Source organism: Lissotriton vulgaris, chromosome 6 (assembly GCF_964263255.1).
Source record: "Lissotriton vulgaris chromosome 6, aLisVul1.2, whole genome shotgun sequence".
In the NCBI taxonomy this organism is placed as follows: domain Eukaryota; kingdom Metazoa; phylum Chordata; class Amphibia; order Caudata; family Salamandridae; genus Lissotriton; species Lissotriton vulgaris.
This window is the reverse complement of record NC_141694.1, coordinates 457717157-457789245: the sequence shown is the minus strand read 5'-3', so window position 1 is coordinate 457789245 and position 72089 is coordinate 457717157.

Sequence of the window (72089 nt, the reverse complement as noted above, 5' to 3'; positions counted from 1 at the left end):
TGTTCCGTTTGCAGATGAGTCTTGACGAATTAGGTCATGTGAGATTTTCTGTGCCAAAGCATTAGCGTCATCCTCTGCATGATTTGTGATGGCTGTCCACCAGTGGTCTGTATTGTACGGTTTTAATGTTGTGGGTAATGCTTCCCTTACTCCATGTGCTGCAGTCTTAATGGAGTCTTGGGAGTCCCTTCGGCCTGCGCCCTGCTTGACTTGCTTTGTTGAGATTCTAATTTTGCTGTGCAAGGCTTTGTCCACCGCTTTGGTCAGCGGGAGACTCTATGGATATGGTGCCTGGGATCCTGGCGAGGCGTGGCTGCCATCCCGAGTTATCTGTTCATCATGTAGATTGGAGCATTCGCTGATCTTTGCATCGCTTCTATCCCAAGCTTTGGGCTGTTGGCCTATGCCCTCATTTATGTTGTCACCAAGGGTTGGTTTGAGATTACTTTTTCCGGGGTAAATTGGCATAATGGCTTTTCAGTCTGGAGTTGGTGGCTTTTTCGGCGCCCTGATTGGTTGCTCTACCTTCGTCCTTAGGGTCTCCTGCTTGAGTTCATTGCCGTTGAGGTGAGAAGTCGGCTGTATTCCAGGCGAAGTGTGGTCCTTGTTGATCAGCTTCGGTGGGTCGTTACTCCTATGTCTGCTGGTTTCTGTCTTTAGGTCTTCAATGAGAGTATTCATTATCCCTGGAAGTTTTTCCAAGCTGAGCAGCACAGGGCTGCATCCGCAATCCTGTGGTTTAGGTGTAGATATGGTGTTTGCCTGAGCGCGTTGGATCAGGGAATTCAGGTCTTCTAGTTTGTAGTCTATGCCTGATATCAGTCCAGCGACTGTGTGAAGGAGGCTTATCTGGACGTCCAGTTTATCGGCGTGCAGTATGGCAGCATTTACCAATGAAGACAAGGAGATGATCCAATGTGGCCGGCTGCCGCTCCGTTGTATGATCCACCCCCTGACCTTGTTGGCTGTGTGTAGCGCCTTTACGATCAAGTCCGGGGCTACCTAAGTTTGGGTAGAAAGTTGCTGATATTTGGAATGGTTCTGTGTGTGCTCTAAGAGCAGAAGCGATGATTGCGCTAACCCCCTTGGTGTTGGTTGGCCCTATTGCCCAAGGATCTTCCATCTCTCCGTCGGCCAGTGTGGCCCTTGGCGTGTCCCGGGTCTGTTGTGTTGTTAGAGAGGGTCTGCTGTCTTGACGGACGTCATTGCTAAGCAAAGTCGGTGCTGTTGTTGTTTGAGCTATTGGGCCACCCGGTTCTATGATTATTTTAATTGATAACGGGATTGCCGGGCTCCTAGGAAGGTTAGTTCCTAATGGATTAAAAGAGGCAGCTGTGGCCAAAGTAGTTGTGGCATTCTCTTGGTCTTTATCCTGGTACATTTGATTGGGCATTGTATGGAGAAAAAAGTCTCTTATGACTCTATTACTGACAATATTGGTAGGTGTTTTTCTATTGCTACTGGGAAGTGAGCCCTTGTCTGGTGTTAGCACGTGTGAAGGTGCGATCTGTCCTTGTTGGAGCTTGTTTACCCGGAATGGTGCTGGTGGCAGATCTCCCATCTGATCCACCTCTACCTCTACCGCTACCTCCACCTCCACTGGTTCTTCCTTGTAGCTAGTCCCCATGTTTGAGGCCCCTCCGCCAGGGGGGTAAAGCATTTTTTCCTTAAGGCATTTTGCTGTCTTATGAGGGCGAGGTTTCTCGTGGCGTTGTAGAAGATTCGAGTTTCTTGTTCTCATCTTTAAATCTCAACCGAGAGGGGGTCCCTGGTTGAGATCTGGGCTAGGTCCAAATTGTACCTGGTCACTCATATTCCAGGCAGACCTGCGCTGCTCCACGGACCAAGCCCCTACTTGTACCTGCGAGTTTTGCCCTCTAATCCAGGTTCTGGCGCGCTGTCTCACTGCTCGCTGCTCTCTGTGCTTTTTGGTCCAAGCCGTTACTGGGCTCTTCCTGTCTCCTCTCAACCTAAGCCTTCTCAGTACTGCTTACTTGGTGAGTGACTTCTCAGATGTTTGGCTGACTGAGTTTTTTCTCACTCCCTCAATTTTGCATCCGTCTCTGCCCCCCCCCCGCCTGGGCAATTCAGTGCCAATGCCGACCCCCGTCTGGCGAGAGGGTTGGGAGTGAGAGCAGGTCAGGCAGGTGAGCTTGGTTGGATGATGAAAGCTGCTCCGAGCTGCTCACTCTCCTAAAGAACTCCTCCACTCCCAGAAAACTCCTCCACTCCCGACACCCCAGGTGCTCCTGACAGTCACTGAGCCCCCCGCCTGCAGGGCTTGTTGGGCTCTCTCTGGTCTGGTTCGGTCCTCATCTCCTGTTCCACCCCACAGTTCACAACTCCTGTTGCATTGCAGGGGCTTAACAGGGGCTTAACGTGTGTGCAGTTCGCTGCTACTCGCTGCTACTCCTATGGCACGCTGTTTACGCTATGTTCGCTGTGCCGCTCTAAGGGCTCCTTCGAGGCGACTAGCAGGGATTCCCTCCAGCGATTGAAAGCCTGGAGGGTGGTTGGCGAGCAAGGATCGATGGAGCACTCTGCCATGGCGGTTTTGAACAAACAGGCTGGGCGGGGTGCGACGACCCAGCCTGTAAGCCACCGCAGCTCCGCAGCTCAACAACTCCACAGCTCCAGCCCCCAGCCCAAGCGCCGTGCTCCACCCGCTCACCGCCTAGTGCCGTTGAAGGTCCACCTCGGCTTGGCTCTCCCTCACACTCCCTCGCTCGTGGGTGGGGGGACGTGTACCGTATGCCCTTGCCGTTGCCGTTTGACTTGTGCCTTATGCGGGGAGGCTGTCCGAAGGCAAGGTGCAGAGTGCTCCCAGAGCAGTTCGATGCACCCCACAGCGCCTCTCCTCATCTCGCCAAGTTGCCTTGCCTCGCCACTGCAGTCCCGGCTCAATCCCGGCTCCGTTCTCAGGGATACTCTGCCAGTATCACACGACTGGCAGCTTACAAACTCCGGGTTTCGGCTGTGGTGATGGCGGTTTCGGCGGTTTCAGCGTTTAGATGTTTCTGCATTCGTGCTCGCTTCAGCTCACTTCGGCTGTGACTGAGGCTCCTCTCCGGCTCTCCGGCTCTCCACTGCTCTCTAGTGTCTGTCCACTGATGGTTCTAAGAAATTAGTGCCAGTAGCCTACCCTTGGGACATAGTTTCCCTGCCCACAAGAGCATGGGCAGGAAAAGAAATGTACCTCACTGTCATTCTTCTCCCTCATCTGTCCCTCACTGTCTTGTTCTCTGTCCCTCACTGTCCTTCTCTCTCTCTCCTCTGTCCCTCACTGTCCTTCTTCTCCCCCTCTATCTATCGCCCTCACTCCATCTATCTTTCACCCTCCCTTTATCTATCTGTCGCCCTCCCTCTATCTATCGCACTCACTCTATCTATTGCATCACCACACCATAACTCAGCACCACCACAGCATCACTCACTGGCACCACAACATCATTATGCGCTACCACAGCTTCAATGAATTTCACAGCATCACTCATCGCCACCACAACATCACTCAGCGGCACCACAGCATCAATCTGTGCAACCATTCAACAACAACTGGTTCAAATATGTTCTCTCAATGTTTCAAGCTTTATTACAAATGTCACAAAAATATGTTAATATTTCACTTCTGTTCTTGGATTTTCGTCACAATAAAATACACTGAACATAATCTTCACAAAAGTTATTTACAAAAGGTTGAGCTATTGCCATTATAAATTACAATAACTTTTATTTAAGTATTAATTATTAAAAAAAAAAATGCCATTGTTATTTATAATATCAATACCTCTAAGTCACGTAAATACAACACATATTGTATTGCAAATGATATAGGTGTCACATTTGCAAAAGTTAAAACTATTGGCATTGTAAATGACAAAGCTATTAATTTCGCTATTTTCAAAACCAACACATGAATACAAAATTTGTCATTTACAATACCAATAGCTCAAACTTTCCTATTGCGAGACCAATTGCATTGCAAATGCTTGTTTTAAAGTAGTAGTTGTATTTAACTAGTGTCTGGCATAAGCTTAAAAAAATATATTTATCATTATTCTGTTAGGTCCAGTCAAAAGATTCAATAATTGAAAACTGAGCTCCAACCCTCGTAGCTTTGGCACAGAGCAGATAGCGTTAACAAAAATGTGTGAAGCACTTAGAAGAAACTAACCAGTTTGTGAGAGCCACAAAACAATAAAACTCCCACTCAAATTTTGAAATATAAAGAAGATAATGATTGTAGACATCTAATGAAGTGAACTAAAGATTTAAGTGAATTTAGTGCCAAAAAGCACAAAGCGGTAATGGAGGTCAATGGGTATGGCAGACGCGGACCTAGGCATGATTTGTGGCTGACTGTGATGGAGCACCAATGTGATACACCATGTGGATTGGCCCTGCTAGTGCTTTGAAGTAGGGAAGTTCAAAACAGGTTCCAAATACAAATCTCAAATGGAAATTTGTCATTTTTCTTAGGAAAAATTAATTCAGTGGACAAACATCAAATTCAATCTAGTGCTGTGGAGTTGGTGGTGAGATACTTTCACAATCTGTCCCCTTGCAGCTCTGGAGCAAACGTTATGACAAGTTTTCAAGCTTCATTTGGTTCACAACCAACCACATGAGTACCCGTCCACAGCACCCGGGATCTCAGGGCACTTGCAGAGATACAGGGTGTCATGCAGAGGACAAAAGAAAAGTCTAGTACAGGTCCAGTTACCTCTGCTTAGCTGGGATGCTTCACAGGAATGTATATTCCAGCTTGTTTTTATTTTACTGGAAATACCCAGGGATCAGCCTAATGATCTTTCAACATCTTTCAGTTCTTCGATTTCAAGTGGAGGGTGACCCAGCCTCCTGGGGTCCTTCACACTGGTCACAAAACCCAGTGCTTCAGATTCAATATGTATCCATCTACAAGTCTATCCATGTTTTGAGGAAGGCTGGGTGAGAGTCCAGCTTAGTAAGGCTCACCAGCATGTGGGTGGGGGTAACCTTTGAGATACTCATTATCCTCCCTGACCAATGGAGTAAGGGATTCTAGTCCATGACTTGCCAACTTATGCAGTAGTTCCTGGCTGCTTTATGGACAGTAGACCTAACATTTTATGTTTCAGGCAAATTCAAGATGGTGAAGATCTGAAGCCACGCTGAACTTGTGCATCAAGGCAGGGGATGTGATTGGGGAGTGTAGTATTGCAATCCAAGCGTCCTCACATGTACACCACTAGAATCCAGTTTAAAGCATACATGGTACTCACAACAAATCGAGAGACAAAAGTCTAATAGGAAAAGAGCAGGGTCTTGTGGCATTCTTAAACTGAGGGGGAGGCTCAGATGTGCAGGGGCATGCCAGTTCAGGCTGAGTAGAGGTGTCTGATAGTCTTGTGGGCAATGTGTTCTTACCTTAAAGTATGCTCCAAGTGCTGCAAAAATCTCTGGACTTTCGTGCTGCTTACTTGCTGGATCTAGATCCTCCTTTTGTACGTTTTCCTCACTAGAAGGCTTTTCATTTTTCTGTTGAGAGAATAATTGCCATATTTTCATTTGTTGCGTTCATTTCCCTTTTTTCCTTTTTTGCGATCCCCTGCTTTGATTCTACTATCTCCAGCTTTTCCACTTTCTCTATTTTTCTGCAGACTGGTCGTTTGACTTGACTGTCGAAAACACTATCTAATATCTTTATTTCTTGAGGATTGTTTCCACAACAGAACTGATTTAATGAAACACAATTCTTTTTGTCTTGTTTGTTGAGTTTGTTAAGAGGGCTATCTGATGTTTCTATTGGCTTTGGAATTTCCAAAGTCGAGACTTGGTTAGTTGATAAAACGCTCTCTTTTAATTGAGGAGGCTCAGCTGGGACTTTGAAACTCTTTTTGGAATCGCCAAAGTTTTGACTTATTTCTGACCTTACTGCCTGTGATCTTATTTCTCTCAAAATATCCATCAGGATTGATGATAAACTTTCCTGGTTATCTCCTTGCGATACATAATGACAGTAGACTTATTGTGTGTATTTATTCTACTGAGCTCTCATAATGAGATTGTTGAGAGACTGTAATTTTTGTCTATTCCTACAATGTAGGTAGCCATAATATTTAAAAGATCCACTTGTAGGTCATGTTTATCCGCTTGATGTGAAATTGCTGATGAACTGTTCCAACTACTCCATTTGAGGATACCGGCAACGTCCTTTGCTGGTGCAGACTTTGTGTACCCGTAAGCAATACAGGAGTTGTAGAGCATACTAATTCAACTAATAATTGCTCTGGAACTCCCCCCAATTCTAGGGGACAGAATAATTCCCTTGATTGAGCTATCACAGTTATCTGTTCGGGTATCTGTTCCTGTTATTGCCAGCAATTTAAATGTAATGAACAAAGAGAGTCACATGTAATTTGATTATGAACTTCTGCTTCAGTTATAAATGCAATTGTCATGTTTGTTTTAAAAGACCTATCCCATCTTCCAAGACCACTTGACTTTCTCGGTCTTGTTCAACCCTCATAAGAACATCATCACGTTCTTGTAGTGGCTCTTCTGCTGTTTTACCGTCCGGTTTCAAGGGCGGACCAGCCTTTCCTTGATTTATTGCTTCTATCTCTGATGAGAGACTGATGTTACTTATGCCTACTTTTTTATATTTGCTCTTTCAGTTGTTCTTAAGAAGTCAGTTATCTTGTAGCCTTCTATTCTTTTATTTGCAGATGTTCTTGCTTTCTTTACAGGCATAGCGTGCTGCGGAGAAATCTTTTCCTTTGTTACATCCAGAAGTATCACTGAGTCAGCAGAAGAATCCAACTTGATGGAGTCTTGTCTCAGTTTCTTACTTTGGTGCTTTTTTCCCTGTCCTTGTGCTGCTGGATTTGGGCCCAGATCTTTGGACTGGGGTGAATGTGTGACATTGATCCACATTCTGTCCATCACCTGTTTTGTTTGCAATTGCCGCCATAAGTGCGCTGGGGATGCTCAGACGTGGGTCCCAGGCACTCCACACCACTGGAGTCAAGCTAGCCGGGCTGATGAGAGGGGTTACCTCGAAACCGGTCCGGTCCTCGGATGCTTGATTCCGTTCTGGGAAGGACATGGCTTTTGTAGTTCGGACTGGACTGTTCCCATGGGGCACAGGGTCAGAGCTGATTTGCATATCGCCATTGTCTAACCCAGGGTGGTGTGGAGTGCAAAAAAACGATGGATTTGGCCCCAGATCTTTGGACTGGGGTGAATGTGTGACATTGATCCACATTCTGTCCATCACCTGTTTTGTTTGCTCTCTTTTTACCAGAGCGCATTATGGCACCTCACTCCTTAGATATTTTAGTTGGAGCTCTAGATGCTCTTAAATACGCTTATTTCTGTATTACTCCTGCACTCAACCTCTGCCCACCGTCATCTGTCGCTCACTCTTACAGCCAGATTCATCATCCAAAATTGCGATCGCAAAAGTTTTGAATTAGCTATTGCGATTGCAAACAAAAGAAAAGCTATCCATGATTGGAAAAAGTACAAAATAGCGAATTCGCTAAAAAAATTCTGCAAAATCGCAAAATAATTCGCAGAATCTACGAGAAACCCTATAGCGAATGGGATTTAGCGATAATCTATGGATTCCGCAAAATATTTTGCGAACTTGCTAAATAATCGCTAACGCAATTCATGAAAAATCGCAAATTGCGATAAATCAGAAAATCGTTATTTGCGACGCGCAATTTAAGGAGAACCCAAACCAGGTGGTAACCATGAAGGAAAAAAAAGAAAAAAGAAAAAAAACTAGCCACAGGTGCAGGCCTGACCAAACACACTTAAGGAGACACACAGGCTGCAGCAAGGAACAGACGGAGAATCCAGGAGCGAATATTCCGCCAGCGGATCACCCTTCTGGGCCAAACTGCGGAGCAAATCTACTCCAAGTACTGCCTGAATGGGGCAATGATCACTAAGCTGATCCGTGACCTAGACCCCATGATGCAGCACCCAACAAGGAGGACCAATGCCGTGCCCACCCATGTTCAGGTTTTGTGCAGCCTGCACCTCCTGGCCTTCAGAAGCTTCCAGGGGGTAGTTGCTGTTGCAGGGGGGATCTCCCAGAGCACCATGTCCCGCTGCCTAAGGAGATTCCTGGAGGCAATGCTGACCCGGCTACACCATTACATCACATTTCCGACAAACCAAGCTTCATTTTTACAACATTGCGCAATTCCCACATGTAATTGGATGCATTGACTGTACCCACATCCACATCTGCCCACCTGCACAAACAGAATATATGTACCGGACCTGCAAGTCCTACCACTCCCTGAATATCCAGATGGTGTGCAACGCTAAGACAATCATCACGGACATAGTGGCACAATACCCGGGGAGCACACATGACTCCTTCCGGCACAGCGGCATGCGCACATGACTGGCCAGGGGAGACTTTGGCGAAGGAAACCTACTAGGTAAGTAAACATGCCACCAAATACTACATTGTGACCATGTATCTGAGCATAACAGGCACTCACCCTCTGCTCCTTTCATTCAGGTGACAGCGCCTACGGTCTCCGTGAGTACCTCCTCACCCCATACCTCAACCCTGCCACACCACAGCAACGGCGTTACAATGCTGCACACATACGCACAAGAAATTGCATTGAGAGGACATTTGGCCTTTTGAAGAGCCGATTTAGCATACTTCACTAGACTGGTGGGGCCAACAAATACGAGCCTGAGGTCTGCTGCCGCATCGTGGCCGTGTGTGCAATGCTCCACAACATTTCTACCAAGCGCAGTATACCTGTAGAGATCTCTGGCAGTGAGTCGGAAGGGGACAACCGCCAACCTGCACATGTGCATCATGCACGCGGAGAATCCTGCTGAAGGACACAGGCGCCACAACCAAATCACAATTAACTGTTTCTAGTGCACCCACTCCCCCCACCCAACACTTCACTCATGCATGACAATTGAAATAATGACATGAGTCAGATGAACTGGTACTGAAAATATATTATTGTTTTCTTCTCAATAATGTGGCATTGTTTCTTACAGTGACATGAGAGCCGTATTGAGTCATACATCCCCTTGTATGTGAGGAGGGCATGCTTGTCTCATCAGCATGGCCCTGCATGGTACAAAATAAATTGTCAATGGCGCCTCCGGGCGGATGCTCCAAGTCGCCTTTCCACCTCTTCCTCAGCATTTGCCCGTGAGGCAGCAGTGGGCCTGGTGCTGCGGCGGGGTACTGTCACCAGTGGCACCGATTGGCTGCTGTGGCTTGAATTGGCCTCACTTGTGTCATCCCCCCCACCTGCCTGGCCATGGCCAGTCGCCTGCAGACCCTGCACTGCAGTGGTGACTTGCTCCAGTGCCCTAGCGACATCCTGGCAGCATTGCACCATTTGAATTTGCATGGCCAACGAGCGTCGTGAGAGTTGGGAGGTGGCATTCCCTATGATGTGATTTGAGCGCGTGTACGCAGACAGGCGGGCCAGCAGCTGGTGGTGGCGGCGCCGGTTAACGTCCCACTGGGTCAACATGGCCTGGGTGTTTGCCTCCACTGCAGCGGTCATCCTCTCCATTCTGTCAGACAGCTGTCCAACATTGCTTGCAGTCTTGTGCAGCTGCTGGTGAATGGCGGCAAGATGACGTGCCTGCTTCTGGTGTCTGCGCAGCATACGCCGCTCAATTGACAGGCCAGGTGCCCGCACATTGTCAGTAGGTCGGTAGGAAGTAATGCCCTGCATATCTACGATCTTCTTGTCAGGGAAAACCCTTTATGTCTGCTTTTGACCGAAACTTGGTTGGGAGAGGCGTCTAATCCGGATATCTTTACTGCTATCCCTTCAACCTATAACATCTTCCGCCAAGATAGAGCTAAGGGAAGGGGGGGCGGAGTTGCTGTGGTGGTGAGGAAGAACATTTCTTGCTCAGTTCTTCCCGTGAATTCCATCGAGGGCTCTGAATCCCTTGGTTTTATGCTCAGACTGTCTCCGGGTCAAGCGCTCAAAGGACTGTTGGTCTACAGGCCACCTGGCCCGGTGGGCTCCTTTTGCGAGGACCTACAGACAGCCATTTCGGAGCTGGCACTGTCTGCACAGCACTGTTTGCTGGCAGGCGATTTCAATTTTCATCTTGATGTCACGGACGATCCGGATGGGGTTAAATTGCTGGATATTACATCTCCGCTTGGCCTGGCACCGTTTGTGTCAGGGCCTGCACAAGAGAAAGGGCACACCCTCGATCAAGTGTTCTCCTCAGTCCCAATTGTTGACATTGAAACGCGGCCGGTGCTCTGGTCGGATCACAGGCTGATTGAGTTTTCCGTGTTGGAGAATGGGTGGTCCGACACCTGGGCCCCCACGGTGCCCAGGTCAGCCTCGAGAGCGTTGCACAGAGTGACCCCTGCTATGTTGGAGCAGGCGCTCACGGAACATCCTTGTCATCTCTCGGGGGATCCGGAAAGAGACACTGAGGCTCTGCAGCTATGGCTGACTGAGAGGTTGGACGATCTTGCCCCTAGGGTAACACCTCGGTCCACGGCCATACGGCAATCTGCGCCGTGGTTTACGGAGGCGCTGCGTGTGGCTCGCAGCCAATGTAAGGTTGCTGAGCGTGCCTGGCGCCTTCAATATTATGGGGAGGCTAAACTAGCCTATAGGTCGGCTGTGAAGGCCTATCACCGCGACATTCTTGGTGCCAAGCGGGAATACCTTGCCAGGAGGATTGAGGCGTCGGCAAACTCCTGTAAGGAGATCTTCACGATTGTGAAGGAGTTCACGTCCCCTAGCTCCTACTCAGCCCCGCCAATATCATCTGATGCGTGGGCGTGTGATCTTGCCACTTTTTTCACCAACAAGATCAAGGCAATTCAGGCCTCCTTCTCGGAGAGCCCGGAGGAGGGTTGCTGTGACCTCGGGGCAGGACTTGGAACATCGTCCTTGTCAACGGCAGTACTGGCGGACTTTCCACCTGTCTCCAGTGATGCATCCCGGATTCTGCTGGCCAGCCTTAAATCTGGCTCGCCACTCGACCCCTGCCCCGCCAAATTTTTGGCCGGGATGGCGGCAGTGGTGAACCCTCTGGTCAACCCGATCCTCAATGCCTCCCTGAGGGAAGGGAGTGTCCCACGCACCTGGAAAAGGGCGATGGTGATCCCCCTCCTGAAAAAGCCGGGTCTTGATGCTGAGGTTCTGGCCAATTATAGGCCAATTTCTCTGCTCCCGGCTTTGGCCAAGATCACTGAGAAACATGTCCATGGCGTCTTGTCGAGCTTCTTAGAATCCAACAATTTGCTCCATCCATCCCAATCCGGTTTCCGTCCGAATTTTAGTACGGAAACGGCGTTGGTGGAGGTCTCCGAGATCATCAGGGAGACCTTGGATGTGGGTGGCAAGGCCATGTTAGTCATGTTGGACCTGTCGGCGGCCTTCGACACCGTCCCCCACGAGGCGCTTCTCGCCAGGCTTTATGACATCGGCCTTAGGGGGACGGTGCTCAGATGGTTTACATCCTTTCTGGATGGCCGCCGCCAGACGGTCTGGGTTTCCCAGAGCTCCGCCGAGATGCCGCCATTGGGAGTCGGGGTTCCACAGGGTTCTGTGTTGAGCCCGACGTTGTTTAACATCTTTATGTCCCCTCTGGCGGCTGCGGTGGAGGCTTACGGAGCCCAGATCGTGTCCTACGCCGACGACACGCAACTCCTCTTCACATGTGGCAAAGATCAGCCATTTGATGGGGAGAGAATTCGGGACTGCCTGGACATGGTCTTTGGGTGGTTCCAGCGGAATAGTCTGAAGGCCAACTCCAGTAAGTCGGAGGTTTTATTCTTCGGCTGTGCCATCGATCCCGAGTGGCGGCAATGGTGGCCGGCTGCCATGTGTCCCCCGGCACAATCCTCCTTGGTTGCCAAGAACCTTGGTGTTAAGCTGGATAACAAGCTCTACTTGAGAGCGCACGTTCTTGGCCTGTCCGGCACTTGTTTCGGCATTCTGAAAATGCTCCGCAAATTTCTTCCTCTACTATCTGCGGAGCACAGGCGGATTACGGTGCAGGCGCTCATCGGATCCAGGCTAGACTATGCCAATGCCCTTTTCTTAGGCCTTCCTGATTACTTGGTCCAGTGTCTGCAGGTGGTTCAGAATTCTGCAGCCCGTGCGATTTATGGTCTGCATAGACGAGCACGGGCTTCTGCAGACGCTTCATTGGTTGCCGATCCGGAAGCGGATCATGTTCAAATCCCTGACGCTGATGCACAAAGCTCTGTTTGGCTCAGGCGCGGGATATCTGCAGAAGAGATTGGCTTTCTATCGCCCTGCTCGCTCACTGCGCTCTGAATCCCTTTTCACTGCTGTGGTCCTGCGTGTGAGGAAGGCCCGCATTTGGGGGCGCTCTTTTAGCCTCAAGGCCCCCCAGCTGTGGAATTCGCTCCCACTGGCACTTCGCAGTACCCCTAATCTGCTTCAATTTAGAAAAAATTTGAAGACTTGGCTTTTTAATCTTTCTGTTTAGGCGGGTTTCTTCTTCTTTGGAATCTGTTTTTCTTGTTATGTTGTTATACACTTCAGCCCGTGGAAAGTGCCGGGACACTCTTTTAGAGTAGCCGAGCGCTATACAAACGCATTTTAACATAACATAACATTCACCCCCCTGCCTGCGCATGGTGTTGTGTTGCGCGGCTCCCTCACCAGTCCGCTGGACTGTGTTCTTACAGTGGCTGTGCGCCGTGTTTGTTTCTGTGCTGCAGCTGTTGTTGCCAGTGCCACTGGCATGGGTGCCACACGGTGCGGTGTGGCGCGCCTGTTGTTGCTGAGGTAGCACTGTTCACAGGGGCAGGAGGTGGTACTACTGATGGTGCTTCTGCTTGCCCTGATGGTCCTGGTTGAGGGGCAGGTTGGACGTCTCCCTCGGTGTCCTCAGGATTGTCATCTATTTGCAGGGCCTCACTATCAGTGCTGGGTTCTTAAGCGCCACCTGTGATGTAAAGTGGACGTTGATTAATGACATGTATCTTGCACATGTAAGGTTGCTACATGCATGCAGGCTAGCATTTCCTGACTGGCTGTGGGATTGACTCTCACTGGACAGGTCTGGCTGTATGGGGCTAGATGGAAATTGTGGTCAGACTACATGTCCCGCAATGCAATAGGGCTTTTCTGGTGTGCATGGGCTGCCTGACTGGGGTTTCTAATGGGTAGCTCAGGGGTCATGGCCATTGTTAGGGGCAGGGTCGCAGTCGCATGGCACTTACCTTGGGATTCTTGGGTGGGTCGGGAGGAGTCCAGCCTGGTTACCCTCAAGCATGCCTGGGGATTCAGGGTGTCCTCCACGAGGTCCTCTAGTGGGGTGTTGGGTGGTACAGTGGGCTCTCCTCTTCCTGTGCGACACGCTCCCCCAGCCTCTCTGCAATCCTCTCCTTGGCACACCCTCTGAGGTCGTACCACCTCTTCTTTAAATCATTTATAGAGCGCTGGGTGACTCCCACAGAATTTACTTTGGCGCGGATGCGCATCCAAATGCGTCTTTTGTCCGCCTCAGGCACCCTCCTTGAGTCCTTCCCAAAGAGCCGGTCATGGTCTTTGCTCACTCCCTCAATTAGGTATTCCAATTCTTGCTCTGAGAATTAGATTTTTCGTTTCCTTCCTGAGGAACTGCTGCCTGCTGCTTCCTGGGACTTTTCTGCAGTGGGGTGTCTCCTGATCTTCAGCTGGAGGTGGTCTGGAGTGGAGCTCTGGTCAGTGCTGCTTCCACTTCTGGCTCCATATGCAGAATGAGGGAGGGAACTGCCTGCTTCCTGGTTGTGATGTCATCACTGTGCTCGAAATGTGACTTCCTGTTTTTTGCGATTTTGCAATTAGCGAGATCGCAATTTGCGATTTCGGTAATTGCGAGATCGCAATTTCAACATGGGAAACGGACGATTCTGCGAATTTTATGCGATTTTCCCAAAATCGCAATAGGCAATTGCGGCCGATTTCGATTCGCTTTTTTTATTCGCATTTGTTCATGAATCCCATTCTGCGATTTCTATATTGCGATTCGGTATTTCTCGCAATTTAGAAATCGCAGAATTTGGGTTTGATGAATCTGGGGGTTAGTGCTTAAAGAGGGGCACAAGACCATATCATAACAATCCAATCCAATGGCTTGAATATTGAGGGGTGGGGGCAGGGCACAGCACAACTGTCAGCTCAATGACTCGGGCATGCAAAAGACGGAAAAAGGCTGACTAACCGGCGACCAGTGGGACCACATGGGTGGAGGGTTTTAAAAGTCCAGGCAACATTTTTTTAAAAAGACTGATCGTCCCCTCACTCACTGCCCGATTTCCACAAAAACTCAGTCACCAATTTTACCTTCACCTCAAGGGGGGACCCAGGGAGAGCTGTGCGCGAGACGGTCTCTCCCTGGGCTTGTTCGTGCAAGGACTGGCCACGCAGGTGTCTAATTAGGATCAGCGCGAGGGGGCAGAGTTATTAAATAGGACCAGCGGGAAAGGGTTGCTGCAGCGGGAGGTGGGTTGAGGAGTTCGTTTTTGTGTTGGCGTTCTCGTGTGCGTTGCAGCCTTACCTGGCCTGGCGCGCCCATGGAGGCGCTTTCGGAAGTTCAGAGGGCCATACAGGTCCTGCGTGTGGCGGGCCGGGAGGACCTTTTAGTTCCCGTGCTCTTGGAGTTGCAGGGGCAGGGCAGAAGAGCCAGGCCCGGAAGGCAGCTGGGGGAGTGGCCAGAGTCGTGTCTGCCTGCCTGTCCCCGAGGGCGGAGGAGGACGACTGCGACGCTGCCATGCCCGGCATGCCTTTGAGGTAGAGGCAGGCCTGTCCTGGCTGCTTCTGACCCCCCTGCGACTCCGGCCGCCCCCATGTAGGTATGTCTCGTTCCCTCGGGAGCGGTGTGCGACAGGGGGGGGGTGGTGTGAGGCGGGGGCGGTCTTGTGGGCGGGTTGCCCGTTTTCGGGGCGGTGTTTCTGGGCCATTGCAGGCCAGGTCTGTTTCGCGAGCCCGGGGGAGGCGGGGTAGGAGCCTGGGTACCCCTATTACCTCTTGTGTGCCTGTTTCTGTTACTCCCTGTGCCCCTGTTCAGTCTTTGGGTGTTGAGGCTGGGAGGGACATTATCCAATGTGTTTTTATTGATGGGCAGTCTTATGTTTTGGCTCCCCCTTCACAGCAGCCCCAGTGTGTGTTTACAGTACAGGCAGCCCCTCAGTCAGGCCTGGTAGCAGAGAGTGGGGATGGTTCACTGGTTGTTTCTGCCCCTGGTGTCCTGGGTGGCCGGGTTCAGAGTTTGGAGCCCCCTTTGCCTTCAGCTCCCCCTGCTTTTGCACGCTTGTCACCCCTTGCGCCACCACAGGTGCCCCCTTCTCCCACCCTGACCCCATCACAGCCCCCTCGGGGCGGGTTGGGTGGTGGAGCCCTACAAGGTTCTCACCTTTTATTTCCGCAGGCACAGTTGCCCATTCCCATTGCGGCGGGTTTAGAAGCTCAAGGTCAGGAGGTGGGTTGTGGGTGGGAGAGGGGTCACTGGGTTTGTCTGGGCTCGGGTTTAGAGTCGGTTGTTCGGCCCCAAAGCACAGTGGGGGAGTTTGGGTTTTCAGGTGCGGCGCAGCCTGGCTGGAGCAGGTCTACAGGCAAGAACACAGCCGCAGCGAGTCGGTCTTTGGCTGGGAAACGCAAGTTGTGGGCTGAACAGGTGGCCGTTCAGTCAGGGGGGGCTCATGTGAGGGATCTGGAGCGGATCTCTCTTCTTATTCACCCGGCGCAGTACGCAATGAAGATATCCAATGGGAATTTTATGATGGGGGAGTTGGTGATGGAGAAATGCCTGGTGGCAGTGGGGATTGTGATGGACATGGATATATGATATCTTTGGATATTGATGATGATGAAGTGGAGAAGTGTGGCTCAGGGGTTATAGATGGCAGCCCGGAAGCTGAGATCGGCCCTGGACCAGGGTTCAATTCCCCACCTCGGCGGGTCTTGGGCTAAAAATTCCACGGACTCGATAATTCTCGCTCCGGTGCCTTCTCGACTCACGGGTTCACACTCTGCGACTCTGGGCAATAGCTTGCTTAATCTCCACAACGGCCCCTCACGGCGGGATGCCTGGCTTTCACCTTGTGGATACCCTGCCGGGGTTATCTCACAGGGGAATACCAGGACGGGTTCCCTAAGCAAGCGCCGGGACACCCACTGCGGGTAGCTGTGCGCTATATAAGCTCAAATACATTTACATTTACATTTACATGATGACTTGGAAGAGGGAGAATGATGTGATGGTGATGTTGGAAATATTGCTGTCAATGTTCAGAAGGGTGTGTTGGGGCAATCCACTGTTCTTAGTATTTTGCAGGAGCCAAATGCGGACCTCGCAAAGATAGGACGATCATCGGCGAGCAAGTCAAGACAAGGGGATCCCGTGGTGTTTTAACAGAAATTGTCTCAGTTGCCAAAAGGTAAGGCAGGTTGGTGGTCTGTTTGGCAACATGGGGAGAGTCTTCGCGTTTAGAGTACTCGATCTATTGGTATTGGGGATGAGGTGATTGGGGAGCAAGTTGCTGCTAAAACGCTGCCTGTGCGGCATGCATCTGAGAGTGATGCATCTGTTGGGAACGCTGCCACTGTTGCGAATGGGCAGGCAAGGGACTCTGCTAAAGCCAAGGATCTGGTGGAGGAGGATAGTAACATACAAAAGAAACTGCCTTATACAGGCTCTGGTATGCCATTGGGTCTCATTTGTCAGAAAAGACGAAATCTAGGATTTGGCGCGATGAGTTTGTTGATGTTTTTAAATTACTTCATCGGGATATTCAGGCCAAAGAGGGGTCTAAAGAGGAAGAGTGGGAGTTGGCTCAGCAGCCTAGGGTCCCGAAGTCAATTGAGAACTGAATGTCTGCTTTCTTGATTTATGCAAGTGTTTATTGAGAGCAGCATCAGGATAAAGCGGTGGCAATGTTCAAGTATGTGGACGTCATTAGAAATGCACACAGTTTTTTTGGAAGATATGCTTGGCTGTCATATGACAAGGAATTGCGTGCTAGGATGAGTTTGTTCCCTGAGCGTTCTTGGGGGAAGTGGATGCCGAGCTGTGGTTACAGTGGATAGCTTCTGCCCAGCCGCAAGCAACTACTCATATGGCTAGTGGTTTGCCGGTGACGTATCACCCCTTTCAATTTCATCCCACCCAGTTTGAGGCGGGGGTCATGGGCAGGGGGCAGACAGCAACATCCGCTGCATGCTGGCATTATAACAAAGGTTTTTGCACCAGACAGTACTGTAAATATAAGCATGAGTGCTCACAATGTGGGGGCAGGCACCCTCTTACACAATGCTTCCCGGGACAGCGTTTTTGACCAGGGGAGGGGCCAGATGGGCAAAGGCCAGTCTTCTCAGGTTGTCCCAAAGGGCTTCCACTCCTATTAAGGTGGCGGTTTCGGAACAGTGGTTGCAGGATTACCCGGACCCTGATGCAGCAAAACGTTTGTTATGGGGCTTCAAGGTGGGTTTCAAGATTGGATACCGGGGGCCCCGACAGGGTAGGTGGTCAGATAACTTGAAGTCAGCAAAGGAGAGTCCCCACGTTGTTCAGAAAAAATTGGGAGCTGAACTCGCAGCGGGCAAGATTGCTGGTCCTTTTGGACACTGTCCATTGCTTGATCTGATTGTTTCCCCTTTGGGCGTGGTGCCTAAAAAGGCAGCTGGTGAATTTCGTCTAATACATCACGTGTCCTGGCCTGAGGGTTCCTCCATCAATGACTTTATTTCTCCTGGCTCCTGACAAAACGGAAGGTCCTTGTACCACGCTAACCTTTTTGGGGATCGAAATTGATACTCTGGCTATGATGGCGAGGCTGCCCAGTAACAAGGTTCAGGAGATTTCTGCCTTTTTGTTGCTTGTTGTGGAAGAGCATAAGTTGGAACTCAGGAAAGTGCAGAAATTGTTGGGATATTTGAATTTTGCATGTAGAGTGGTTAGAGGTGGTAGGCCATTTTGTAGAAGGTTGGGTATGTCCTTGTCTGGGGCTTATCTTCCACATCATCGTGTGCGTATTACAGCAGCTGTCAGGGCGGATCTGTTCATATTGTTGACTTTTCTGAGAGATTTTAATGGCGTGCCTTTGTCTTTTGCGGTATACACCTGTTACAACGCATTTGTTACAACGCACTACTGTTACAACGTGACTTTTACAACGCATACCATTACAACGCATTGCGCTGGGGGGCGCTCTAGGATAGGGAATAAGTATAATTTACTATCCAACACCTTCCATAGGGTCCACGGGGACTGGAGTTAGAATAGTAAATTATACTTACCACTATCCAGCACCTCAAAGCGCTATGCGTTGTAATGGTATGCGTTGTAATGGTCGCGTTGTAACAGTAGGTAGTTGTAATAGTATGCGTTGTAACATGGTGCATCCGTCTTTTGCGCATGAGGACACGATTTGGCAGGTACAAATCAACACAGACGCGTCTGGTGCCCTGGGATTTGGCATATTCTGGGAGGGGCGCTAGTGTGCTGTGAGCTGGCCTGTTCACTGGAACCGTCAGGGTCGCAGTATTGCCTTTTTGGAGTTGTTCCCTTTGCTGGTGGCTTTGTCCATCTGGGGCGATGAAATCAGGAACAGGACTGTTTTATTACATGTTGATAATCTGGCAGTAGTGGAATTGATTAACAGACAAAAAGCAAGGGATTTGCGTGTGCTGTACCTATTGTGTGCTTTCATGTTGAGATGTCTACAGCTGAATATAGTTTTCAAAGCAAGACATATTCCGGGGACAACTAATTGTATAGTAGACGCTTTATCTCGATTTCAGTGGAAGGAATTCCGCAGACTGGCTCCTGGGGCAGATCTGGAGCAGACACAGATCCCACAGTACGTATGGGCCTTGGGGGATTGAGGGTCGCCCAGTTGGTTGAGAATTCAGTGGCTGCTTCTACCCTGCGGAGTTACTTGCAAGCATGGCAGGAATTTTTAAACTTTGGTGCTGATTTCCTTTTGCCGAAAGGGGGGTTGTCTGAAGAGCAGTTTTTGTTGAGTTTTGTTTTACACTTGGTTGACAAAGGCCTTTCACACACCACTATCTCTGGTAATCTGGCCGGGATCTCTTTTTATAGGCAGCTCAGGTGGGGAAGGGATCCTGTGGGGGGTGTTTTGGTCAAAAAGGGTTTTGAAAAGTTTGGGTAGGCTACAGGCTGGTTCTAAGCGACTGCAGCAGCCTGTATCTTTAGATTTACTTCAGCAAATGTTGTCACGGTTGCCTTCTTGCTGTTAAGATGCTTGTGAGTGTGTCAAATTTAGGTTGTGTTTTGTGTGGTTATTTTTTGGGGCGTTTCGGGCATCAGAACTCTTGGGTTTGCGGAACAGGTTAGGCATGACTAGTAATGAGGTTTTTGTGGAAGGGGATAGATTGCGACTTTGGCTACCAATCTCTAAAACGGATCAGTCAGGAAGGGGTAAATGGGTTTTCTTGGGGAGGAGTGGTTTGGATTCTTGTTGCACGGTTCGGGAATGGGAGGCTTTAATGGTTTCCTCTGTCATTAGGCCGGCGCGTAATTTTTTGCCATGCGCAGCCTCATTTCTGTTGCCCAGCTATTGGCTGTTTTACGGAAGGTGCTGTTGACTGTGGGGCAGAATCCTTTACACTTTGGCACTCATTCCTTCAGGATTGGGGTGGCGACTGAGGCTGCCAGGTTAGGGTGGGACTGGTCTGAAATACGCAGAACTGGGAGATGGAGGTCGAGATGCTGCGAGAAATATGTTCGAAAATAGTCCATTTGGTTTTGTTAATATGTTTTATTTCTCCTAGGTCCTTTGCACGGGATGGTCAGAGCTAAACGGAGGGTATGGATTGTTGGACATTCCTTCGTGAAATGGGCCGCAGTATCTGCAGAACGCCAAATTTGTGGGAGGTCTCTGGGTCTCAGCAGTTTAACGCATGAGGTCTTTTGGCATGGTTAAGGGGGAATGCGTTGGGTGGGATTGTTTCCTCTTTTGTCTGTACTCTGTGAGGGAGGAGAGGGTCCACCAGACTTGCGAGTAATTCACCTGGGTGAAAACAATATGGTCTCCTTATCTGGTCTGACTTTGATAAAGTTGATGAAGATGGATCTGGAAGTCATCAAAGACGCCTGGGCGAGCACCATGGTGATTTGGACGGAATTTGAGCAACGTCTCCTATGGAAGGGAGCGCGAAAAATTACACAGCTATGGACAGAGCAAGGAGGAAGCTGAACCGACATATGCGACTTTTTTGTAAGGAACTGAGTTTTTACAGTTTGGCTCACCCTCTTTTACAAGTTTCTGAACGGCACTTGTTTCATGAGGATGGGGTTCACCTTTCCCAGTTGGGTCAGTCCTTTTATTTATTAGAATTACGTGATTTAATTGCCAAAGTTTTGGATGTTCATTTGTGGTGCTCTACGGGTCAGGTTTAATCTGCTTTTCGTTTGGGGCAGAAAAACTATAAAGGTTTTCCTGGTTGGAGGGTTTTTTAGTGGGGGGTAAGGATGCTCAGTTAAGATGAAAGAATTTGAATTAATAAATAAATAAATTATGTTGATAAGATGTTTGTTTCACACCTGTCTTAATAAAGTGGCCTTTCTTGCTTACTAAGAAGTTGTGGACAGTGCGTTCTTGCGCGAGGGGGGACCCAGGGAGAGCCGTGCGCGAGCCGGTCTCTCCCTGGTCTTGTTCGCGCGAGGACTGTCCACGCAGGTGTCCAATTAGGATCAGCGCGAGGGGGCAGAGTTATTAAATAGGACCAGCGGGGAGCGGGAAAGGGATGTTGCAGTGGGAGGTGGGTTGAGGAGTTTGTTTTTGTCCCACCCACCCTTCCCTCTTTTTTCCCTTTAGGCCCCTCACCCTTTCTTTTCCTTATCAGGGCTTTAGGTACTGATTTAGTTTTTTAGGTTGCCACGCTAAGACAGGTTGAATTTTTCCTTTTTGTAGGCGTGTTTTTTAGTGGGGGGGTGGGCAGCCTGGAGCGGGTTGGTCCATCCTCAAAGGGCAGGTAAAGGAGAGTAGGGGGTAGTTACAGGAGTTAGTTGCTTTTGGGTTGGTTAGAGGTAACTTGGTGGGGGTTTACTCTTTCAGTTAAGATGAAAGAATTTGATTTAATAAATAAATAAATACATACATTATGTTGATAAGATGTTTGTTTCACACCTGTCTTAATAAAGTGGCCTTTCTTGCCTACTAAGAAGTTGTGGACAGTGAGTTCTTGCGCGACCGCATCTACTGCCGGCGGGTCTGCCACTGCCGCTGCATGCTCATTCCTTGAACCACAGTCTGCCACGGTTACTAGACTGTAATTGAGCCTAATTAATCCTAGATCACTGCCGCTGCCTCTGCGTGCGCCGCAAACACGCTCCTTTCTCAATCCTGCTGCTGCAATCCTCACAGCAAACCCTGCTCACCACGATCCTGCTGCCGTAATCGGCTTCCAAATTACAACCCTCTGACGTTGGACCTCCAGCATCACGCAGCAAGCTCATACGAGTCTTCACGAGTCCTCCTCCTCTTCCCTGCGTCAAGGAAATCTGAGAACCGGGAACAAGGGGAGGGCAATGATGTCTTGCCTCCACGCCCACCCATTCAGCAATTTGAAAATGTCAGGAAAATGTCAGGAGTATCGATGGAACATCGAAGCTGAGTCGAAGCTGAAGAGGGTAAGGAGCAATGGAGAACGGCAGAGTGGCGCTTCCTCTTTTCCTGCTGCTGCAAGCTTCACCACCGGCTGCGGACTGCGGGCTCTCTAGAAAAGAAACCATGTTGGAAACCGTCATCATAATCCCAAGGGCGGAAATGTACGCCCCTGAGATTACTTGATACATTTTGACTGGTGGAAGGACTCTCTGAGCCCGTCGAAAGTCAGCCGGAATGACCGGTCGGATTCCTCCAATGTAATGAGGCAGTCTGAAAGGAATTCGACCAGCACATTACGATGCGGTTTAGAGCCTTCCAAAATGCATCGTAATTGGCCCCTAAATGTTTAATTGAACATAAAATTCAAATGAAAATGAACACAGGAAGAGCTACCGTTCTAATATTTATATTACTCATGTTACTCTTTAATGTAAAATAATTGCAGTACCAATTAATGAAGTAACCTGCTGAGGAAAGAAATATAAATCAACTCTAAAACTATGGACAATCTACGATCAACTCAGAAATGTCACATTGTTTGTGTTAGTTGTTGTATGGCTGTACACCACCATCAATTCTTCTTAATAGTGAGAAATACATGTATCGAGAGACATCAATAGGTGTACCGCAATGATGATGCGTGGAATTCATCCTGCTGTGGGTCTGTACAGATTTACTGTACAATATACAATGGACTGAAAATATAGTACAACGTGTGCAACAGGTAAAGAATACATTTTAAAATCCTAAAAGATCTTCTGTGGAAGCGCATCATACACGTTACTTCAGTAGTGTCGCAACCCTGCCTATTTTATTTCTGATTCAGCAGTGGGATAAGGTACTTTTGCTCTCATGGGCCCTTATTTATGAGGCCTTGCGTCAGTTTTGCGCTGCCGGTGCGTCACTTTTTGTGACGCACCAGCGGCGTACAAAATGCGCCTTGTTGCACCATATTTAAAAAGTGACGCATCTAGGTAGATGTGTCACTTTTTAAACCCCTGCGCCACATTATACCTGCGTCAGGTATAATGTATGCAGAGGGGGCGTTCCCCCGCAAAAAGCCTCGTAATAGTGACGCAGTGAAATCTATGAGATTTCACTGCGTCACTTTTAGGACGCTGTTGCGTCAAAATCTTGCGCCTGCCTCACAGCAGGCGTAAAACTGACGTAGGACCTTTCACATGGGGCTTTCCCCATGTGAATGGACGCATTGCTGGAGTTGCGTCATTTTTGTGACACACTCCAGCAATGCGTCACTTTTGCGCTTACAGATGCGTCAGAAATACTGACGTATCTGTAAGTCCTTGCGACATGATGCGTCATACATTAAATATGACGCATCATTGGTGTCGCAAGGAGTGCGCAGTGAAAAGTGACGCATCGCTGTTTTCGCGCAGCGATGCGTCACTTTTCATAAATGAGGCCCTAGGCGTTCTGCTGCTCACATTTCTTTGAGCTGTTTCAGTCTTTGAGCAAAATGTAGTTGATGTTGTACATCAGCATTGAAACGTCCACCTTTCAGTAGTGAAGCGCCTTTTCCACTTTCTCCCCTCACCGCGTTTATGGCCCTGGCTCTGTTCGGGACATCTTGGCAGAATGATGCCACTGGTGCTCCTTCATCAAAACATTTTCCTCACTGTTTGTTAGTCGAAGTACAGACATCTTCTGATTCTATTATTGCCTCCATCTTTATAACGCTGACGCCATTGGCTACACAGGAGCAGTCACCTCTGGCATTGCCGTGAAAAACGCGTCGTCGGGCACGATATTAAGTGCTCATGCTGACACGAGTTCGATCTATTCCAGAAACATTACCTCATGATTTAGCGGTAAGGGAACCAATTCCTCCACTATCTTAATTACAACCCCAGACATACTGTCCCGCTGTCAATGATCATTGTTAATGCAACCTATTCCTTGCCATCAAAGGCAATGATACCATCCGCAACGTCCGCACCACAGTTTGCTGCGGAGTCCTCCTTGTTACCTCTCGCTGAACTATAAGAAGATGAAGACCGGTGGAGTTGCGGTTTAGTTATGCTATTCCTGAGTTTATGTCATAGCCGTAAAAATAAATGTAACCCAATAACAGATATTATTTAGAACTGTACTACTAAGCGCACATTCACACTTTTATTACTGCAGCGCAAAGGGCAAATTCCATTGTATTACATCAGTAGCGCGACGGCGCATGCGCAAATCACTGTTACTGCCTCATAGATTGCATGTCACAAATTCTTTACAAATGGAAACTTTACTCCAAATTGTCACGAGCTGCTAAATGTGATTTTCCCAGACTACCCAAATGTAACCCCTTGCATCATGGTCTTTGGTTGAATATATTTATTAAAACAAACATGGCAGAGTCATGGCACAAACCATATCAAAAGATGTGCAAAATGTAATATACTATTTATTACTGTTGAGGGAGGGGATGCCCTCATAATGCCCCCAAGGCTGCACATCCTGTGAATCTTCATGGCCCCTCCCCACGCATACTATGGTAGTAAATAGCCTTTTGCACTCAGCACAACTGACTATATAATACATTATAGATCTTGTTTCTTAAAGGAAATGTAAGTCACACGAAGATTTCTTTTTAATGGGAATGAAGACTCATAGATAGAAGCACGGGAAGGTACAAAACAAGCTGCCCAAAGCACTTAAGGGATAAGTTGCTTCTCGCCGTCTTCTTGCTGTTTTGGCAGTTTATTACGCAGGAAAAGCACAGAATAGAAAGGGTTCATCGTCTTTTTTGTCTAAGTCTCTAAATAAAGTACTTCTAATTAGTATGCCGCGTTATTGAACACCTGGGAAGACATATCTTTCATGTTCACAAGTAATTCCTCAATTGTACTCTCATTGTGCAACCCATGCCAACTTTAATTATTCAATACTATATTTAGAGCGTGCCGGTGAAATATGTTCCAGTTTCTGATGTGCGCTTCTGCTAAGTCGGGACAGATGCTTTTTATCACACTTTTACGCAATGCATTGCCAACCACTCCAAACAAGCCCCCGACAGGGGAGAATGTCTCCCTCTTGGTTTTGGAATTTTCAGCTTTAAAAACACTGTTAGATACCTTTCTATTCTCGGCTGGAGGTTAATGTTAACAAAATTGTGGAGCAGAACGAAGCTATAATACTACTTAAAGGTAGGGCATCTAATGTAATCGTCAACATCGCTATAAATGTATGTATGTATGGAAAATGAGAGCCACGTTTGTTGAGGGACTTATTTTCATAAAAAATATAGGATTTAATAAAACAACAGTTTTTAGTTTAAGGACGACCTGGGCTGCAGCTATATATGAATAGAATGATTTGGCAGAGACCAGAAAGTAACAAAAAGCATTAGAGCTATCAAAAGAAAAAACATTTATTGCTGGTTGAGTGGGGTGTGAACCCTGAGCAAGCAGCAGCCACATTCCTATTCAGGGCAAGGTACAAGCAAGCCCCAAATTAACCTGTGCTCACCCACTGGTAGCTTGGCACAGAGCAGTCAGGCTTAGCTTAGAGGCAATGTGTAAAGTATTTGTGCAACACTTCAAACAGAAAAAGTGAAAACACCACATAAAAAGGAATCCACATCAGGTTAGAAAATATACCTTAATTTAATGAAAAAAACAAGACCAAAATGACAACATAACCAATTAGTTGAACCAGAGATATTGAATTTTAAATTATTCAGAGAAAATAGTGCCAAAAAGCACAAAGTGCCAACTGTGCCTATCTGGTCCAATCAGATGGGGACAAAGTCAAAGAGCTCAGGCTGCCCACGATGGAGCAGAGGCCAACTACAAGGACCCAGTTAGGTCTTCTAAACAAAATACCTTAGACCCTGGTTTGAGGAGCATTGCGATGGATCCTTGTGGGAGATGCCTCGTGCAGCCGAAGTGATGAGTCGATCCCGAGATGTGGTGAGGTTACGTTGTGAGGGCCTGCATTGTCCTAGAGGATCCCATCACGGGGGCTTGAGAAGCGAAGTCTGGCATTAAGAATGTGGAGTGCAGTCAGGGCAATGCTTCGGTTCCAAAGAGCTGTGAGGCTGTGATACGGAGTCGGGTGAGGGCATTGAGGCTGGCATTGATGGATATATGAGTGCCTGTACTGAGGATGCGTTGTCTAGTTGTCGTTACAAAGGGGTTGCGGGACTCGCACGCCATGCATGTCTTTGCGACAGGTCCAGTCCATGCTGCAGCGGAGATGCGTCAGTTCTGCTGGATTCACAGAGGCTGGCAAAGTACATTACTGTGCTCACTATACCACTGGATTCAAGCTAGTCAGGCTGATGAGGAGTGATACCCAGAAACTGGTCCCAGAATGCTGGTTTCCAGTCCAGAGAGGGCCTGGCCTGGCAGTTTGGGATAGACTGTTCCCATGGGTAGTAGGGTCGAGACTGATTTGCATATGGCTGTGTCCAAACTGAGGTGGTGTGGTGAGCAAACAAACAATGGATTAAACCCATATTTGTGACTTGGGTGAATGTTTGATTTGGTCAGCATTCCGTCCATCATTTGTTCTTTTAACTTTCCAAAAGAGGCATGTTCAGAATTGCAATTTAAAATCAGAGTTCATTATTAGTTATGAATTTTAAATAGGATTGTAGAGACCCCAACATCAACCAGTTACCGCTTCTCATTTAAATCACTCTTATAAAATGCGATATAGCAATTCCAATATTATCCTATGGGAGAGGGAGGCCTTCCAGCAATGAAAAACTAATTTGAATGTTTCCCTACTATGACACGTAAAACTGAAAAGTACATGGCAAACCTTTTAAATACACTGCACCCTGCCCTTGGAGCTGTCTAGGGCCTACATTAAAGTGGAGCATTATGTATTAAGAAGGAAAGTTTTGGCCTGGCAAAAGAATTATTTGATATTATTATACAAAACAAGGGAAACCCAGAAGGTATGCCATAGGGACCTTGAGCAGTAACATGTTTTAGAGATCAGTGGTCCCTATTTTGAAAGGAAAAATGGACAACCACAGTAATCATACGCTTAAATAGATTGTATGTCTTTCATCCAGCCGGACAAGAATTTATTTTTATATATAAGTTCAGTTGATTGTGATTCAAAGCATTAAATGACAAGTGGGCACAGCCGTGACCCACAGAACACAAGACAAACCAACGAAAAACAGAATGGCCAAAGGCAGGGTATAAGATGTGTCAGTTTGTTTGTAATCACTATGACAGACTTAAATATCCATTTTCACACCATTGATCATTACAATGTTATAAAATCATATTGCATATGGTGCTTTTAGTGTCAACGACGTTTCGATGCTATTCACAACAATATAAAGCATCATCTTCAGGACAAAGGATAGTTCATTGTTGTCTTAAGCTTATTCACATATTTTGCCTATATCGCATTCGTTTGAAGGATGAATAAGGTTCAACGGTAATGACACGCTTGTAATACGGCCCACGCTATCCAGCGCCAGCAGGAGCCCCCGTGCCCTGACTTTCCACCGTTATTCAAGAGGTGCAACCTGGCACCTAGCGGAATTGTTACTTAACCAAAGGCCTCAAGTGCGATCCGGCACTGACATATATTGATATCAGGAATTAAACCATACGAGGAAGGCCCATAGCCTATTGACAATTTAGTGCTGTCAGCCCCCGTTACGGATCTACTGGGCCGTATTACAAGACAACAATGAACTATCCTTTGTCCTGAAGATGATGCTTTATATTGTTGTGAATAGCATCAAAACTTGTCATTTACTGTTTTGAATCACAATCAACTGAACTTATATATAAAAATAAATTCTTGTCGGGCTGGACGAAAGACATACGATTTATTTAAGCATATAATTATTGTGGTTGTCCATTTTTCCTTCCAAAATAGGGACCACTGTTCTCTAAAACAAAATATTTATTTGGTCAGGTTGAAATGGCAGGTTTAAACTGTACAAACTGACTTTGCAATGGCAGTCCTGACAGGTTTTATGTGGTACTTACGTTTGTGGCATAATCATTGCTACAGGTCCACTAGTAGCATTTCATTTACTTGTCCTGGGCACATGTAGAACAACTTTACTAGGGACTTCTAAGTAAAGTAAATATGCCAAATGGGTATAAGCCCGATGTTGTCATGTTTTTAGCAGAGAGCATACGCCCTTTTAGCGGTGGTAAAGTGCACAGAGTCCTAAGGCCAGCAAAAACAATGGCAGCAAACAAGGAGGACTGACGGCAAAAAGTTATAGGAATACCATGCCAAGGATGTCAGGTTTTACTTCCCCCTATTAGAAAGGATATGTTCTACCTTGGCAGAAAGAAACACAAATGGAAAAAACATACGGATGAGAGATGGCTGGCTTTTTTAGAAATAAAAATCCTAGTACTCAGCAAAAATGTCTGGTGCTAATGATGTTCCCTTTTTAACTTTAGTAAGTCCTAGTAAGCAATGGATTACTTGCTCTAACACAATGAAATCCTTCTATCTCTAGGCACAATGATACTGAAGTCTGAGTTAAGGATACCATACTGACGACCTGTATTATAAATAAAATGACTGGTATTCCCAACAACGCATATTAACAGGTTTCTCATCCATAATTCTGTCATCAGGTCCCTTGCCCCTTCTATGGTTGAATAACAAGATTTCAGCTGCAATCAAAAACAAAGTAATTTGAGCTCAAGATTGTCCCCTGACACATAACTACTAAGAAAATGTAATAGTGTTAATGTCTGTCATTAAACTTTCTTGTACAGCATCAATCCTCCCTTATAGCTGTGCTTGTAGCTTTCCTTCACTTTGTTTCTACATCTTTGTTGCATTGCACTTCCTTGTTGATCTGTTTTCGCATTTGCCCTTGCTGATGTGTGCTTCTGCATTTTCAGACTTTGAGACAGAGACCTTTGAGACTGCATGTTGGTATACTGTAAGAAATTGGAGTTCTTCTTGAGGTGGTTGAAACCCTACTCAAACAGCAACCACAATTAATGTCAGGGTGAAAATGCAACCAAATGCAAAATTAATCTGTGCTCAACCCTCTGGGAGCTTAGCACAGAGCAGTCAGGCTTAACTCAACGGCAGTGTGTAAAGTGTTTGTGCAACACTTCAATAGTAACAGTTAAAATGCACCACAAAAGGATCCCACACCAGATTAGGAAAATAGAGTAGCTTGTAATAACTAACACAAGATCAGAATGAAAAAGATTCAAGCAGTAGAACCAGAGATAGGCAATTTTACAGATTTCAGTAAAAATAGTGCCACAAAGTGCCAATTGTGGATATCTGGTCTCAGCGGACTGGGACAAAGTCACAAATTGAGGCTGACCGCGATGGATAAAGATGCCCAGTTAGACCTGCTGAATAGAAGTACCTTAAATCCTGGTTTCGGAGCCATGAGGTCTTACACCAAAGATGCGTCATGCAGCTAAGTTGATGCCTCAATGCGAGGCCCTGCATCATCTTCGAGAATTCAGACTATGAGGGCTTGCAATATGAAGCTCAGTGTCAAGGATGTGCCACACATTTGAGGTGATGCCTTGGTTTCAAGGAGCTATGAGGTAGCGTTGTGAGAACGGCATCATGGTCAAGGCTGCCGTTGACAAGAGATTTGCAAACAAGGGTCTGCATTGGGAAAGCTTTGATTCCAATGTGGGCTGCAAGGTTGATGATTTCTTGCCCTGAGAGAAGCCTTGCAGCAGAGGTAATGTTGGTTCCGCTTGGGACTTTGTCACATAGAAAAGGAGATATGTGTGTTCTATTGGGTCCACAGGTGGTCTGGATTTGATCTCTTTAGGCCCATTTCCAAGAGTTCAGGATTTGGGTGACAGCTCTTTGCAGGGTAGGACTCACAGGTGGCAGAGTCCAGGTGCTGAGTTGAAGGTTATTGGAGCCTTCTGTCCTCCGAGGTCCCAGTCACTCTGAAATCCTGGGTTCAACAGATTCAGACCCAGTCAAGAGGGTAGGTCAGTGCAGCAGAGCAGCAGTTTTTCAGATCTGCGGTTCAGCAGAAAGGCAGTTATATCAGGTAGCGCAATAGTCCATCTTTTTAGACGAGTATCCACAGGTCCAGAAGTGTACTGAAGGGTTGCTATTTGAGGTCAAATTACCTGGTCCTTCTTTTGAAGTGGGAGAAGCTTCCAGGGGTTATATTTTGAAGTCAACAGGCATCCTGCTTTCCCTGCCCTGGCTGCAGAAAAACTTACATGGGATATGCAGCCCTTTGTTTGTAGGCAGGACACAGTCTATTCAAATGTAAATAGAGGAGTACCCAGCTCTGCCTCCCATCCTGCCACTAATGTCCCGTCCAGGCATACCTAAGCTCTCTTTTGCATATGGCTGTCTAGGAGGAATGCACAAAGCTCAACAGTCAGCTACACCCAGTCATGTGACTGGGAGGCAGGCTACAGGCTTTTTAAAAGTGGCAATTTCTAAATTGTAATTTAAAGTCCAACTTTACCAGACGAGAAGCAGGCTGTGTTCAGGTATGCAGGACCAAAATCCAAATATTTTCCCATTAGACACTGCTAGTTTACTTAATGCTCTCAAAGCAGTAGTGTGTAGGATTCAGGAAACCTCTTCCTGAGAAACATGGTAGAAATGTTTTTGGTTTCCAAATGTCTAGTAAACGGGATAGTAGTAATAGGTTTAATAAGTCTTCTGGTCGCAATGCATGTAATAAGTTTCAGGTTACAGCAATACATGTTTTTTTTTTTCTTTTCATTTATCTCCAGGAGTAAAAATATAAACCATACATCAATAACAATACTACTCAAAACATATATCAGTAAGAAGAGTTCATACGTCCAAAGCAATACAAAAAAAAAAAATAATAGGGAGGTATCTCATTAAAGCCTGACATTTTATATTTTATAACCCTATATTTAACATGGGCCCCCAAATTTGATAGAATTTCTTCACAGAGCGAATACACCTATTCTTAGCTATAGCCCTTTCTCTTTCGAATATTTCCCTTAAAATTGCCCACCATTCCATAGCACTGAGTGATGTTTTAGAGATCCAAGTCCGAGCAATGCATAATTATGCTGTTACTATGAGGACCAATATAATAGATCCTAGTCCAAAGTCTAACTCTGTCTTATAGCAGAACAAACACTCTTTTTCCGTAAATAGTATATTACTCTTTAGCAGTCTCCTGTTATATACATAACATCTTTCCAAAAAACTGTAAAATCAGGACAAGTAACAAACATGTGCAGGCTATCTGCAGCAATCAATTCGCATTTAACACACTTGATCTTATCACTCAAGTTTGAACCATTAGCAGATGCCCAACTAGCAATATATTTTGGAGTGTAGTATAACATGCATATAGTATTAAACTGTTGCAGCTATAAATTAGTAGAGTGGACCGCCCTGCCTAAAATCTCTAGCTCATCTTCAATATCCCAGGGGCTAATATCTTGACCCAGTTGCTCACTCCATTTAGCTGCCAGCTTTAAACCATCATTCTCCCAATATTGAGAGAGTAACTGACAGGTCTTACTAATTGTCATTTTTGCATCAGAGTGCAAATAGGCCAATATATTAGATCGACTGGATTTTCGTATATCTCTGCTCCTCCATAAACAATCTCTAAGCTGTAGGTATTTGTAAAACATATTCTTGGGGATTCCAGATAGTGTTCGTAAGTCTTCAAACGTGCGAAACCCATTGATATTATACAGATGCCTAAGTTGACTAATGCCATATCTTTCCCATTATTTAGCCTAGGTATCAGGAAATATTTCTGGTAGCATGGGGTTGCTCCACAATGGTAAACTAAGATGCATCAATTGGCAAAAATTATTTAAACTAGACCTCACGCCAAATATATACTACATCCTTAAGAGTCTTAAACTCTACTCTTTTGAAATAATTTGGATAATTAATCCTGTATAAACACATGCTAGTATTGCTGCCAATAGCCAGGCTATAACAATATTGCTGTACGTCAGGGGAAAGAAGATCCTGCAAACGTTGTGCGAAAGAGGCCAAAAAATAAGTTTTAAAGTCAGGTAATTGAAATCCTCTGTTTTTATAGGGGCGTTTTAGGTATCTTAAAGTGTGTTGTGGTTGTTTATAGCCCCATATAAAACAACCAATAGCCCTCTCGATTTAAAAAATAAATAGCTTGGGACTCGCAATGGTATTGCTCTAAATATATAAAGAAACGTGGGTAGGGCAATCCTTTTAATGATATTACATCGTCCTAAGATACTAACAGGCAATTTATGCCAGTTCTTCATTTTAGAAATCATAATTTTGATCAAAGGATCATAATTCAGTTTTATTACCTGGCTTAAATCTGAAGTGACCCATACACCGAAATAGGTTGCTACTGAGCGGACCCTGATAACCTCCCTACTGGTTTGGTAGATGAGTATAGTCCAAGCAAAACCAAAGGGGATGATGGACAGAGTGTTGAACATTGCAAGCACTCACCCCCAGTCAACTGATCTGGGTTTAATCCATCATCATTCTTTAGCTCACTCCGCCACCCCAGTTCAGACATGGCCATATGCAAATCAGTCTGACCCTGTGTCTCATGGGAACAGTCCAGCCTAAACTGCCAAGCCATGTCTTCTCTGGACTGGAAACAAGCATCCTGGGACCGGTTTCTGGCTAATCAGCCGTCATCAGACAGGCTGGCTTGAATCCAGTGGCAAAGTGAGCAAGGGACACACGTCTGGGCATACCCTGCCAACTTAGAGCAAAAAAAGCAAAACCAAAGGGGATGATTGACGTAGTGTTGAACATTGCAAGCACTTAGCCCCAGTCAACTGATCTGGGTTTAATCCATCATCATTCTTTAGCTCACTCTGCCACCCCAGTTCAGACATGGTCATATGCAAATCAGTCTGACCCTGTGCCTAACAGGAACAGTCTAGCCCCAACTTTCAAGTCATGTCTTCCCTGGACTGAAAAGAAGCATCCTGGATCCGGTTTCTGGCTAATCAGCCCAAGGGGCCACTCCCCACTCCCTTGTGGCTAGTCTGGCTGATGAGGGCTGTTAGCCCGAAACCGGTCCATGATGCTTGCATTCGGTCCAGGGAAGATTCTTACTGATTAGACATTTCAAATCTTGAATAGGATTATAAGTCAGTTGTTTGTAATATAAGTCATTATCTAATTAAGAGAAAACTTCCCCATTATAATCTGACTTATTCATCAATACAACATTTTGTCTGCCATACGTATTATCAATTGTTGAATGTCACTTAATTTCTTCAAGGCCATTCTGCCATCTCTAGTTAAGTTGTCACATCCTTGGAAGATCCCTTTCCTCTGGCTACTATCAATGAACTTATCTAATTCATGATTAACTTCCTTATAAAAATCATCAATAGTGTTGCCTGAGGATGACTGTGGGGTCCATCTCGATTTACTCTTCAGACCACTTCCTAAGGTATAGTCTGTGCTTACTTCCAAATCTTCAAGCAACCTGACCAATATTTGTTCATATCAGGTGATCAGGAATTCTGCTTTTCTTTCTGCTTCCTGTTCGTGAGGACTCACACATAGGTTGGCTTCTTTAAGAAAATTAATTCTATCTCTTGTCACTAGAGTTTCTTTATTTCCTTCTATGGATGGTGGCGTTGTTCACACCATGTGGGATAACAACCTTCTAACTTTGACAACCACACCTTATATCTAATAAGAGCAACATGTGAATTCTATGATGCAGATTGTATATAGTAATTTTGTTCTTTCTCTCATTTTTTTATTTCTGGGTCTGCATCCCTGAGGAAGTCATATGTGCAATAATTGGCACGACGAAACACGTGTTGGCTGCTGTTGTTTTGTTAATTGGAGATCTAGCTGTGTCTAGAAGAAATGATCTACTTCCATCTGAATAGTGGAATAATGGAATAAAAGATTTGGACAGTGACTTGAATATAATTGGAATCTTCTGATACTTTATGGACTCTTAAATTTACCTTCAGAGTGCTCGGGAGGAGTTTTTGAATGCACAATTTCTAATTGTCGAATAGCTTCCCTAGTAGCTATAGTTGCCAGATTCTTACTACCATTTTGCATAACAACATATTGCTGATTAACACCTCTTATATAAGCTTTAAGTGAATTCCAGATGGAAAAAAGGTAAGCAGAAGCCTCATTATCTATAATGAAATTTCTGATACTATTCTTCATACATGATAAGAACTCAATATCCATCAGCAAATAGCGAGGAAAGGAAAACTGGTGTGTTTGTTTATTACTAGGGCCAAGAGTGAGTGACAACAATATAAGATTATGATCTGATACTATCTATGGGCATATTTCACATTTGGCTATATTAAAAATTGTATTATTAATTCAGAACATTTCAGTTATTGAGTACTGCCAATGGGATGCGCTATAGTAGGTATATCCAGGTTGCAAAGGATACATTGACCGCCATGCATCTTTAAGATGATGCAGTCAAGTCATTTTCGTGATAGCAGCCCTTACTTTCATCATTCTTGCCGAGGCACCTTAATTGGTGGAGTCTAATTTGGAGTTCATAATGTCATTTGAGATCTACAAGTAACTATACCTAACTGTTACAACTTAACAACTTACAATATGACCACGAGAGGCAGCAGAAGTAAGACAGCTGCGGGAGCAGCGGCTGTTCTAGGGCCAATAGACAGCTTCATAACCAGAACACATGACGCCATTGACCTTAGCATCTCACTTCTACAGCGAAGAGTATCACAAGATCTGAGTATCGCCAAACGCTCCTCTCTAGGAAACATCAAATTTGCTACAACTCCTGGCAAATCTAACACAACCAACTCAGTAACCATCCAGGAAACTCAAAATAACTCCTGCATACTGACAAATGAGGTTGATCTTTCTGTGTCAGACACCTCTACCAATTGTGACTTAAGCACTGACCTAGAGAGATCCCCAGCGCTAAATGTGGCTCTAACACCTGAAATTGTGGATGATACACAAGCAAATGATTTAACTCATTCCCAAGGGGGAGCAATTCCGAAATTAACTAACCAACTGACTCTGGCTGCCCCTGGGCCTCAAAAGAATAATCATCGTGGGAGACAGCAGAAAAGAAAGAAGACATCCAATCAAACACATCAACCCTCAGGGATCTCACATACAAATGTAGGAGAGGAACATAGGGACAAGCAAGAAACCTCCATAGGCAGCGATCACCTGATTGAGCGAATAGGGGACCTTCTCAGTATATACCTGTCACCAGTCGAAACTAGACTTGCTCGACTGGAAAAACAAATTGGAGAACTAATATCCCTAAACACTAAACTCGTACCTACTGTGCCTCAAAACACTATAGCACCCCGAAATTGTAAAACAAATAGTAGTAAAGCAAATATTTCCCAACCAAAACCGAACCTTACTTCAGCAACTGCCCCGAAACAGAACCCCCCTAGCAATAATTTAATAGCTGCAAATAAACCTCCATCATCCAACAGCATGTCTGCTACCCCTAATATGAACATCCAACCAACTAACCAGCTAGCGAATTCCCATGTACCACCTCAACAAGGATCACAGGTATCTACGCAATCTAATCACATGGCCGCAAACATTCAACAGCCAAAGATACCGTATGAACAACCATACAGGTCACGACAAATCCCTAAACGCATTACCCTCCCCCCTGAATGTGGAGCCTACGTAATCGTATTGGTAAACGTACCAACACTCAAACAAGAACAGAGTGAAACTACATCATCCCTGAAAAACAAAATAATACATTGGTTAAGTCTAAACTGTAACTTTCCAATAGAATGCGCCGGGGAAATCTCCCACACTCAAAGAGTAGGCTGGATAGGCCCCCTACGGAAAAAATTCGAGGGGGACTGTGTAGCGATTACTTTTAGAAATCCTCAGTGGGCCGAAAAGACACTAGCCAAAGCTCCCCCACCATCTACTTGGGAATTTAATACAACTCTTCTCCCATTGGGCTACTTCTACAGGCACTTACTAAATACAAACAATAACATCTTGCCTAACCCTATGAATGCGTTCCCAAAAGAGCCCTTTCCTTCCGATTCTTTTCTTTCCACTCCATTCCAGAATCCTAAATTTCTTTATCCAACAGGTTCGGTACAGTGGCACCAGAGTCAAACACTCATACCTCCTGCTATTCATCCCTATCTCTCTGAAATCTCTTATCGAGAGAATGGAGACAACCGATGGAGGCAGGCGGCCTTACCGCTAGCCACTCCTTATAATATTCCGACCTACAACAGGTTTAATGCTCTTTCTGGGTTAGATATTAACGACTGACTCCCCGACTTACACTCGAATAGAGAACTCCCACAATCCTCTAATACAGAGATGACTCTACCATCTATAACATGTATTATCCCTGAAAAAAAGGTAACCCAGTCTACTTTAACTCCTGATATAGCTAACTGTCCAATAACAAAACATCATAAGATAGATGCTTTGGTAACGGAGCTACCGGCCTCCGCTACCCAGGAGGCTGTAGATCTGACATCTGATATAAGCAATGCTGCTGACCCCACACCAAATACCGTGCAGATCCATTTCATATTTTGGAATATTGCAGGCCTTTCCGCAAAAAAGACAAACCCTGATTTCCTGAGACAGATCAATTTGAGCGGTTGTATCTGCCTTCAGGAAACTTGGGCTATAACCCCAATACACATGGTGGGCTTCAAAACTTATTGGTCACCTGCAAAGAAATCAATCTCTGGCAGAAGCAGTGGCGGCTTGGTTACCTATATTACAAACACCCTTCCTGTGGATGAGGTACTCCCCCTAAGACTCAATGTGAACTTTCAGATCATAGTAATAAAGGTCACTAAACAAAGACTTTATCTAATTGTCAATTTTTATAATAATCTATCTGAGGTAGATATGATTTCTCTTCTCCCAGAGATTTCGGCAATTCTACAAGAACAACGCACAAAATACATTAAACAGACATTCACGGTAATCTGGGGAGGAGATTTCAATCTTCACCTATGTACTAACAGCAATAACAATAAATGTGGGATCAGTAACGAGGCTGACGTAAATCTCACGCATTTCACGCACTCTAATGTGGGGGAAATAATGACTGAACTCATGGCTGAATTAGATCTCAGCTTCGCTAACGAAATAAAAACTCCACCTGTCTCTTTCCAGCCCACATTTAATGGAAGAGGTTTAACAAGCCTTATAGACTTTATACTAATCTCAACATCCGCAGGACGTGCCATAGAAGAATTTGAGGTCCTTAAAAATCCTTTGAGTGACCATTTTCCAATAGCTATGGGTCTTGCTGAAATAAAAATAAATAAATCATATGATACCATGACCGCCTTAAACCAACGTGAGCTAGCATTAGGCTCCTTGAACGGCTATACACTGAAGTGGGGTAGTATTGATAAGGAAACAACAACCAGAAAAATAGTCACACACAATCAAATTGACATTATAAACTGCCTGGACCCCACTACACAACCAAGGGAAGTCATAAAGAGCTTCCTGGTAATCCTAAAAAGTATACAAAAGGAACTAACCAGGACGTACAAATTAAACCCTAACACAAAGAAAGGCTGGTTCAATACAGCATGCACAAAAGCATCTTCATCTTTAAAGGAAGCTCTGAATAGTGACCATAGGGACAAAGCCAAAATTAGTAGACTTAGAAAGGAGTACACGGTTGCCCTAAATAATAGGAAAAAAGAATTAAAAGCTGAACTATGGTTTCGCCTTACCCAAAGCTCAGAACTAAAAGACAGTACTACGTTCTGGCAAGTAGTCCGCTCCCCATTTCTAACAGATAAAGACAATTCCCCCTCTATTGATGTCGCAATAAGCGAACAAGAATGGGTGAGACACTTTACAAAAGTCTTCTCTAAAGATCAGACAGAAGACATAGACCAACCTGAACCTACGTTACACATCATTTACCCAATAAATCTTCAGCTCTCTCATGAAGAGGTTCAAAAAGCTTTAAAATCCTCAAAAACAGCCAAAGCCCCTGGACCGGACGGCGTTCCCGTCGATATTTTCAAACACCTCCCAGATTTATGGACTCCCCTATTAACCAACGTCCTCAATGCCACTACTGAAGTGGGCCTTCTAGATTCTTGGAGAACATCGACGTTGGTACCAATATTCAAAAAAGGAGATCGAAACAGTCCATCATGCTACAGACCGATCTCCCTTCTGGACTCGCTAGGAAAGATGGCAGGAAGAATACTCCTTGAGCGTCTCCAGGAATGGGCCACTGACCATAGAATTATTTCAGACCTACAATATGGTTTCCGGGAGGGGCTAGGAACCGTTGACCAGGCCCTAAATCTGTCTCTATTGGCGGGCAAATATGTGGAAGCTAAAGGCTCTACTCTTCATATGGTATATGTAGATCTCTCCGCAGCGTTTGATTGCGTGGCACATTCAACGCTGTGGAGTATCATCTTGAAGATGGGAGCTCCTACTCCAATAGTGGACTTTCTTCGAGAATTGTACACAGGTACTACAGGTAGGGTAAGATTCGGGGTGAGAGGCGAGCTCACGGACACCTTTAGGGTGGAAAAGGGAGTCAGGCAGGGGTGTGTACTGGCCCCCTTTCTATTCACCCTTTATACGAATGGCTTGGAGGCTGCCATGCTCCAAGGCAGCAAAGATCTTCCTTTGATAGCACGTCGGCAGATACCAGCGCTCCTATATGCCGACGATGCTGTCATTTTAGCAAGAACGCCAATTGAACTACAACAGGCTTTGAATAGATACTCCATATTCATGGCAAGCCTGAATCTGAAGCTAAACGTAAAAAAAACGTATACAATGCATGCAGGGGAGAAAAGAAACGCAAAAAATAGGAAACTGTATGTACAGGGTGAACATGTGGATAGGACTACAACCTATCCCTACTTAGGGATTGTTATTGATGAAAAATTCAACTGGAATCCAGCTGTCACCGCAAGGAAACTGTCATTTCTTCGAGAGACATCATCTCTAAAAAGCTTCTCACAAAGACTGGGGCAGCGACCACCCAAAGAACTGTTACAAATTTATAACTCAAAATGCATAAGTACGGCAACATACGGGGCGGGGATATGGGGTTTTGCAAATGTGGACTCAATACAAAAAATTGAGAACTCTTTTTTGAGATATCTGCTGGCGGTACCAAAAAGTTGTTCCACTTTTGCCTGCCACACAGAGCTTGGCATTGACTACGTCACTGACATTATAAAATTACAGCCAATAATGCTGTGGCGTAGAATATGGGTTACTGAGCAGTGTCAATTGACTAGGGCGATCATCCAAGACATCCTAAAACTGGATCAATGTAAGAAAATCAAATGGCTGTCCTATGTCAAAGCGCTACTAACAGATTTAGGTTACAGGAAGTATTTCGATCATCCACTATTGATAAAAGAAATCCCAAAAAAGAACTTAAAAAGGGAATGTCTTCTTTATCTGGGTCAGGTACGATTACTATCGGAGATCCACAAACCATCTGTCCAACACTCATTACTAGCGCAGACTGTGTTTAATGCAGAACCCTATTTGAACTTCAAACTAACACAATATGAAAAAATGCTGCTCACCCGTTTCAGATTTGATCTTTTTCATTTACTGGTTGCATTTCCAAAGCAAAATGTCTGGTCATCTACATTTTCTATGTGCCCCTGTGATCTGCAGTCCCCACAAACAACTATTCACACACTGTTATTTTGTAAGTTTTTTACTGAACCCCGTAAACGTTGGATATTGCCCATCCTGAAATTCTGGGGCCTACGACAGTGTCGTCCTGCATACCTGGCACTTCAGTACCTTGAAAACGAAAATTATGCCAAAGCGATTGCACTTTTTCTCAAATTTTGTATACGTCATCGTACAAATCTTTGAGCATAAACTATACCGCTGCTTTGCACAACTGAAAGAAAGCTAGCTAACAGGAAAACAGTAGGTTCATTTAAAACTGAAAAGCTCACATAAATTGAGATGTTGCTGCTCGTTTTAATTACTTTTTAACAAACGCATTTTTTAATGATTTTATATTTTGTAATACTTGTATTTTACTCATTGTGAACTTTTATGGTGTTTTTCTTAAAACTACCGAATAAAGTTATTATTGAATTGAATTGAATTGAGTTCATAATACAATTAAAATCTCCCATAATAATTAGGTCTCCATGCCAATTGAGAATATCAAATGACAGTGTTTCAAATTCATAATACATAAATTATGGCCCTTAATAAGTAACTGTACAATTAGCCACCTGCCTCAATTATCATGTGAGGCTCTGAGCAGAGTATAATCAAGCTTTTTATGAATTAGAATAGACACCCCTCTGATTAAAACCATCTAGGAAGTACACTTGATTATCTTGTAGCCCAATTGTTGTAACAGATTTCGATCTTTGTATGCCAAATGTGTCTCAACAAGAGTAACAATATGAGGTTTATAGTTTCTCAATTCTTCACGGACCATCTGTTGCTTACTAACAGTTTAAGCCAGGAACGTTCCAACATATACACTTGATTAACCCATTTATATAATACAAATTTAATACAGTAGTCTAGAAGCCCATTCCCATTCCATGCCTCTGTCCATTTACCATATTTCAATTGTGCCCAAACAAACAAAATTAAACATTATATAAAAGAAGTAGTAACCTCCTCTAGTTGTACTGCTAAGCTTAACATTGCTCATATCCAAAATAATTTTTCTGTTTACTATTTTGATGTTTTTATGTTTAACCCTCTTCTCCCAATCAACCCAGAACACACCATAACCCCAACACAGCCCTCCCAGGAAGGAGCCCACCCACCCCATCCCACCACATTTCCTAGATATGGAATCACCCCAAACAGGCTATTGGTAGTCCTGACAGCCAAAAGAGAGCCTCTGCAACCTCCGATTGCTGCCCGCATAGCTTAAACCCCACCAAAAACAAATTCTAAATCTTTTGCAAAGAAAAAGAGGTCCAAAAATAACCCAATGAGAATAAAGAAGAGAAAGAGAGTGAAAGTTTTTGAAAAATAAATTCAGTCAGAGCGCCTGATAGCCCAAGTTAAGATATGAAAAATCCATCAAGTGTATTCAGACCCCTCCCCTTTTAGGGAGCATCCTTCTCCTTCTCCGATGACCTCCAAGAGTTAAGAGTCTGCTGAGCCTCACTTGCTGTGTGAAAAATCCAAGTCTGGCCCCCACGTATGACCTTGAGTTGAGCTGGCTCTTGAAGAAATGCTTGTGCCCGGCTGCCTTCATAGGGTCTATCAGTTGTCGCAACTTCCATCACTGCTATATTGTTTCTTTATACAAGTCTGACCTGGCAGAGAATGGAAGTGCACTAGTTGTGCCTGGACGGGCTCTAAAAAAACTGCCTCTCTTAGTAAAAAATTACTGAAGTAGATGATCATAGGTTGAGGATGTTGCCGACTAGCTCGTGACATTTGATTTAAAAATAATGGAAGCCTATGAGCCCGCTGAATCTGAGAGTCCCAGTCCCAGTCAGAGAGGTCCAGAAATGACTTTTGAAATAGCTGAACTATGTTAATTAGTCACAATATTGAAAAAAAAATATTGACTGGACAGAATATCAAGTTTTTCATATCGAGTGGACAGAATATTGAAATGCAAACATATAGTGGTGCAGAATATCGAAATGCAGGTAAGAAATATTGAGTTCCACAATATCGAAGTTAGTAATATCGAAAAAAAATGTGTTTTAAGTGTTAGTATATGTATATAAAATGTATGTATTATTTTGTAATGCATTTTTGAATTTTGTAAAAGTAATGAATTTTATGTTAATTGATTTTTGCGTAATTAAAATTCGGTAGCAGTTTGTGGGTTTATAGGGGAATAGGGTGGGAAGTAATTTAATTGAAATAAATTCATTTATTATTGTATTACTTAAAAATTGAATAGTTAATCATTTTTATTGGTAAATACATTAATTAATTGATTATTTAAATATACATTGATTAATAATAATTAATTGATAATTATGTTAATTATGTAATTAAATGTATTTATTTATGGAGGCATATGGAATTGTAGCCCTGATAAAAGAAACAGACTAGCTACTGTGCCCTTATTAGGCCAAAACACATTGGGGAATAAGTAGAGTTAGACCGCAGAGAAGTCATCATGGTCTGGCTGTAGTCTGTCAGGCCCCTCCTGCAGTAGCATAGCAAGCAGGGGTGGACTGCCTCAGGCACCACGAGTTTAGGCAGCGGTGGTGGCCACCCCCTCTTACCAGTGGTCGCCAGGGGCGGCAAACACCAGAATATTGCCATCGCCCCGCCACTCTTACAAGCGCTGCCGCGGTGCAGAAAACATAGGGACCTCCATGGGCAGTAAAAAATCTAGCTATGCCAGCACCCTCCTAGAATGAGACAGCCATCAACTGGAGTAGGGGAAAAGACCCACCTCCCCCAGTCATTGACTGGACCCTAGAAATGCACACAGTCACCACCCTGGCACTAAGGACAGAAGATTCTGAGGGCTAGTCCCACCATATTAACATGTGGACCACGTACTTCCAGAGAGGGTCAAAGACTCCAATGAGGAACTCTTTCTGGAGGAGTAGCTTGCATCAGTGGTCCTGAAAGACAAAAACTTGAACTTGTTTACAGTGGAACATGCTCACAGTGTGCTGGGTAGATCACCGATCCCGGGCTCACCATTACCGATCTCAGGTGCACTTCCACCGGCTGTGGTGGCTAGGCTTCTACATTTTTGCGTGGTCCATGGACAGTAGAAGATGTGACCATCAATATATATCTAGACTTTACAACACTTGCTCAATGCTAAAGGAAAGCCTTCTGAGAAGTTGAATAGCACCTGCAGAACCTAGACATCCACTTTGCCCTTTTCTTCCCGGCCAAACACTGCATAATCAAAGTAGGGAAGCAGACTTCTTCACTAATGCAGAGGAAGTCTGGGGTTGATTGGAAAGGGACAAGCATCCCTTGCATCAAAATGGAATGGCATCACAAGTCCTGTGATGGTACAAATGCAGGAAGCGGTGCAAGGTGCTTCTGCACCTGCCTACAGCACCAAGCAAAATCTGAAAGAGCTAAACTTGATGGAGACTTTCAGAGAACATGCATAGAACTCAACTAACAAATGGGATGCTCTGGAGAAAGAGACCCATAGCTCAAAAAAGGAAGATTCTGATGTGGATAGCAGATAGGAGGCTGTGCCCATGCCAAAGGTTACCCCAATGACATTTGGATAGATTGCCTGAGGGGCAGATATGCATTGACTACCTTCTTGAACAGATGTGGGTGTGTTCCGACAGACCTTGCGGACCTCGGCCTACTAGGACTGTTCTCCTGCTCTTGGGATACGCTGAGGCTACCACCTTTACCGGATGGACATATATACATGGTAGATATGTTTGCAATGGTAACAAAGGAATTTGTTCTTAGGGGCGACGTACATACCATACATTGGGGTGCCAGCCAGTTTGAAGATCGTGGCTTGGTGAGATAAGGGGAGGGTTGGGAGGAGGTTTACTGGCAGAGAACATGGGAGGTGCCCTACCACACAGGACAGGGGGATCTCTATAAAGGGCAAGGATGCACACAGAAGCCGTAAGGTACTTACTCAAAATACTAAAATGGACTGTGAATAAACTAGGTAATCAGATAAAGTGGGGACTGGTTCAAAAAGACTCTCACATCCTACACCGTTGATGTAATATTCCACCACGAAATGCATCTGAGTGGATCTAACTGTGGCGTCCTAGGGAGGGAGAGGTATGCAGAGACTAGCCACTCTGGATATACCTTTGGATCTAGGAGAAACACAATCTTGCTATAAAAAGATAGCTGCATTTCGAGGGATTCAGACCTCATCTGATGACATGGGATGTTTCACAATGGTCTTGGGCAAATGGGAGGGGGACACAATTGCTTTGGCAAATGAATATATTCCACTGGGATTGCAGTCTGAGATAGTGGCACATTTGAGCAAACGGCTGCTGGATCTCCCCCCTGAGGTGGTACTAGTGGGAAGGGACTGCAAGATGTTAATGGACCTATGCATGGATAGAAAGACTGGGTACCTCCAGCGTGGGGAAACTAGGTACCTTTGCAATGGCCATAGTTTTGAGAGGTATATGGAGTTCACTGCATAAGACAACCAGAAGCTACTTCTTTTATTGTGGGGTACACAATTCCCGCTCTAGGATAGATCACTACTTAACACCATTAGCAACATTACACAGATTTCCCAAGGCAGACTTCAAGGCAATGGATATCTCTGACAACCCGCTGCTGTGTATTACTCCAGCCACACCAACTCTAAGTGAGCAAGAACTAGAGAATTGCGACTCACAAATGAAAAGGTTCTGAAGTGTCTAGATAAAGTAATGGCCCTACGTTGTAAGTTAATAAATAATTCACTCAGAAGCTGGAGAACTTGTTGAATTCTGTTTATTCTGGTCATCCACTCTCAGAAAGCATAAATTGCCAACATTCTAACATGAACTCCCGGGCGTACTAACAGGTAAGAAGGAAGGGGGGTGGACGGAAGATACCAAGGAAAAGGAGAAGAAAAGGGAAAAATACAACATATCTCCATATGAAATAAAACAACCACAAAATAAAATATGTCTATAAACTTTAGTTGGTTGTAGCAAGTCTATCCCAACTCCAAGTATGCCCATCCTCCAGATGCACCACATTTTTCCCAGTTTTCCTTACGTTCTGAGGAAAATATTTGCTCTGTCCGACTGGTGCAAGAGTGGGTTTCCTTATCACGACTGGGTTGTTAACTTTGAGGTTAAGATCTTTCACCCCATGTTTCTGGTCATACCAATTTTTGTAATTGGCTTGTTGCTGCTGGACATTTTGTTGGCTCTCCCTGCTGTTGTTTACCGCAGCTTTTCCCCCATCTAGCCAGAGGGGGTTCAATTTTGTGCCAGGCTCTCTTCCCCTTAAGGCCACAAAAGGGGAGATTCCGCTGACGAGATTAGGTGCTGTGTGGTAGGCCCATAAGCAATCTCTGAGGGAATCATCTATGTTAAAACAATTGGAGATCGCCAGTTGAATATGCTCTTTGAGCATGTGGTTGGTCCTTTCCACTAAACCATTGGCATTGGGACAATAGAGTGCAGTTTTCTTGTGTTTGATGTTTAAGTCCTTAAGAAATGTCTTTATTTCTTCCGAGGTAAACTTCACCCCATTGTCTGTTACCAGAACAGTAGGTATCCCTTAAAAGGAGAAGACAGATTTCAAAAACAAGATGAGACTGTTGGTAGTACTGGTAGATTCGAATCTGACATTTACCCAGTGGTATGTGTAGTCTACCAGGACAAACATAATTTTTTGGGGGGGCCCTAAAGCCTCCATAGGACCAATTATGTCCATCGTGAGCTTTGTCCATGGTTTTTCTGGTACTTCAACTGGAGACAAGGAAACTTTGCGCAAGATTTTATTTTTAGCACTTTTTAGCGCAACTGATACACTCCCTGACTTTCACTTCCACCATTGAGTCTAGTTTTGGGAACCAAAAACTATTCCTGACTTTGGTTTTAGTAATACTTCTGCCCAAATGACCCTCATGGGCAAGGTCTATTATTTTGTCTCTGAGGGCAGAAGGTGGGACAACTTTCTTGTTTCGATAGACTTTGTCTTCAATGATGGTGAGTTCATGTCTTACATCTCAAAATTCCTTCATGTCATACGTAACGTCACTGCATTTCTCTGGCCAGCCATTGATTATTACGTTTTTCAGAGAGTTCATTTTAGGGTCTTTCTTCATCCCCATCTTCCCATTACTCCCTGGTGGCGGAAGGAAGATGGATGGTTAGGATGGGAGCATCTAATAGATCTTCCTGGTGGTTAGTCGAAAGGGTTGACCTTGATATTTAATCTGCCACCATGTTTTCCTGTCCTGGCAGGTATTCAACCTTAAAGTAAAACTTCTCTAGTGCCAGAACCCCTTTGTCTATTCTCGGTGAATCGCAATGTGCTTGTTTAGCTGAAATAATGTACGTTAAAGGTTTATGGTCTGTTTGGACTGTGAATTTTATCCCCCACAGAATTTTTTTAAATGATTAATGGTCCAGTAGCATGCTAGGGCATTTCTCTTGATTACAGAATAATTCAGTTCTGACTGACTCAAGGTGCGGGAAGCAAATGCCAAGACCTTTGTTCGAAGAATCTGTGCTTAAAATAGCTTTCTTTTTATGGTCAAAGGGGCCAAGGGCAGGTGATTCAATAATTTCTTGTTTTAATCTGTTTACTGTTTCACAGTGTTTCCCCCCCCCCACTTAAATTCTTGTTTAGCCCTAAAAAGTACTCGTAAACTCTCATACTTCTCAGAAAACAGTGGAATGAACTTTGCCATGTACACAATCAGGCATGAAAAGGACTTGAGTTCTTCTTTATTGGAGGGGAATGGTGCCTCTTTCACTGCTTGAATTAGACTGTGTTCAGGTCTGATCCCTTCGTGTGAGATTTTATGTCCGAGTTAATCAACTTCAGTTACCTTTACCTTGCACTTGTCCCACTTCACAGACAACCCTGCCTCAGATAGTCTGGTACACACTTTCCTGAACACTGTATCGTGCTCTTCATCAGTTGCCCCATTGACTAAAACATCACCTTGAAAACACATACTGTTCGGAGTGCCATCAAGCACATGCTGCATCATCTTTTAAAAAACAGCGGCAGGTGAAGCAAGGCCGAATGGCATCCTCCTGAACATATACGTGCTGAAAGGGGGCAAGAATGTGGTCAAGGGTCTAGAGTCCAGGTGTAGTTCAACCTGATAGTAGGCCACGGAAAGATCGATAACAGAGAAAAATGTGGCTTTTCCCATTGTGCTCAGCATTTCATTGATATTGGGGAGGGAGAATCTCTCAACCCAAATATTCTCGTTATGGCTTTGTAGGTCAAAGCAAAGGTGGATGCCTTCTCCATTAGCTTTTAACAATGGGTGCTAGCAGCTCAGATGAATCAATGGGTTGAATGACCCCTAGTTTGCACAGTTTATGTAGTTCGACTTTCAGAGGCTGTCTCAAAAGGAGGGGAACTTGGCGGGTTTTATGGACAACAGGTTTGGCACCGAGTCTGACCTTTATTTTTTGTCGGTATTTTCTCAAAATACCCAGGTCATCAGAAAATAGACGCAGGAATTTGTCACAAAGGTCCTTCCTTGGGTCAGACTCCTCCACTAGGATGACCTGTTCTCCATTGTTGGGGTCAAGTATGATGCCAAGCTCCTTCTGTTGTTTCCACCCTAAAAGATTTGAGCCTTCACTCACCAGATACACTTTTCCTACTGTTGACCTTCCTTTAAAGTTTATTTGTGCTTCCAACATTCCTACCAGTGGAATTGGATCTTTGGTGTACCCTTGTGGTGAAATATCAGGTTTAATTATGACTGCGCCTTGATCTCCCAGGAATTTCTTGTAATCTTCCACGTTCAACAAGGTAAAGGGAGAACAGGAGTCCGCAAACATTTCTATGTATTTGTTATTGAGTAATATTTTACATTTTGGGTAATCTGGAACAGAACCACCACATGTACCCTTCACTTGAAAAATGCACTTCTGATGTTCATCGCTCTCGACTTTAACTGCTTTGCCTTGGCAGCCATCACTATCCCTACACACTCTGGCTAAATGACCTCTTCTATTGCATTTCTTGCAATAAGCATTACGTGTGGTGCAAAATGGACTGTTGGCCAAATGGTTATTGCTCCCACATCGGTAGCATTGAAAGCCAGCGTGTTCCTTTATTGATTTTTTTTAGTGGTTCCCTTTTATTTTTTCTTTCAAAAAATTACTGATAGGCTCCTCTACCTGTACCGAAGCCACTACTTCCTGAGTTACTTTTATCTCTTTCATGCATTTAGTCGTGTGTTCAATTGATTGGGCAATGGAAATTGTTTCCGCCAATGTGGGATTCTTGGCCTACAACTTTTCTTGAATGCGACTGTTACTCGTACATCTGACTAACTGGTGTCGTATGAGTGAGTCATTGAGTTCCCCATAGTCACACCTTTGGAGGAGGCCTCTTAACACTTCAATGTAGCTTTCAACAGATTTGTTCTTGCCTTGAGCTCGGTTGAAAAATGGGTGGCGTTCTAGCACAACATTTATTTTATCACCAAAATGTAATCCTAACTTTACCAAAGTAATTTCATATGCATCCAGTTCCTCATACTCTTCTATTTTCGCTTCTGGCAGCGGGAGGCGTGGAGAAGGATGTCCATGATACACGTCAGGGCGGAGGAAGTCTGGGGCCCGGAATAAGGCAGCTGGGACTGGAAGCGGTATGCAGTGGAGGCTGCCTGGCGCGGATGCAAGAATCCAGCGGAGGCTGGAGTACCCCAGGGGACGTGACCAAATCAGCCAAAGAGCAGCACAAAGCAGCACCGTAGGTTCTCGGGGGCTCCGAGGACCCTTAGCTCCTAAGCAGGACCATGCTCCAAGGACTGCACTGCCTGATCCAGCGACTCCAACTGGGGCGGCCAAGAGGTGGCTGGTGCGTTAGGTGGCTGAAGGCCGTCTGGAGACCGTCAGCACCTCAGAGGAATACGCCCCCCGAACTCCGGAACTTGAATTAGTCCTCCAGCAGGACTACACTCCAAGGACTGTATTGCTCAATTTAGCGACATCAACATGGACGGCCAAGAGGTGGCTAGTGCGCCGGGTCGCCGAAGACAGCTCCGGAGACCGATAGCACCTCAGGAAAATCTGCCACCCAAACTCTGGAGCTTTATTTGGCAACACACTTGAGTGACCTAGCAGAGCTGGATGGCCCCGCAGGGGTCTGCTGGTACCGCTAAGAGCAGAGAATAACAGCTCCGATAGTAAGGAGAGATGACACTGCACAAAACCACGCAGGCTGCAATTCGGCTGGAGGCAGGATCTTCCTCAGGAAAACGGAGCGGCGATGACACTCAGGCTGCAGGATTCTTCGAGCAGGCAGCTAAGGAACTCCATGAGGTGGCCACGACAGAAACGGAGGAGAGTGACACATAGAAGTGAAGAGAGTAAGAAGGTGTCACAGGTAATGACAGTCCACAGAGTACCGTTTCATGGAAGGTTGAAATGCACCAAATTAGTACTTGAATGAGAGAGAGCATAGAAAGGGGAAATGACCAGAGCTGCCCACTGCGCAGGATTGTCGCCAGTGTTGTAAGTTAATAAATAATTCACTCAGAAGCTGGAGAACTTGTTGAGTGCTGTTTATTCTGGTCATCCACTCTCAGAATGCATGAATTGCCAACATTCTAACATGAATTACCAGGCGTGCTAACAGGTAAGGAGGAAGGGGGTGGACAAAAGATACCAAAAGAAAGGAAAAGAAAAGGGAAAAATGCAACACCCTATATTTCAAAGAAAATTCCACGGAGGGTGCTGGAACAGTAACTCGTTGGGAGGCTTTTTAAGGTCATCATAAGGGTGTGATCAGAGTGGATGAAATAGGGAAAAAGAGAGAGAACCCTCCACTGTAGGGAGCAAGAAAATAAAATCATCAACCTTGATGTGGAATACATACAGACACCATCTGATGCTGTAGAGCAGTGTATTAACCTAAGACTGAGGAAAATAGAATACTTGTCTTGGATGAAGTTCAACTAGTGCACACAATCAAACAAATGACAGTATAAAATGGGGGACATAGCCGGGAAACTTCTGGCATTGCTTAGTAGCAGAGAGAGGCACCATATTGTGGAAATCATAGGCCCGGATGGCACAATTATCATGGGCAGTTAGGAGAAAGCAAAGGTAATGGTGGACTATCTATATGACTTTTACACACCACATAGAGATAAGCCAGACCTATTGAACTTTATCCAAGTCCCGCCCATACAGACACCCGAGCAGGACCTAAGCCTTGGAACTAGAGGGATACCTCACAACAGAAGATACAAGCCTTGGGCTCAAGCAGCTCCAGTCAAGGAAAACCCCGGGCCTGAATGGCCTAACAGTATAACTTTTCAAGAAAATAGCAAATTAGGTAGTAAATCCGGTGCTCGACATGTACAGGGAGGCATGTCGTAGGAGCGAGTTCCTCAGAGATATTTGCACAGTAACAATTATGCATATCACTAAACTGGGGAAACCCCAAATAGATGAGAGTCCTAAAAGCCAATCTCTCTACTTAAAGAAGAAACTAAAGTCTTAGTGAAAGTGTTAGCTAATAGATTACAAAGTGTAACCTCTTATCTAATCTGGTCAATCCTTACTAGAATGAATTCATACCCCACTGATCTACTAATTTGAACCCACACCACCTCAATACAATATTCTGTCCAATACACCGGAAATACCCCTGGCCATCACATTGCTTGATGCGAATAAGCCTTTGACTCCTTAGAATGGCCCATCCTCTTTGTCACCCTTGGCAAAATGTGGTCCAGGCCTAATTCTGAAATGGCCCCTCTACACCCACTCCAGACCCAGGCTCTGGCTCAATGGGACACTATCCATGAAGTTCCCATATGAAGAGACACACTGCAGGGAATCCCTCTGTCACAGATGCTCTTAGCTTTGGTGATTAAGGCCATAGCTCAATGAATGCAGGTAGATGCTCAGGTATGGGGCTCGAAATCGAGTGACTCCTGGCAAAATCGGAATTCATAGTATGCCAACAATGTCTTACTATATATGTATCGCAGAACCAAATACCTCATTAGAGAAACTTATAGACATTTTTCGTATCCATTGGCACTTCTTTGACTTTTGGCGCAATTGGGATAAATCAATGATCTTCCCGATAGGGATCTGGAAAGTGGAAGGACCCCTGCCATTGACTCTGCAGGTGGCCACACACCACTTCAAGTACTTTGGACTGTGGGTGTCAAAACAGATATGAACAAACAATGAGGACAACCTGATCCCACTTCTTCTGGGACAGGCAACGGATATCCAACATTGGAGCTATCTGCCTTTATCCCTCCTTGGCAGAGCGGCAATCTTTACAATGATTGGACTCCCTAGATATAACTATATCCTGCAAAACCGTCCCTATGCGATCAAGGATGCATTCTTCCGGGAGGAAAATAAACGACTTCAATCCTTATTATGGAATGATGTTCCATCACAATTCACCCTTCCCACTCTCCAGAGAACCATATATGAGGGTGACATAGCGATACCCGATATATGTAAGTATTATGAGGCTGTACAAATTACAGATAGTGAATGAGTGGGCATATGCTTCACTGAGGGACTTGACTTTCCAGATGGATAGATATTTAATTGGACCAAAGGGGTGCCTACGCATGGTACATAGGGGGAGATTATAGTATGAAAACAACAAGGACCCCTGTGGAAAATTTATATAGTTCCTAGGACAGGGAAAACTGTATGTGCATATCAAAACCTAGGCAATCATCACAGCATTAAGGGAAACACGATTGCAAGGAGGGAACAAGTGAGATTAAATCTATTATAAAACTATATTTTCTTTAATTAGACATTCATATATTAAAAACATAATTAATATTTGACAAAGCACAATTACATAAATTCAATTACAAAAAAATACAATTTAATATACTCAATGGCAATCAATAATATCGACGCGCGTTTCGGCGTTGGAAAAACGCCTTCTTCAGGAGCCACAAATTATTCTGAAATATACAAATAAAAACAAGAAAACACTCATAAATTTTTCTCCATTTAACAAAAAACTGTTTTTTATATTTAATTGAGTATATTAAATTGTATTTTTTTATAATTGCATTTCGATGAGGAACATAAAGAGTGAATTTTCCCAGTGATGGGCTATTTTGCAGGACGACATGGTGTGGTGGATTGACAAAGACTGGTGGGAAGTCTTACAACTCCCTTGGGAGGTGACTATAAATGCAAGCTATCAACTCATTCAGTATAAAATTCGGCATAGGATTTATTATACCCATACATGCTTGCCCAAAATTCATACATCTGAAGACTAGCTATGTCTCAGGTACTGTGGGCCGCGAGGAACTTTCAGCCATACATTTTGAGAGTGGCCCAGGCTCACTGCATCCTGGAAGGGGTTACGCGCAGACACACATAGACTACGGGGATTACAATTGAACCTGTGGCCCCCTTTGCATTGTTGGGTGTCTGAGCAGAATTGGACGAAATTACTTATGCTAAAAAACTGATCAACCTCAGATATATTGTGGCAAAAAGGGAAATTGCTCAAAACTGGAGAAGCAACGTCAGCCCACGTCTGAGAGACAGGATGAAGGGAATAGAGATGTATAGTATAGACTAAATGAGAAGATGGTGCATCAGGGGAGTAGGTGCCTCCAGGCAAACTGACAATGGTGAGTGTAGCACATCACCTAAAGCCCTGAATCTCTGTAGCTGGATATTGGACCCTAGTCTGAGACACTGATATTTGAAATGTGAACCGAGGGGACTGATGTACTTAAGTAAATTACTATTGTATTTTAATGGATGGTCGAAAGGTAGGGCATTGCTTTAGTTATTGTACAGGCTTAGAATATTAGTTGGCACTGCCTATATGTTACCATTTAAAAACGAATAAACATATTTTTATTGAAACAAAAACACATTTACAGACCTATTCAGACAAGGCCCAAATAGTAGAACACCGCAATATAATGACAAAGCTGGACAAAAATCAGGAAAACAAAAGGGAACAAAGGAAATATATATAAGCTCAGACCTTTTCCATCCAAAATAGTCTATTTCCCTCTTGCCCTCCTTAATGGGAGTGCTCCTTACTCCAGGCCATCCAGCATCGAACGAAATGAAAAAAAAGAGCAGATTGTTCCACCCACTCTCAAATAACAAACGTTTTTCGAAGTACTGAACTGAATTACTTGACTTTCACCATAATTACTCAAATTTCAAACATGCAAGATACAGGAGAAATTGTAGACAAAGCATGAGCGATGTTTTCCTTCAGTAATCCAAATCTAAAATGACCCAGAGTTGAACAAATAACAGGTAGAAGTCATAAGGAAAGGAAGAGGAAATAGATACTGAATGCACAATGGGCTCAGTCTCGATGGAACTTCACCTGTAAACAAAAAAAAAAAAAAAAACAAAGTGAATATCATGCTGGTAGAACTCAAATAACGATTCATTTTCGAGTCCTCGTTGGCGCTCAGTTCCTATGCCTCTGCCATAGGCACGTTACCCCAACAGAAATGTCATAAATTCCTTAACGTGAAATGCTGAACATTATGCGAAATTACGCTATCCTCACGAAAATTATTTTGGACTTGGGTCCAAGCAACAATACTGTGCGCGTTTGTTGGCATCAACTGTCGGCTATGATGATTAAAAGTGGGATAGTCAATGTATAGATTTAAAGTTATTGCAAGAGCGAAAGGCAAATGTAGGGGATATGATATGGGCCATTCAAGCAGTTTTGATTCGGGCAAGTGGAAAAGGGGGTTTGAAAATATCTATGAGGTCAGACCGTTATTATTCCGGGGTAGAAATTGGGAGAACCCTTTTCATTACCTGCTGGTAAATGATTCATGAAACATGACGCCTTTAAGGTTGTGACACATTTGCAGAGAAGAGCAAGTAAATTGCTAACAAACGCGTGTGCTTTGGAAGCCCACGGATCTGCAAATTTTCAAAGGACCAACTTCATTCAGCTTTACAACTAACTTCATAAACGTCTATGGAAAAATTGGGACTTTCTTTTTTTCTCTGCAACCTACGCACGCAAATCATTACTTTTACAACTGTATAAGAGGCAAATATATTAACTAAAACTAAGAAAATGGCTTTTCATACAACATAATTTGCCAGAAACAGGTAATACTTTCTTTCCAGCCCAAAGCCATTGTTCACAGAGAACATTTTCAAAAGGTCAAACTTGCACTGAACAATTCTGCAAACATTTGAAATAGTTCATGTATAAGCTTTGCAAATGTTAAAGGAATATTTTGCATGCATTATTGTCCAAAGGCATGTTCTGCATACAGTATTTTCCATGTTAGTTTGATTCAGTCAAAGTGAAATCATTTACCTGAGTGGTAAAAATTAACTTGCAAAGAGGAAATAATATTTCTTCATGAAAGGTGAACAAGGAACAATGTCAAAATACTCAAAGGCATTGCATTTCTTTGGAGAACTCTTGTTTTTTTGTGAAGACACCTTTGTTATAAATCCCCTTTAACGAATATTCAGAGCGTGTGGGGGAGATCAAACGTAAGACAGCCAATAGTGCGTGGGAAAAACTCCATAGTAAATAGTACTAAGGTGCTTAGCCCAGGCTCTTCACCCTTCCTCTCCCATGTCACACACTGCCACTGTACTGAAGTTCCTACCAAGTTCAGGAGGATATTTGCCAATTATGTGGATTTGATGCAGTGATCTGTGCTTGTAGGTATTGATACATATCTTCCTCGACTCCCACATACTGTCACTTTCTTTCCTCATTCAACTGCTTCTCTTTTGCAAGGGATCTTCATGGCACTCTTACTTTGTGTTTCATTCAGCCTTGCTATCACGATTGTCAGTGCCAGAATGTAGTTGTGGCATTTTTAAATTATACCTGTACTCTTAAAGTTTTCGTTTGGTCTTAAGCATCTAATATGAGAGACAGTGGGCTGCTACATACTGTTTGAATTCTGTTAACTGCCCTTTTCCTTCTTTCCATGACAAATGTATCACATATGTGGGAATAGCAGAAGATTATGTCAGTCTCTCTATCTCTTTCTCTTAATTCTCCTACCCATCAATTGATTGATTCTCTCAATTATGATGTGATCTCCTTCAACCATCAACAGATCGCACAAGGAAGAAGTGCTTTAAGCAACACCTAACCTCTCTGGGAAGTGGCTAAAACAAAGCCACCCACATCGTTGCCCCTACCTTGCCATGGCACTTTTTGGTGCTAAAAATAATACTCTGTGGAAGGCTAAGCCTATATAGTACGTACTTTTCATGTTAAAATCTGACCAACAGAAAATCTCGGGGCATATTATCAAGGGGGTTTATCTCCGCTTTTTTGGCTTTAAAAGCCAAGAAAGCGGAGATAAAATTATCTCCCTATTATCTAGCTGTCGCTAACACCAGTTAGCGACAGCTAGTAGGAGATAGAGACTATCTTGGGCCCCACTTTGCATGTCAGTGACATTTATCAATAATGACATGCAAAGTGGGCGTGCCAAGATGTTAGCGACTGGAAACAGTTGCTAACATCGCTATCTCCTATTACCAACTTTTTGAGATATTCGCGCTAAGCGCGAATATCTCCAAAAGCTAACACCTGCCCTGAGCAGTTCTTAGCTATGTTATCCAATGGGAGGTGGATAACATGGCTAAGAGCATTAGCTCGCTAATGCATGAATATCGCTGACTTTTCAGCGATATTCATGCATTGCGGCCGATTTTTATCGCATTTGCCATAAACCTTGGTAATACCAAGGTTTATCTGCGATAAAAATCGCAGCAGATCGGCCTTCATTTTTTCACGCTAACCAAGCAATAGCGATACAATATTATCGCTATTGCTTGGTAATATGCCCCCAGGTTGTCTAAGAAATCTCATGATGAGATACAACAATTTGAAGGCCTCTAGTAGTACTACTTTTAAAGTAAATATGATGTGTTCTGTGGGGTTCCGTACGTAGGTTTATGGAATTAATTTAGAGAGCAGGTGTAATTAGGCCATATAATTTTTTGTGTAGCAAGAGGGCTAGCTAGCTTATGTTCATTGGTTTACTGCCACACACTTTCTAATAGCAGAAGGTCACTAATTTGCTTATAATTTATGACGTTATTGTATTTAATATTTGGACTTTATAGTATTGTGGAAAATCGTTTTTTTGTTTTCGTAAAGGTTTTGGTCTATTTTGTTGATTTTTCTGGCGTCTTTTTTTCGATTGTCTTCTTTCATGTTCAAAAATCTTTTTGCTGATTCACTCGCTCCCCTTCACTTGAGAAACCCAATTTCATGTGGTATCTCACCTGTTTTGGTCTGTTAGAAGTGTCAGTTAATCCGTTTGGCAAAACCTCTGCTTAAGTGACTAGTCACACAGGTAGAGGGGTTGGTGACAGACACATCCTCAGGTGAGGAACATGTTTGTTAAAAATATGGAATACTATGAGTGGTGACATATGAAGCATCAAACGTAGTCTGTTCTGTATTTTGAACAAAGGTAGATTGTATCTGAGTATGCTCTCTTGGGCTAAATGTGCAATTCGTTATTCTGTCTTAAATTATGTACAATGCGGGTCTATGAGAACAATGGGTATTGTTGTCGTTCATATGAACACATTCATTGATGGCAAATATTTGTATTAGTTCATTAACCTAAATGATTGTATTACGACAATTACTAGTCCAAGATGGTGCCATGTAAACTAAAATGTTGCAAGGAATTCTAAGTGGAGCTGGGCTTTGAGAGGCAAGATGGCTGCCGTGAGGGAGGCTGTGTAAGCAGCTAGCTCCCTGGTTCCTGGCGTCCGGGAGAGAAGGAGGAGAAAACTTAGTCTTTTTGCCATTATAATCCATGCGGGAGCCGATCGGGTGCTCATTCAATGCATTTGCTGCTTCTTTTCACTAAATACGATTACATTTTAGACACGTTGGACAATTTCATTTACCTGTCCGTTTGAACACGACTGGATCCGGTCCGGCCGCCTGTGGCCGCCTGTGGGTGTGGCTGGACTCCGCTTGTTTCTGTTCCGTATTGGGCCGCTGAGAGCGCGAGACACGGAGGTGCACGGAGGTGTTGGTCATTTGGGACAGGAGTCGAAGAAAGTGACTCGAAATTGACATCAGCGGAGCGGAGTGGAGCTAACTGCGCTACAGTGTTGCACTGTGGCATAATTGGATACTATCTATCTTCGTGACGGACTCTACGAATGTTGCTGAATCTCTTCAAGTTTAATCGGCGGGCCCCGCTGTGGCGCGCTACACTCTGCCTGCTTTGGTCGCAGAGTAGCGTCTTTCCTGGCAGAGGAGGCTCTCGGAAGAAGAAGAGGACGCCGCTTCCACCCTCCATCGGCACTCGTATAAACAAGCGAAACGGAGCTGTAAACGACTTGGGAGGTGCGGAGCCAGACAACGAGGAGAACGAGATGGCGGAGTTAGCTCCATCGACCCCTGGTAAAACTGCCACAAAACAGGGTAAGAATCTTCATAAGGGGGCTGAATTGAAAGCAACTGAAGCTTCAAGTATGAAGAGTACAACATTACAAACATTGCCAGAGCTGTTTGTGAAACATGCAGCTAAGAAAAAAATAACTGATAATAATAGCCAAAATTTTGATCTGCCTATCAATCAGCCGCCTAATCAACCGTCTAATAGTGCTGACAATCAGAATAATCCCACAGCTCTTGAGGCAACTGAACATCTGAGGAGGGGCATTATGGGAGATGTAGTTTCAGGCGGGACTATAATTAACCGAGCGCATTCTCTTCCCTCACTATCATTACCATCAACGAATGATTTACAAAGTGGGGCAAAACCAATTCCACAGCCGCATAATCAAGAGCTTCCCGAAAATTTCTATTCCCTGTCAGAACTCTCGTCTGATGAAGTAACTGGTTTGAATAAAGACTGGGTAGATTACAGCCACAAAAGTATATCCTCTGATGGCGAGATTAGTATGAGCCCTGACAGTGCTAATGCGGGTACTATTGTTAAGAAGAAGCTGAGGAAGAAAAGATCTCTGCATGTGGCGAGCAAAGAGACCGCTCCTTATTCACCTATAAGTGGAGTGAACCCCTCATCCCCTCCTCAAGCATTTAACGCTACTACTGCTACTCCTGGGTCCAGCCATAACTCTGTAACCGACCTGGCTACTCCTGGGTCCAGCCATAACTCTGTAACTGACCTGGCTCCGTCACAAGAAAATAGTGAAGAGATCACCTTGAAAACAATTCTTGATACTATGATGAATCACCGGGCCGAAAGTAAGGCTGAAAACCAACGTACACAGATGACCTGTGCAAAAGTCAAAAATGCAGTGCGACGTGCGATTAAGTTATGCTCAGAGACCCCTGACAGGGTCACTGAGGCAGAAGCTAGGATATCCGTCTTAGAGGAAGAATCTATGGCCCAAAGACAAGAAGTGGATGACTTTAAAGCTCAAAAGGAGGATTTATCTGATAAGCTAGCAAATTTGGAGAACCAGGCCCGTAGAAGTAATCTGCGCTTTCTGGGGGTCCCTGAAAATAAATAAGGGTCTGACCCAAGGCGGTTCGTTATTAATCTGTTAAATGACGCTTTTCCTGAGTTAACAGAATGGGACTGGTCACGGCAGATACAGCGTGCACATAGATTTCCCTTTACAGTGAGGAAACCACGTCAAGGCCAAGAAAACTATCCTAGGGCCATTTTGGTGTCTTTTAACAACTTTCTTGCTCATGAAGCTATCTACTTAAATGCAAGACCTGATAAGAAAGCGGATGGACTGGGTTGTCAGTTTTTTGTGCGACCAGATTATTGTCAGGCCACTGTGACTCAACGGTGGCAACTAAGGCAATTGATTCCTGATTTCCAAAAGAAAGAAGTGTCAGTATTTTTGCAAGGTCCTGCAAAATTGAAGACTATATTTAAAGGCCAAGTAAAGTATTTTATATCTACCATCAAAGCCAAGGAATACTTGTATTCTCTATGAACAAATTATGTTTGTTGAAGAACATTTCTCTTCTCTTTTTGATAGAACTAATGTGTAATCTGAGAATACTAGACTGAAAGAATCGTATGGTTTAATAGGTGTTTAACTATGCAGGACCGTTTTTTTTTCCTTTCTTTTCCTTTTTGTTTTTTTTTCTCTTTCTTCTTTTCTTCTCTTTTCTCTTTTCTCTCCGTCAGGACGCTATGGGCCAGGGACACGGCATCCATACGTTTCAGGAACTGACTGTTTCTGTGCCTCCTATAGTGGGGAGGGTGGGGGGAGGGGCTCTGGGAAAAGGGGTGGGGGTGGGTAAGGGTGAGGGTTGGTGGTGGGGGTGTAAGGCAGAGGTGTTCAATACAAGGATGAATATAAGGCACTCAAACGATAATACTGCAGAGCATTCAGTGATGATTACAGCTAATATCTTTTTTATTATTTCAAAATGGATAAAAAGGTGAAAATATGTACAATCAATATTAATGGTCTTAATGATTTAAAAAAGATTGGCATGCTTCGAACAATGCTTCAGACTTTATATATTGATTTACTATGTATTCAGGAAACGCATATTTCATGGGACAAGCGTTCTCTTTTGAATAACCTGGGATTAGAAGTCTTGCTCACGTCTAAACAAATGGGTATAAAAAGAGGCGTAGCAATATGTATGCGAAAGGGAGTTGGGAAGTGCACGAAAACACTAGCTGATAAATGGGGTGGATGGGGGCTTGCTGAATTAATTATTGGAAGTTGCAAATTCACCATATGTTGTATTTATGGCCCTAATCTAGATGATGCTGAGGTGTTTAACACTATGAATACAGAGCTAGCTACGTGGACACAGCCAATAATAGTATGTGGGAACTTAAATATTCATTTGGCAGCTGATTGGAATATTAAATCAGGGATGAGATACACGGGCCGCAAGATTAGAACTTACAGAGCACTTAGAGATTTGGTGCTAAATAATGGGCTAACTGATGTATGGAACAAACTTTATTGTAAAGATCCAGGATATACTTTTTTCTCCATTCCTCATCGGAAATTTGTCCGTTTAGATTATTTTTTTGTATCCTCTATGTTTTTGGAGAAAATCCATATCGAAATACTACCTCAAGTTATCTCAGACCATAATCCTATGATCGCTGAGATTCAGTTTCCCACTGATTGTCAAAATCCAATTTGACTGTGGTCATTTCAGAGAAATCTGCTACTGGATGAAGAATATCTCCAATTTATGGCTATAACCATTAAGGAATATTTCTTAATAAACAATGATACTGCCTCTCCACAAGTAGTGTGGGACTCATTTAAATCCATAGTACGGGGAGAGACAATCAGCTTTGCAAACTATAAGAGGAAGAAAATCCAAACCGATTTTAAGGAGAGGCTAAATAAGATTAGGATAGCCGAGATGAATCTATCTACTGCTTGCAAAAACAACGTAGGAATAGAGGAAGCACAATCACGTCTAGTCACTGAACGCTCTGGTCTGTGTATCCATATTGCTGACGAAGTAGCAGCGAAATTTAAGCAATATAAAACTGAACGCTACGAATACAGTGAACGCACCGGAAAAGTCCTAGCTCAACGCCTGCGACAAAAAGCCTCCGCTAATGAAATGCAGTGTGTTAAAGACATGAATGGTGTTTTTCATGAACGTAGGGAAGAAATATTAGAAGCATTCCATGATTTCTATAAGACATTGTATAATGATCTCAGTAACGAAGTTGACAAGACTCTTGATCCTGCAGATTATCTTAGGTGTGCTAATCAACTTTCATTGTGTCCAGAAGAGGCAGATTTATTTATCAGGCCAATAAGCTGGGATGAGATTGAGAAAGCCATTATGAGTCTTGCGGCAGGTAAAGCGATGGGGCCAGACCAGATACCTCTTGAATTCTATCGGACATTCAGACATACGCTTAAACCAGAGCTGTTAAAAGTTTTTAATTAATAGTTTCAAGGTAAATCTCCTGATTCTTGGTCTACGGCCACTATAGTCGTCTTTGTAAAAAAGAATAAGGACTCAAAAGAATTAGGGTCCTATCGCCCTATCTCCCTTATTACCGCAGATAGCAAGATTTACTCTAAAATTCTTGCAAACAGATTAAATGATGTAATGGCAAGTTTGGTTTCCCATATTCAACACGGTTTCATTAGACATAGGGATACTACAGACCACGTTAAACGTGTTATCACATTATTGGATTGGGCGCAGGCAAAGGAATCCCCAGTCGGGGTGATTCTACTTGATGCTAAAAAAGCATTTGATAGGGTCGACTGGGGGTTCCTTTGGAAGGTGCTACAATGGAAGGGCTTTCCGCTACAATTTATTAAATCTATACAAGCACTCTATTCTAATCCCAAGGGTGTAATAAGATTAGGCACTGATACCTCTAGACCCTTCTCAATTACTAGGGGGACCAGACAGGGCTGCCCATGCTCCCCGCTTTTATTTGCTCTTTACTTAGAACCCTATTTGGACAGATTAATTATGGAACCTGATATTCCACCAATTCAACTCCATGAGGTAGATCATAAGGTTCTCGCGCACGCAGACGATGTGGCCATTGTAACTTCTGATGCTACCACTGCGCTACCAAAAATTATTGAAGTAGCTCGAGAATATGGCAAATTCTCCGGCTACAAACTTAATATTTCAAAAACCCAGATTATACATTCTGAGACTGGCACACCTACTGACATCCCATTAAATTCTACTGGCACATATCTTCGCGTAACTATTTCTCCTATAATCGATGATATTGTTGGATTAAATCTGGATCCTTTGCTTATATCAACTAATAGAACTTTAGAAAGGTTAAATAATTTACACTTGTCTTTACATGGACGCACTAATGTCATCAAGATGATGATTTTCCCAAAATTTCTTTATCTTTTCCGAACTATTCCATTATTTTTTTCAATGTCTCTTTTTAACAAGATTGACAGGATGCTGTCCAGATTCTTGTGGGGGTACCGCCGCTCAAGAAGATCTTTAAAGTGGTGCACTCTTCCGCAAGAACGTGCTGGGTTGGGATTTCCGAACTTTAGACTGTATTATGGGGCTATTACTCTTAAAGCAATCAGGGTGCTATTATTCCATGACCATGTTACCGAAACTTCTATGGCACCCTCTATCTTTGAAATGCTAATGGGCGCTGAAGTGCGTGAATGTCTACTGAAGTTCATGGAACCAAGCTACTATAAGAGAACAAAATTCAAGGTGTTTTTGTCTGCTTTTTTAGTTTGGAGACAAATCAATAAAACCCTGCGGATAATGTCAAAGCTCAATTTTTATACACCTATTTTTGGTAATACGTCATTATCGGGGATTTTTCAAGATATGGCAATATATCGGTGGCAAATGAGACAGATCCATCTACTGGGGCAACTGTATCAAAATGGGATTTTGTGTCCTTTTCTGATCTCCAAGAAACATTTGGCCTTTCTAGGAATGAATTCTTTAAATATTTACAGATCCGTAGCTTTTTGGAAAAAAAAAATCTGTTATATAATGATGCTATGGAGACTATTGATATTCTAGAGAGCTGCAGGAAGAACAGCCGTATTGGTACGATTTATCAACTAATGGTTAATAGGTTGCATGATGATCTAGATCAACAGGCCCAGAAATGGCAAAGAAAATTGAGCATAGAAGGAATAGACTTGGCAAGGGCCTTTGAGATGAGTAATAAAGTACTAATTAATAGTTCCCTTAAAAGTCAACACTATATGTCTACCCTGGACCTTTACTACACACCCGCGAAATTAGCCAAATGGAAAGGCCACGAAGGGTATTAATTGTAGCCGTTGTGGAATCCTAGCAGCGGACTCATGCCATATGTTTTACAGTTGTCTTATATTGGCGTTATATATAGATAAGATTGAAAAATGTATGACTAATTTGCTCAATGTCAATGTTAAGCTATGCCCTTCTTTGATTATTTTTGGTATTTATTTTCCTTCTGAAAACCTATCTGCTGATCAGGAATATTTTCTGTTTATTGGAATGGCTGTATATCGTTTTTGCATTACTTCTAGATGGCTGGATATAGATCCGCCTACATTTGAACAATGGCTGGGAAAGTTGCTAAATATTTATAGAATGGACAAAGCAGTTTATAAATTGAAGGGACAGAAAAAGAAGATCTTCGCTAGGAATTTATGGTCCCCTATTGAAAATTGGATTTAAACCTATTAATTACTGTTTATTGCAATGATATATATATTTTTTCTTTTTTTATGCTTATAATGTACTAGAAACTATGTGAATGATGGTTGTTGATCAGATGCCGCTTTGTTCTTGTATGTTTTATGCCTCTGTCACAAAATAAAAAAAATAAAAAAATAAAAAAAAGGAATTCTAAGTGGGTAGAAATAACAGAACGCTTCTTGAAGGGCTTTAGGTGGGAGAAAGTGGTATTCAAAAATCTGATTTCCTAAACGTTATGAAGCATTATAGGGATGTTTAGGGCCAAATGTGCAGTCTTATGCTAATGTTCACATATTCCACCAAGACAGGAGTTATGATTTCACTCAGCAGCCATTGTTGATATACATGCACAAAATACACCCATGTGCACAGAGGTACTAAAAGTTTGTTAGTAGGTTTTACTCTAATTTCCTTCACCTGTGTGCCACATCAAGTGTGTGCTTGTGTGGGTTTGGGTGTTCATCAGTACATCAGTGCTCACCTTCAAAATCAATGTAAGTGTTACAAGGATCCTGGTGGGGGGAGAGATAGAGCGAGCTAGAGATGATAACGACTTTACAGCTTCATACATTATACACCCTAGTGTTTCCTTTGCTATTACATGTATGTTTAATACTTTTCTATCACTTTTATTTCTACTCATGCTGACTCCTCATATGTCATATTGGGTCCTTCAAAAAGGAAACCAGGAGCAAAAGTCATCTAGGCAGAAGGTTCCACTTCTCCACTAGGCTACTTTTAAACCTTGTTTCACTTTTTACTGGATCTTCCTGTCCATGCTTACTTGAGAAGTATTCGTCAGGTTCTCAACCTTTCAGTCCTGGTTAAGAGTATACGGACTAATACACCAAGGAAAAATCTAAATAAATGAGTAATTTTCTAACTAATGAAGGGAACCTGATTTGAATCCATGCAACACCGAATTTGCCAGAAAGGTTTAGTCAACAGTCTCCTATTGGCTACTGGCTGACAGAGACCGCTTGTATTCGGCTTAGGCTTGTATAGCAAACTGAAGAAGAAGAAATATAATTTTCTTTCACCACATTTACTGCTCATTAACTGCTTGTATTCACTTAAGCATCCAACTTGTATAAGAAAACATATCCCCTGGTAGACATTTTGGCTCTCATAGACATTGAGTAAACCTTCATTTTTGTTTAAGGTGTTAATGACTGACCAAGATCACAAGTTGTGATTTAGAACCACATATCCAGTTCTTTTCTTAGAAAGATTGTATCAACAGAACTTTGTTGACCCGACTGGTGGCAAAGGCAAACATGAATGCCCCAAAAACATGTGCCCCTTGGGTATTCTCTAGTCGTCTGGTGAAAACTGAGGTAATATTGCATCCAGTAGTTTACATACTCAACTTCATCCGTAATTCTGCATGTTACAGCATCTTTTTCGAGGAACAAACTTAATTTGTATTCTTTGTTTTTTGCAATATTGAACTGCATATTTCAAAGCTTTAATTTGTTTTTACTGTTTTGATTTTACATCTAAGTATGATTACTTATTTTCTTTAGCCTAGTCTCTTCTACCTTACTTACAATACGAGTGGTATTCAGTTGATGTGTTTTTAGTATTCTTGCACCTTCCTCAATAGAGACCTAATGTTATTTATCCCTCAACTGTATTGGATTGTACATGGTGATTTCTGGCCATTTTTCTTTTGAAAATGTGGGTTACGCTTAGACTATGGCATCTGAAGGAGTGCACAGAGTCCTTCAATGGGTATTTGGCACACTTCTATGTGTGAGTCGGTAATGCAATAGAATGTCAACTAAAGCTTGTAGCCATTTCAAATCGTTGGTTTCTCAGCAGCTTCCTCGTACTCATGACTAGAAAATACAGTTAAATTGAAACCCGTTGCATGCGTTATACATAAAGCCATACTTTCACTGCCCTAAATTAGCCTTCTCTTCCAAAATCCTTTCTTTCAGGTTGTAGAGATCAATTTTCCTACACAATACAAGACAGTCTTAACAAGGCATGCTAACTCATTCTGGTTGGTCAAAAAATTAATTAAGGCACTAATGTTTTCTCTAGGGGAATTTTGCTCCAACCTGACTCTATTGCACACATGTTTTACCCATCTTTGAGGATGATACTATACACATTATATTATCCTCTTATTTGTCCCTGAAAACTTTCAAGGTCTGATCTAATACTCAATTACTAATACGTTCCTTACTAATTTCTTTCATTGAAACTTTCCCAATGTCTCTTCTCTAAGGCCTGTTTTTCTCAGAGGACAATGATGATCTAGTCTTTGTTTCAAATTAGTTTTCAGTTTATTGGGCAATCCATGTACCTCTTATCTGTACTATAATATTAGTTCTTATCGCACAAGTATATACATATAAAGCCCTCCCACTCACTTAAAGATGATTTTGTATTACAGATGCTGACCATACTCAAATATCCAGGTTTTGTTCATAAGGTTACTGCCTCTTGACTTAAACTCTTAAAAAACATCCTACACAATTGACATTCTGAATTCAGTAATGTGCAGTGTTAGTATATGACACTGGCTGCAGACTTGGGGTTGTTCCTCCCTTTGTTGATAAGTTCTCTCTCTTTAGTTAGGATGGTCTCATCCTGTACACTCATATTTTAAAATAGTAATAACAAGGCTTCATTCATTTCAAACGTAGATGAAAACAATTCATTGTAATTCTTAAAATCAGTTTGTATCATCATACTGCTTCATGCTGGCAAACTGCTTATTCCATCAAAACAATAGTCTGTGTTACCCCTAATGGTCCTTTATAGCTTAATGACAACAGTATTAAAGTTAATTAAGAGTAGCCACTTATAAATTTGTCACATGTCAAAACTAAAGTCTCCCAAAATAATCTAACAAATGTTTTGCTAAAATTAATCTGCCAACTCCCACACATTCTTAATGTTTGACGAAATGTAATCCTGGAGATTATTCTTGCAAAGCATGGGTATGATTTTAAATGTAAATGTAAATGTACAGGAATTTATATAGCGCAAATCACCGAGTGGTTTCTAAGCGCTTGCTTAGGGAACCCGTCCTGGTATTCCCCTGTGAGATAACCCCAGCAGGGTGTCCGCAAGGTGAAAGCCAGGCATCCCGCCGCAAAGGGCCGTTGTGCGGTGATGACCGGGGTCCAGGCGCGGAGGGTGGTGGTGGGGGCATTGGTACGATCGTTGGGTGCGTTGGCTGTGTGCTGAAACTGTTGTGTATATCTGCGATCTTGCTGTGGAAGAACGAGGCGAGCGAGTTGCAGAGGTCTTGCGAGGGGGTGATGTTGTTGTTTCCGGCGCTAGGGTTCGAGAGCTCTTTGACGATGTTGAATAGTTCCTTGCTGTTGTGGGCATTGTTGTCTAGTTGTTCCTTGAATGCGGTTTTCTTGGTGGTGTGGATCAGCTGGTGGTGTTTTCGGGTGGCGTGCTTGAGGGTGGGTATGTTGTCTGTAGTCGGGTCTCTGCGCCAGGCTTTCTCGAGGGCTCAGCAGTTCTTCTTGGAGCTCTTGAGTTCGTCGGTGAACCAGGATGCTTTCTTGCTGCCGGGTCTGGCGGAGAGGGTCTTCAGTGGAGCGAGGTCATCAGCGCAGTTGGTGATCCACCTTGTGAGGTTGTCGGCGGCTTGGTTGGGGTTCGCTGAGCTGGCGGGAGGGTTCTGGCTCAGGGATGTGGTGAGCTGGTCGGTGGTGATCTTGTTCCAGCTTCTGCGGGGAACGTGTTGCGGGTGGTGGTGGATCGTGGTCCTTCTGAAGCTGAAGTGGACGCAGCTGTAGTCTGTCCAGTGGAGTCCGGAGCGTGGCTGAAGGAGATGTCTTTGCTGGAGGAGAAGACGGGGTCAAGCGTGTGGCCGGCGTAGTGGGTGGGGGTGGTCACCAGTTGCTTGAGTCCGAGGTTGGCGAGGTTGTCCAGCAGGGTGGTGGTGTTGCTGTCGTTGTTGTTGTCCAGGTGGAAGTTGAAGTCCCCTAGGAGGATGTAGTCAGCGGAGGGGAGGGCGTGCGGGCTGATGAAGTCTGCGATGTCTTCGCTGAATTGTGCGCGAGGTCCTGGTGGTCTGTAGATGAGGGTGGCTCTGAGAGTGGTCTTGGGGTCGGTGTGTATCTGGAAGTGCAGGTGTTCGGCGGCTCTGAGGGTGTCGTCGGAGTTAGTCGTGATGCGGATGGTGTTCTTGTGGACGATGACGATTCCTCCTCCTGTCTGGCTGACGCGGTCCCTCTGGGTGATCTTGTATCCGTCTGGGATGGCGATGGCAATGTCATGCGCTGAGGAGGCATTTATCCATGTTTCCGTGAGGAAGGCGACGTCTGGAAATGTGGAGTCGAGTAGGTTCCAGAGTTCGATGGCGTGTCTGTGGATGGAGCGGGTGTTGAGCAGGATGCACTTCAGGTGGTTGCTGCTGGGGGTCGGCTTGGCGGGTGCAGTGCAGGTCCGGATGCAGGAGAACTTGCAGGATTGGCAGGTGAAGGGTCCTTGGGTGCGTCCTGAGTTGGCTCGGTGGCAGCTTGGGTTCTGGCCGTTGTTGAGTGCGTTGAGGGAGGCAGCGTCGTAAGTCCTGCGGGTGGGCTGGCATCTGCAGGGGCCAGGGGTTCTGGCACTAGGCACGGTCCAGGCACAGACAGGCGTAGGCAGACTTACCTTTGACGCGCCTTCGGCGCACAATCGGCGCGCCCACTGCGTGTCAACGCTGCGCGTACCTTTGACTCTGCCATAATGGAGAGTGGGGGGGAGGGGCGAGGGAGGAGCAGCTGGGAGGCGGGAGCGGGTGGCGAGTGGGGGGGCGGTGCGGTGATGCTGGAGGGGGTGGGGCCGCGGGGGAGCAGCAGCAGGGAGCGGGGTGGGGCAGGGAAACAGCTGGGCACAGAGGCAGCAAGTCACGCAGGACAAAACGGTACAGCACAAACTGGGAGAAAACGAATGCAGGCACTAAGAAAAACGAAGGCAGTACAATGAAAAACGAGTGAGGCACAGAAGGGCAGTCAAGGGCAGGGGGCCAAGGCAAACAGGGGCAAAACGGACATAGAGGTACAGCACAAACTGGGTGAAAACGAAAGCAGGCACCAAGAAAACGAAGGCAGTACAATAAAGAACGAGTGAGGCACAGAAGGGCAGTCAAGGGCATGGGGCCAAGGCAAACAGGGGCAAAACGTCACTGGCAGCGGTGGCAGGAGGGACCGGGCACACTCTGGGTGGGCCACGCGGTGGGAGGAGCGACCGGACTGACCACACAACGGAAGAAGTTTACCGGCGTCATGAGCATTGTTTTTTTTTGTTTTTTTAGAAATAACCTCCCAATTTGAAGGTTAATTCCTTGACCTGCTGCTTCTCATTCAAATTTGATGAACATGCATTGAGCACAAAGGCAGATGCCCTTTTAACAACACTGCAGTCCTTAATTTGTAGAAAAATCGGTGCTGGGGCCCAACATTTTGTTTAAAAGCTCTCCACTAAATCTATCAACTGTCCTGGGTGGTGCACACCAGACATGCCTTACTTATTTATCTCACTCTTTAAGCTTCTTTTTGATCCTGCCTTCTTTCTTTGTGCCTACTTTCCCCTTTTGATTTTTTTTCTCTCTTTGGTTCAAAGCCTCATCTACCAGTCCTCAAAATTGAGTTCTGGTGGGCACCATCAGAAACCACCTGCTCAAATTAAGCACTTGGCAAAACTACCCATACCTTAGGGGATCTCAGTATCATTTGCCAGTCCTTACGTAGGGGTAAAGGGCTAGTTCGTTCAGTAACCCAATAGGATGGCTGGCCACCACCTGGTATTAAATGAGCCCTTTAGTGTTTTATGGGGTCTCGAAATTCTATTACATTTGAACAAAAAAAACACTCCAGGTCTTTGCTTGTATTTTAATGATGTCTTTATTGGCTTAACTTTTAGACATATGTTAAAGGAGGCAGTAATTTGCCCTGTTTCACAGTATGGCTTCAAGAAAACTGGTGGTACAAGGACCTAGGTTTCCTGAAACCTAGGTCAATCAGCTTTGTTACGAACCCGACCAGTCTCCTTTCCAGCTATCTGAAACTACCAAGTAGGTGGAGTTGTCTCAGCTTGGATGCTGCAGCTCCTAGTGATGTGTTTTTGGTCCCCATGTGTTCAAGGTGAGGGATTGAGACTCTGTTGACCTAGACTGGCCTTTCTTAGTACAGAATATATGAAAAATCTTTGAGGGTTTCCTTCTACAATTACCATTTGAGATAGTTTTCAGCTTTGCATTACTGACATAACCTATTTCTGGGGATTCGCCAATCCTGAATTGGTCATTTCTTTATTAAAAAAACATAACATTTTGTAATTAAAAAATAATAATTATGATGCATGCCGTGGTGTTTCAAAATGACTTGTTCTGTATGAAACTGCACTAACAATCGAAGGAGATCATGATCTAGTATATACATGTTAAGAACAAGTACTACACAAATGAAGCATGTGTGTCTTTTTAAATAGAGGGCATTCAAGAAATCCCAGTTTTGAAAATTATCTTTGAAATAGCAAACGTATTCTAGATGGCTCCTTTGTTTACAGATGCAGCACTACTGTGCCGTTCGTCACTAACTGCCCCATAACATGACTCTCAGTAAAATTGCTCTTGTAGCTTAGCAACACAGTGCAGCAGACAAATCGCAAAGAAATGTTAGTTAAAATTGGCTTCAGATTTTATTCTCAGATTTTCAGTCCAGCTGTTGTTTAATAATTTAACCACTGAAATCTACAGGCTGCAGATCAGCAGGTTAAAAATACATGTGCTTCAACTGTGACTCTTCATACCGAATTAGACATGAATTTGATCAATTATTAACATTTACCAGTAATTAATTCATAACCTTATGATTTTCTTTGTAATGATACATGGCCCAGGATGAGCAGCGGAAATGAATACCACTAACTGTCTGTAGTTAACCCTTTATGCCCCATGCTCGGAAAATAAGATTCCGAATTATTAAAGTCAAGTCATTTTCTCTTCCAGGCGGAGAAAGACTGGGAAGAAGCTCTTAAATATCTACTGTTTTCTTTAATTCTTTACTACATTTTTTTTAGAAACCATCTTTTTTCTAATATACGCTACATAAATTTTGACAGTGGGCCCTAATCACAAACAATGTATGAGTAGGTATGATTTCCATCGTAGTATTCCTATCTTCCTGGTGCATAATGTGATTAAGCAAAGAGTACCATTGTTTTATTTCAGGTGTACTCCTAGAATTAAGGGCCTGACTAAGAGTACGGCAGTCCATCGCACCGCCTGACCCATGGTGGAAGTGCGGTATCGGTCGGGGACCATCGCACCAGCGGTCTGACTGCTGTATTAAGAATACAGCAGTCGGACCTCCAAAGAACCACTGCAACCACCAAGGGTCCATGATCCCTGGTAGTGTTGCAGTGGTCTGGGAAAGCAATATGTGTTGTGTTGTTGCTGCGGCACCGCCAAGTATATTACGAGTTTTCCTACCCCCAGCCTATTCATGGCAGTAAGTCAGCCATTAAAAAGATGGCATTGGGCAAGCCAAACTGTGCATGGGGATAAATGCAGGGGGGGGCTCATGTTTTACCCCGATCTGCATGCACTGTGTAGGAAGGGCCATAGACACTCCCATTGCAGTGCCTTTTTAATAGGCACCACAATGGGACCACTGCGCCACCTGCCAGACATCGAGGAAAATTGTAACCAGGCAGGGCGCTGGTGTGGCAGCCCGTTCTCAAACAGCTAAAGTAGTACTCAGGCCCAACGTCATAACAAAATCCTTGAGAACTGGGCCCATTTTTTAAGCATTTTGTTGGCTTTTCAGAATTTTATGACCTTCATATTCACACACACACTTAAAACACACAAAGATGGAATAGAGAAAGATAAAGAAAGATCCCTCCTCCATATTGTCCCTTCCCACCTCCAGGCATGTATTGTTGTATAAACAGTTATATACATAGTTGTAATATCTAAAGGTTCATCATGTCTTAGGCCGATTTTTGGCACTACAAAGCTTTCCCGGTCAACATTTGGTATAAAGTTCCCCGAGTGGATTCAATTTAGGAGGACACGTCAGTGTTTCTTCCAGCATCCATGTATGACAACTCCGGATGCAAAGCTGTCATGAGGCTGCTTCTGTCTTTGTCCACAGGGCCAGTCATGTTTTCGATAGCCATAATTTTCCAAATATGTAAATGCAATGTATCCTAGATGGGCTTTCACACCTGTTTCCAATATTTAGCAATAGTCATGCGTGCTATCAACATTAGCTAATAGATTAGGTGCTAGTGCATTACCATTCACCCTCCCAAAACTTCTTGGAGTAGTCCGAGCACTGTCACCTTGGATCTGCCAGCACTGGTACCCTGTAATGTCCTTTACAGTGGCTAGAATTTCTTTCCTAAATCTTTGTAGGTTGGGGCAGCTCAGCCACACATGCAATGTATTACCCACCATACCACAACCTCTCAGACAGAGCCCATTGTTTTAGAGTCTGACCAAGGTGTAACATATTTGCCACATCAATAAATAGAAGTTACATATGCAAATCATAGTAATATGTGCAATTTTGCACAAGGAGGAGGGAGCACACTGCCATCACACCAGCACACATTTTGCACAAATGTGGTAAATGCAGTGCTTGATAACTTACTAAATTTGAAAGCCTTTGGTTCTTACCCTTGTTAGTGCAGCCAGTGCTCTAAATTTCTAGACATGTGTTTTCAGATGTTTGTTCTCCTTCAGTAGAGGTTAACACTTTAAATATGAGGGGGGCTTGAACCTTCTCCACAGTCCTATCAGGTTTCTGGACCCCTCCCACAACGCATGTGTGTCCCATTGAGCGTGTCACCCCCTTAACATAGCAAGGTGCAGATTGCCTACTGTATGTACAGATACCAGCTAAGTGAGGTGTGTTCTTACCAGTGTGTCACCATTATCTCTCCTAGACATGTTGGTGGGCCTCTTACCATGGGGTTGAGTGTTCAATGGATGTTAACAAACATCTCAGTCGGCATAAACAATTACATGTCCATCCAATTTGGCTGTGCGATAATACAGCAGGATCGTCTGCTGGGTCTCAGATAAACATTAGTGTCTTCTATGTTGAGAAACTATTTCTTCATCCCTCAAGGGACCTTTTAACAAAGATCAGAGCAAGAAGTTGCTTAAGGTGATTTAAGTTGTTTCTGTTACTTCCGGTCTGCTGAAATCTACTATTAACAGGTTTTAATAAAGGCTTCAATGGTTATCACAAATATGGAAGCAAATGTTTTCAGGGTCACACCTTTAATCTTTAATCTTTTTATTACTGATCTGGGTTGGTGAGATACTAGGATGGGGATTACAAAGGTCAGTGTTTTATTTGCTTTTTGTTTGTACCAAAGCATTTGCATTCCCCTAATCAGTTTGAATAGTCTCCTGAATGTACAGAATTCTGAGTTTGTCTTTTGGCTGAGACACATTGGTATGCCCTATGGTGATCTATTAGTTGTCAGTGTATGGGTTGTGGAAGGTGCAACATTTGTCGCAGCATTATCAATTTCCAGCTTGGCCTGTAGACCTCTGTGCCCAGTAGAGTGATGAGTCAGGGGGTGATATCCAGTGTCTAATTTCTCTTATCCCATTCTGTTTTTCCTAGTGTTCACTATCGGTCTCTCTTCGAGATGGGATTTCTAGTTGACTAGGGATTGCGCCAAAAAGCCAGGCAGAAACCACCACTCAAGTCAGGGAAAGGGAGTTACACACTGAAGATAAATCCTGATCACCCCGTGGTAGCTTGGCACG